Raw genomic sequence first — 72,089 nt, 5'->3', positions numbered from 1 at the left:
CTGAAGTGTTTAAACATAATGGGTTTAGACTTTATCCAAACCTTGCAATATCTACTGTCTCAGAAAAAGTCCTGAAAATGCCACAGCCAAAGCTGTCTTGAGTTTGGCTTTGTAGTCAATAGAACTGAATTCTAGTCCCAACTTTGCTACATTCTACATTTAGCTACATGATATGGCTCTTATTTTCCTTTCATTTTCTCCAGATGTAAAAGAGGAGGGTTAGGGTTAGATGATCTCCAAGATGCCTTATAGCTCTAAAGTTCTATAAATGTTAACTAATAGAAATGTAATAACAAATCATTATTCAAATATGCTCAGATTGAATTTTATTCAAATGTATTTAACTGGTTTCCCTATGGACTAAGGAAAGGGATTTGAAAACTAGCTGGCAGTCCAAAAATTTATAGATGTGAGTGATAGATTTTCCTTGCCAGCTCAACAAGGCTGAAACTATCATGAATTCTGAACTGGAAGATCTAGATTGTCTGCAGGAGAAAGAATGCATCAGAGAAAAGTTCATGTCTTGCAGTAAGAGGAGCAATGAGACTACTATAGCAATCAGGTTCCTGCCAACATCTTGCTATGTATACTCCAAGATTAGGAACTAAGTATAACAGTCTAGCTTCAGGGCACTTTCTCTGATGAATGAAACAAAGAAGTTTCTGGTTCCAAGATCCTTTGAAAAAACTAAAGGTGGAAAAAACAATTTTGAAAGGTTTTACTTTTCTTAATTCCCCTTCCCTATGCTTGTTTGCTAAAAGCTTCTTCTATGTACTTCCCATACACACATTTTCTTTAAACTGTTGCTATTTCCTAATTTTCTTTTATACAAAAATCCACAATTGATCATGAATGTTTTGTATTGCAAGTCTACATTTTATTCCATGTCAGCAAAGTACAAAGTGAGGATGCAATTGGCTACTTGGAAATAAAAATAATTTAACTAGTTTGGTAAAAGAACATTCCCAAAAATTTTAGGAATTTTTTTTCTCCTAAATGAGAACTCCAGAACTGTTTGTGTGAGAAAAGCTAATAATAGTGATCTTTTAAATTTACCTTTATTTCAAAGTTTCTAACTTAGCAAAGTCAGATACAATCACAAAAAAAGTGGAATAAGTTACCTTTTGCTAAAATCCAGCAAGCCACTGTCTTAGTCTAATTCATCAGAATTTGGGAGCCTCAGACAAATCATGGACTGTGGGGAAAGAAAAGAATAGTCCAGAAAGAATCATCAGCTCCTTCCTCTCCTTCTTTTCTATGGGAAGTAGGAGGGAGGAAAAAAGTGAGTACCCTGTCAGACAGATATGGCTCCATAAAAATACCTGTTGATTACTTGGTGATAACCAAAAATCTAGATTACCATTTGTTTAGCTCTAGCTAAGTTAGAAACCAAGAAACAATAAAGCCTCCCAGGGAGTTAATTCCCTTAGCAATTCCTTAATGATCTAATAGGAAAAAAATCTTAGCTAATGCTATTTCTACCAACCTACTTGTTTCACTGGAGATACTTCCCTGCCTCTCACCATTTCCTTTTTTTCTGAAGGATGTTTCTGATTAGTTGTATACTCTAAGCAAACCCAAAAAGCTTTTGAAAAAAAAAAAAAAATCCTGTACCCTAAGAAATTAGAATTGCTGCCACCATAAGCTATCTTTTAAAACATGCTAATAAATCTTTTTTTTATTGTTAGTTTGGCTACTAAAATTATTTGACCACTAATCAGGAGATCCAGGAGATCTCTCCAGGGTGAGATTCTCTTTACATTCTCCACTGACTCAAGCTGAGAAAGATTTCACAATGAAGCATCAGGTCCTTAAAGCCCAATATCTGGGAAAAAAACAAATAATACATAAGACAATAGTGTCTGGTCAGTTTCAGTCCTTTTTTCTTGAGGGTCTGTCTTAAAATCAGGGTTAAATTGTAGACAAAGAAATTATAAAGATGATGAAGGCAAGTCTTCAGAATCCTAATTCCCTGAGCTTTGTCTTCCATCCCTTCTCCAACAACCAAAGTATCCAGTATTATCTTTTTTTCTTTCCACTATAAAAACCTGCTATCATGAAAGGTGTGAAATCAGCTAAGTAGCATGTCAGAGTTCTCAGGGATCTTAGAGAAGATCTGATCCAACCTCCTCCTATCCTTGTGAAAACTAAGGCCCAAGGCCATATAGCAACATACCAGCAAAGGTGAAATGGAACTCTGGTTCCTTATTACCAAGGCAGTGTTCTTCCCATGTAACTTTCATGTGAATTTAAGCCAATGGATTCTATTACCCAAGGGCTTGCCTTCTAAGCTCCATCCCTCATTGTGGATGCAAAGGTGGGTTGCCTTTTTTTTTTTCTCTGTTGGAAAAAAAAAGTCCCAGGTAACAGCAAATAGCTGGGTATTTAGAAAGACATAGATTCTGAGAAGGGATATATATAGAGTGAAAAAGATACTCTCTAAAAGCAAGACCTGCTAAAAATTTAATTATCTTAATTTAATAATTTAATTTAAATAATTTAAATAAAAGTTTAATAATCCTTAAATACTGAATCTATGCCATATTTTAAGTGATAGAAAAATAAATTAACCTCTGACTCATTTTCCTTATCTGTAAGATAAGAAAATAATAACATCTATTTATAATTATTTTAAAACAGTGTTCTCAATTTTTTATAGCAGAAACCCTTTATACTCTTAAAAATTATTGAGAACCACTCAAATAACTTTTGTATGTGAGTCATATCTACTAGTATTTATAGTTTTAGAAATTAAAACATCTTAGTATCATTATGAAAACAATTTTTACCTCATTAGACCTCCTAGATGGCAACATTTAGGTGGTATAATAGAAAGAGCACTAGAACTAAAGTTAGGAAGACCTGAATTCAAATGTGATCTCAAATACTTTATTAGCTCTGTAACTTGAACAAGTCATTTAATCTCTGCCTGCCTCACTTTCTTCAACTGTAAAATGGGAATAAATTAATAGTATCTACCTCCCAGACTTGTTGGGGTGATCAAATAAAATAATATTTTAAAGCAGAGTTCCTGGCACATAATAGGAATTTAATAAATGATCATTCTCTTCTATCCCCTCCTTAAAATATTTCTTGGCATTCCCAGAGGTCCTCAGACCACACTTTGAGAAATACTTTTGTAAAGTATAAGATGAAAATAAATAAGTAAAGTGCATTGCAAACCTTAAAATGCTATATCAATGTTAGCTTTGATTATTATTTCTCTCTTGAATTATTGAAAGAGTCTTCTAATTGGTTACCTAGGCCTCAAGGCTCTCCCCTCTTCAATTTATTCTCCACAGAGATATAAAATCCCTAAACCACAAGTCTGGCCATATCTGCATTTATGGTAACATATCAATTCCTCTTTGGCTTATAAAGACCCTAACAATATGGTTCTATCCTACTTTCTCAAGCTTTTTTCTCTCCACATTACTCACCTTGACATAGACCACCTTTCAGCCAAACTGATTCAATTGCTATATTTGATGTCGACAATATTCTATTCCAAGCACCCCTCCCTTTGCAATCTTTTACTCCAGCTTGGAATATACTCACTCCTTCCTTGTCTCAGCCTCAAAGAATTCCTACATGTCTTTATAGCTCATCTTACAGTCAACCTCCTAAAGGAAGCCTTTTGTCATTGTCCCTCTCTGTCTTCCCCTGTCCTACTACTGCTGGAGTCTTTCCCCCACCTCTGCCCCCCAAGATTATCTTGTGACTACTTGGTATATATTTTCTGTATACATGCTTCACCAGAAGGATGAAAATGGAAGGTATAATTCTGGTTTTGCCTTTGTATCAATGAGCACTTAGCATGATGTTTGTTCATATGAGGTATTTAACACAAATTTGTTCAATAAATTAAAGACAGAGATTTAATCTGGGGAGGTTAAATTTCAGAGGATATGAGAAGCTTAAGGAGAAGGATAGAATTGAAGTTGTGAAAGACCACAATTGAAAGAAAAAGTTTAAGGACAAAGAAAAGACTTAATAATAATTAACTTTACAATTATTATCTTCTTTGATCCTCCCAACAACCTGGAAGGTAGATGGTATTATTATTTCCATTTTACAGAAGAGAAAATTGAAACAAACAGAGATAAAGTGACTTGTCGGGATCACACAGCTAGTAAGTGTCTGAGGCTCAGTTGGAACTCTGGTCTTCCTGATTCAGGGCCCATCATGCTCTCCACTGTGCCAATGTAAGCAGCAGGATCTGAGGAGATGAAGAAGGAAAAAGAGAGGAAAATGAGGGAAGGAAGGAGAAGAAGAGGAAGGGAGACAGGAGAAAGGAAAGGAGGAAGATGAGTTAATAGCAAAAAAGTGAAGAAGGGCTGAGACTCACTGGAAGTGAGTAAGAATAGAGAAAAATTCATAGTAACCTGCATGACATTTGTATTTCTGCCATAAGTAAAAAGCTGTTGTCTATGCTCAGAGTCCAGGCTGGTCTCCCTCTGAGAGGAGAAGGTAAAGGAACTAAAGAATGTCTCTGCACTCTAAAGGTTATCATAGAAAATGAAACTTTTGTGCAAATATTTTATGCAAATATGAAAAAAGAACTATGCAAAAACAAAAAAAAATTAAAAATTATCTGAAGATTACAAGGGATTTGACATTTCAGGAGGGTGGAGGATGAAAGAATGGGAACCGGACGGAGGGGAAGAAGAGCCACTGAATCTTGAGAGCTAATAAAAATATATGAGGCTTTTTTAGGAAGCATGGAGCAATACTTTCCAGAAAAAAAAAAAGCAGTTGCTTTTCCTCAATGAAAAACTGTCTACAGATGCTATCCAATGAGAGACCACCTAGAGTGGGTTAGGAAAAAGAAAAAGCAATAGTGGTTGTTGAGTCCTTGCTGAGGAGTTCTAAGGCAATTATTTATGCCCCTGATAATAACAGAGAGGTCCAGAACACATATCCTGGCTGTGGCAGAGGACTTTCCAAACTTATCAAACTAAATAATAATTGCCTACATTCATTGACTCATGTAGGCATAAAAGCTACTGCCAAACAGAAGCTAGAATACATTGCTAAAGATAACAAAAATTAAGACCTAGGGACCCATGAGTTGTTTTCACTACTGCTTGCCAAAATCTTCAAGGATTTCAGAAAAGAAAGGCAGTTTTGGAAAGTGAATAGTTGGGTTAAGAAGATGGTTTCTGCAGATTGTATTTCTGGATCACAACTTAAAATAAAGAAATAATGGGCTTTTGGCTAGGGATGGAGTGTTACTAACAAGGGCTGGAAAAAATATAGTTGCCTAATCAAAAAGATTTTCAATTTTAAAAAGAATGAAATGAAGAAATGCTTAGGTAAAGTCATCAAACTATATGGTAACATCATAGCTTCAACACTGAAAAAATAGCAGTAGAGATTCCTAGAAAAACATAGGAGGAAAAATCAAAGTCTATGTGGAAAGATGAATAACAAAATGAATTAAATATTATAATATGAGATAAGTTTCACCTCACATTTGTCTTTGAAACTTAATGAAATAAGGCCCATGACTAGAAAAGATCCTGGAATAGCTAAGCTTATTCAAAATTAAGGGTAGGGTATAAGTCAATGAACAAGTGGAGTTGGAAGAAATAGGTAGAACCATGCTATAATAATCCTGAAGTTATACTTATGTGAGGTAATCTAGAAACCTGAAGAAGGAAGCATGATAGAGACCATTTGAGTGAGGATCCAAAGAGACAGAAACAAAAGCAGTATTGCCAAAAGAAAATAGAAAAGTAATTTTGGAAACATATCATGAGCTTGTTGCTATAGCATGTTATGGTAATGATGAGGATTGTCAATTTTTCTAACATCTTATTAGAACTTACTCTTGCTACCAAAAGCAAAACAGCTTATGGCTTCTTGGCTTTTATTATATCATTTTTATCCTTCAAAAAATGGGAGAATCAATAACAGGAAATTTAATTTTTTTATCTGATTTTTAACCATGAAGGTGCAATTGGTTGCTGGACTGGAAACTGAAATAACTTTGGGGGAAAGTGAACATTCCACCTTCAAATTTGTCATAGAGAAGAATAGAATGTGGATTTCTCTTTGTAAGGGAAAAGACACTTCATATTTTGGGATATAGTAAAGATTCAGGGAAAGAAGAGACGATTCCATGGACTAGACAAAGAAATATAAAAGGGACACTATATTCTCAAGTGAAATTCTGAAAATAAATAGTTCTGTTGAAGAGTCCAATATAGATGCAAGAGAACCCATCAAGCAATTTAGATTTTATATATGCAAATATGTATGTGTCCAATATATGTACATACATATTATGTATTTATACACACATATGCATTTAACATATTTATAATATGTAACTATTATGTATTTGTTATATATTATAATAACAATTAATAGTGACAGAATACAAAAGTGTCAGGAGCGTTAATGTTCATAATGAGATTATATTGGTAAGAAAAATTAAAATAAAAAAGGCATTTTGTTTTTATTTTTATTAAATGGGGAAAGAATGGGAGAATCAGACAAGAAATAGAATCATTGCTCAAGGTAAATTGAATGATGTTAAGAATTCCTGTTTTTTTGGCTAAGAGGAATGGTCTCTGGACTAGAAAGGACAGAATGAAAGTAGCTAATAAGAAGCCAATCCCCAATATTAAAAAAATATATAGTCAGAACACCTAGATGTTCCCAATAAGTTTCATTTACCAATCCTACATGAATGACATCCTAAAGAACTGAAAGAATTTAAATATATGATGGCTGAGATGTTACCTATGACCTTCAAATAATAATAATAATAATAGAAAATGAGAGAGATAATATAGAATTGGAGAAGGGCAAATGTCCTTATTTTCAAAATCAGGAAAGAATAGAATCAGGAAATTACGGGCTAGGTGAGGTTGATTTCAATTCCTGCTAAAAACTAAAACATATTATTAAAAGGATAGTGAATAAACATCTAGGGGAAAAAATCTAGAAACATCAATCATAAAGACCCCATAAATCTTCAGCAAGAATGGACTGTGCCAAACTAGTCCTATGTCCTTTTTTTAACAAGGTATCTAGAATGCTAGGTAGATTGAGGATGCTGTAAGCATAATTTATCTAAATTTTAGCAAAACATTTATTGAGGGAGGGGGAAATAGAGGAATGTGGACTAGATGTTAGCATATTTAGGTGTTTATGGGACTGGTTGAATAACTGACTTCCAAAAGTCACCTATATTACCTCATTAGGATGAGGCATCATGGAATGGAGGAAGTGGTTAAGTTAGAGCCAAGAAAATCTGATTTCAAAACCCCCCTCTGATATTTATTTACTTAGCTATGTGACCGTACACAAGCTTTTTCATCTGGTCAAGTTTCAGTTTCTTCTTCTGTAAAACTGGAGCAAGATAATATGTATGATGCCTACCTCCTAAGGGAATTGTAAGATTCTAATGAAAGGATGACTATAAAGTACCAGAAAAATATCAGCTATTATTATTAGTATCCTTGGATCTGTGCTTGGCTCTGGGCTGTATCACATTCTTATGTTAATGACTTGGATTAAGGCATAGATGTAATAGTTATCAAATTTGAAGATGACATGAAGTTATCACTAACATGTCAGGTTAACAGTCAAGATACAAAACGATGTGACCACCTACAACACTGGGTTGATCCAAATGGGGTTACAAAGAGTCAGATATGACTAAAAATGAATTGACAACTTCTGACTTCAGGTCTAACACTATATCTACTACACCACCTAATTACCCCTGCTCTACTCTGTTTTTAATTGTTTCTTTAAAAGATTCTTTATTCATCTCCTCCAATGGCTCCCTCTGACTAGGAGGGATACTTTGGTAAGTCATAGGGAATTATATAAATCATATAGAGTTTGACATAGATAATTTGCCTGGGAGCCACATAACCAGAATTATTAATAGCAGGATTTGAACATAGGGCTTCCTGACTCTAAGCCCAGAATTCTTTCCACTGTGTTATGTTGCCTCTAATTACCATTACAATTCTATAAAAAGTATATAATGAAATAGATGGTTTCAGAGGAAACTAGGAAAAATTATATGAACCAAAGCAAATTTGAGCAGAACTAGAACAATTTATATACTGATAACAATATTATAGAGAAAAAACAACTTTGAAAGACTTTAGAAGTCTGATTAATGCAATGATAAACAAGTCTAGGGAACTGAAGATGAATCATGACACCCACCTCCTGCCAGAGAAGTGATGGACTCAAAATGCAGAATGAGACATACATTTTTGGATATAGCCAATGTGGGGATTTGTTTTGCTGGACTAGACATATTTGTTATGAGGATTTTGTTTTTCAGGGCTTCTTTTTTATTGTTTAGTCAGAGGGAGGTCAGTGAGTAGGAGTGCTGGTAAATGCTTGTAAAAATAAGTGAATTTTTAAATATTTTTTAAATAAAGAAAAACATGATAAACCAAAAAAAGGAGAAATGTGATATGTAGCACCTAGGGAAACTTCTCTCATATGTGGGCTCCACAAAATGCTATCCCAGGTTCAAGGGGCTCTCTTCAAAACCAGAGTTCAAAATTTCCCACCAAGTTTTTATTTCTACAAGTTCTCCAGAGAACCCATGAACTAAAGATATTCAATCAAGCCCCACAGCAAATAGAATGACAAGAAATGATGCTCCTATACACCATGAAGTTTTCCAGCAGGTTACAGTACCACCTATAGGAGTAGCTGTAAAAACATATGACCAGAAAAGAGGCATGGAAATCATGTGTATAGGTGAATATATATATATGTATGTATATATATATGTATATATATGTATGTATATATATATATGTATGTATATATATATGTATATATATATGTGAATATATATAGCCAAGGGATATGCATGAAGGGGTACATACTACTCATCTAGAAATATAGGAAGGGTACATACAAAAGAGACACTGGTGGTTATATCAGGTAGCCAGGCTCCATGGAAAGAGAGCTGGGCCTGAAGTAAGAACCTGAGTTCAAATCAAACCTCAAATGCTCACTAGCTATGTGAGTCTGCCTTAATCCACTGAAGAAGGAAATAGCAAATCATTCTAGTATCTTTATCAAGAAAACTCCATAGCCAGTATTGGCATGCTATGGTCCATAGGGTCACAAAGAGTCAGACATTACTGAATAGCAACAACAACAAAGTGGAACGTCTGGGCATAGCTTTGCTGTCTCCCTATAAGTAGAAAACAGTGCATTATTTCATAGTTTCGGAGCTACAAAAAGTTCAATCATATCATCTGAATCACAACTTCATGTAAAAAAAGGCTGATAGAAAATCATTACTATTCATACTCCATAGAAAACACATTATGAAGGCATTGCTGACGTATTAAACTATAAGAACCTTGAGAGTTTGGTTCCTTTCCTCTGCACTCCTGGAACATAACTGGGCTCTCTGTGGGGGATCAGTCCAGAGTTGCTGGCTGACTGATGAGCCTGAGACAAGAGGTGTGGATAGAGAGGAAGAATGACATTTCATGTTCCACAAAGGAATACAGTGCATGAAATATGAGGCACCGGAGGCTTAATGTGCTAGGTTGACTCACCAGCTCTAGCAATAAATAAATTTCATCCTTTACTAGGGTGCTGCTAATTGGCTCTTGGACAAATCAGTGATCAAACTCCAAAAAGATGGTTCATGAACTGCTAATCTCACAGAACAATTGAACAGAAGTTTACTGTAGCAGTATGCAGGGCATTTTATGGACCTTTTAAATCTGCTGATATACTTGGGGAGTGAATGCATCAGTGGTGCATTTAAAAGTCTATACTGAAGTAAACAGTTTACTGCATGTTTGGGAAGAAGGGAAAAGTTAGCTGAGATTCATATTTTTCAAGGGCAAATGAGGTCATATACTAGTTTGTGGCTGGTTTTCCTTCCCCTGGGATCTTGTAAAGATCTTTGACTGCTCCAAAGGCCTCTGATTTGTTACTTCTTGAGATTTATAAGATTCTTTTTCTAAACTTACTACTAAGTATTCACTCCAGGAAAGAACAGGAGTCCAACAGCTCGTATAGGGTGGTAATTTTGTGAGCTCCAAATAAGTATCATTAATGATTATGCATAATGACATTAATCCTGGCATGTAGCTCCCATGAGCACCAAGAGTCCACCCACTGGCACAAATATGCTATCTATGCTCAGACAGATCCTTCCTCATCCCTAACCTGTATATAGTCCTAGTGGGGAAAGAAAGCAGTGAAAATAATTTTTCTTGTTTTTTTTTTTTTTTTTTTTTTCTGGCCTGGCTGGGTCCAATAGGGAGGAGGAGCCACTATGGGCCTCTGGGTAGGGAAGAAGCTTCTGACTCTTACTCAGAGCTGGCGTGAAGATGAGAACACATCACATGTGATTGCTTTTGCCTATGTTATTGCTAGTCTTTCCTGCTTTTAGGTAAAGGATTTTATAGAAGGCTACAAATTGGTGAATTTTAAAGGTCAGGAGTGTAAGCTACAAGAAGAGCAGTAGCTGGGGTCAATGCCAGGATTTGCTGGAAATCAGACTGTGAGGAACAAAGCTCAGCCTAGCAATAGCAGACATACTAACTCATTCACTCATCAGCTGTGCCACATTTGGAAGTGAACTTAATGGATATATACATGCTATCAACAAACTGCTTTGAGTTTAAGCCCATTCTCCCCAAAGACATAAGTGGGATAGGGGAGAAGGTGCCCTCAGGTGGAAGAGCCGGAAGGAGGAAGGGATAAATTGCATGCCTTTATAAAAGCTTTTTTTTTTCCCCTTTTGATTCATCTTGAATATTCTGAGGCTAACTACAGGCTGATGGATTCTGAATCATGGGATTTCATAGAAAAGTAACGCTTTCATGGAAAAGGTAAAATATTCATTGGACTTTGTAAAAAGGATAGAACTTGGTTAATAATAGCCAACATTTCTGAGAGCATTTCATCAGTACCTTATCTGACTTGATGTAATAACACCATAAGGTAAATAACAGTATCATTATCTCCATTTTACAGATGAGAAAACAGATACTTAGCCACTTGCTTCTCAACTATATCAAAGTAAGGAAGAAAATAGGTTCATCTAATAGGACCATATTTGTGGAAGAATGTGCTTTATGTTGAGCTCCTGTGGTCATAAGACTTAGAACTAGAAAAAACCTTAGAAAGCAACTAGTCTTTCTTGTTTCCCCATTTTGTAATTGAGGAAATTGAGGCCCAGAGAGAAGAAACAACTTATCCAATTAAATACAGATATTAAGAAATTCAAAATTTGAACCAGGTTCCCTGACTTCAAGTCTATCTGTATTTCTTTACATTACAATTCTTCAGTTATAAACTCCACCGGGTGGATTCCAAGGTATACATACTTTACACTGAATTCTACTCTATACTGTATTGTGAATAAAAGTCCTTCTTGGAAGTTATAAAGCATGACCCAAGACTTGGAGCCCTACTTTGAGCAAATTGTCTCAGAAACCTTGCTGTACCTGGTCTTGCATTCATTAAATACTTAGGGCTGCAATCACATCTTAAATTTGAGAAAATCCAGCTGGGTCAAGGAAGCAACACGTAAGTTGAATAGTACCAAATTTCCTCAAGTGCTTTTATCCCTTTTTTGTGAATCTCATTTCCAATGCTATTGTGCATTTCTCAGCTGGCCTGATGGATATGGTTGGCATTTAGGAAAGGCAAAAATAAAAAATTGTCATAAAGAGATGGAGGTGTGGTGAAATGGAAATGACATTAGATTTGTTTCTAAAAAGACCTTATCATATCTTGGTTTTGTATCTTTACAACCTTATTGATCACTTAATCTCTCTGATCTCAATTTCTTCATCTGTAAAACAAGGTACAAGCATGCCTCAAAGATATTGCAGGTTCAATTCCAAACTACTGCAATTAAGTGACTATCATGATAAAATAAGTCACATTAATTTTCTGATTTCCCAGTGAATATAAAAGTTACATTTATACTATGCTGTAGTGTTTTAAGTATGCAATAATATGTCTAAAAGTCTGTGTGCATATCCTACTTTTAAAATATTTATTGTTTAAAAATGCTAAGCATTATTTGAGCCTTTAGCCAGTTGTAATATTTTTGTTGGTGAAAATCTTACCTCTATGTAGATGGCTGATCTGACTGATCAGGGGAGTAGTTACTGAAGGTCAGGGTAACTATAGCAGTTTCTTAGAATAAGAGGAACAAGTTTGCTATGTAGATTGATACATACTTTCACTTGAACACTTAAGAGGCCATTGTAGGGTTATTAATTGACCTAATTTCAATTGTGTTAAAGGGGATAGAGAGACCTGAGGACAGAGGAAAAGACAAGAATTACCTGTAGAGCAGTCAGAACACATACAATATTTATCAATTAAGTTTGCCATCTCATATGGGTGTGGTTCATGGCATCCCAAAACATAGTAACATCAAAGATCATTTATTGATCATAAATAACCATGACAGATATAATAATAACGAAAAAGTTTGAAATATTGAGATTACCAAAATGTGAGAGAGACACAATGTGAGCACATGCTTTTGGAAGAATAAGCTGATAGACTTGCTCCAAGTTGCCACAAACCTCCAATTTGGAAAAAAAAAAAAAAATATCTGGGAAGTGCAATAAAGGAAAGAGCAATAAAGTGAGGTATTCCTATAGTAAGTTAAATTATTTCAAAGTTCCCTTCCAGTTCTGAATCCTATAATCCTAAAGTCTAGGAAGAAGGATACAATTAAGAGAGCACTAGATACCAAATAAGAGAATGAGGATGGATATTCCTTTGTTTCATGAGAGAGGTGGAGGGGAGGAATAAAAGAGATTAATGTTAAGGTGCAAAAGTAATTCTTATATCATTCGTTCAACATTTATTAAGGAGGAGAATTTAAGAATATCTCAAAAGATCAAACTGTGTTAATTGACAGTACATTTTTTTTAGCCTTATGAAAATAGAGAGTGAAAATTCTTATTTCAAAGTAAAATTACAAGAAAATTTTGTGTCAATTGACAGCTGGTCTTTCTAGTATTAAGTACCAACTAAATTTGGAGTATGATGCCAAGGACTGGAAGACTATGCTAGATGAGAGTATTCTTGTTGTATAAATTATAGAATAGAGACTTCAGTCATTTGTATTATCTTTTTGTTTGTTTGATTGATTATTGGAAGGCAAATCTGACCACAGGCAGAAGAATGGACTAAAAAACCTCTAAAGATTCTATCTAGTCTTATGTTTTCTATGTAGTCTATGTTTTCTCTTTTAATTGCTTCCTGATTCACACTGGGAATCCAAAGGGCTATGCAAACCTCTTCCATGAATCACTGATTCCACAGGTCAGGTCTTGGAGCCAATTCATTACTGTTTATGGCACAAACATGACAATTTTGAAGGACGGCAAGTCCCTGGGATGAAATACATTAAATTGAAACAAACCGTTCCTTTGCAGCTCAGTAACCTTTACATAGCTCTCTGCATCTCCTTCCGTTGTTCAGGAGAAGCATGGGGTAAAGGAATTGCACCACCCACTGAGTTCACTTAAATTGAGACATTCATATTCCTGCTTGGAGAGAGAAATGTATACGTCTGAAACCCTTAAACAACCCCTCGCCATATGTGCCGACTTAAATGGAAACCAAACGGGAAAGAATTCTGACGACGGTCTGTCACTGTAAGTGCTACTTCCTTTAGTTAATTTATGTCTTCCTTAATCAAGTTGATGCTTTTTAAAAGGCTCCACCTGTGATGGCACTATTTGCGAGACATTCACATTCGAAGGTCCCCAGCCTTGGTACTAATAGTCATCTTAAGATACAGCACTCTTGTAGCACTTAATCTTCCCATCCAGGCTCTTTACCTGCATTTAGTCATCAGTGCTGTAAATACAAATAGTACATGACTATTCTATAACTAATCAGCTACTTACTCAACTCAGGGACCTAAGGGGAATTAAGAAAACTGAATCTTTCAAAATGGGAGGATAAACATGATAACTTAGCCCAAACAACTCTCCTCCCCTTTGGCTTATGAGTTTACTTTAAATATGAAAGCATTCACCTCAGATCTTCTCCTGCCAACCCCCAAATTCCCCAGGGAGTCCATGACAGCCAGACCCTGCTAAAAAAGAGATGGAGCAGCTGAGGCTTTTGTGTATGTTCCCTTTGATTTCCAGACAGGGGCTCTGCTCTGTTCACTATTGCTAACCTGATATAAGGAGGTTGAATTAGGGGATAATGTAGGGTAAAGAACCACATATTGTGTTTAGCAAAGAGAACAATGAGAATTTGGGAGGCTGGAGATGAGGTTAGAACGTGAAGAAAGATGGAGATCAGGAGAGGGAGTCACACTAGAAGAGAACTGGGAAGGAAAGAAGAATTGAGGAAAGATGAAGATTCAAGGACCGATGACTAGAATGGGGTTAGGACAGAGGTGTAGATACTAGCCCAGAAGAGGGTATCACAGGCCCTATTTGAGAGTGAGGAAAGCAAACATCTTTGCAACTTCTGCTAGTGCTGAGTACATACTGAATAAATACTTATTATGAACAAATGAATGAATGAATGAATGACTGTGGGCCTTAATTCAATTCAATAAAATTCATTAAATGCCAAATATCTGTGGAATTAAAATTTGTTGATTCCAAGAGGAAAGTTTAGGAGTTTTGATTTTTTAAAAATATTTTTTGTTGTTTAGTCATGTTCATGATAGTTTTGGGATTTTCTTGGCAAAGATACTAGAGTAGCTTGCATTTCCAGCTCATTTTATAAATGAGGAAATTGAGGCAAATAATGTTAAGTGATTTGCCTAAGGTCACACAACTATTAAGTGTCTGTAGCCAGATTTGAACTCAGAAAATTGAGTCCACTGTACCATCTAGTTGCCCTTCAAAACATAAATAAACTATTCTTATATTTTATGAGAAAATATAGGTGACTAATTGCTGATATTTTCTTGGTAACCTTTTTTTTTTTTCAAAATTATAAAATATTATAAGACCTGGAAAACCCCTCGTGTTCTGAAGGAATGTGCAATGAAAGATTTAGGAAAAGGCATGGATAAGAATCTCACAGGATGAATGGAAAGAGAAGATTTGTGGTCTATGTTTGTGAAGTAATATCCACCCCAAAAAGATCATGAATCCATTAAACAATTTAAATGTAAAAATCATTTCCAAATCAAGATGAAATTAAATGAGCCTATCAGTACCAATGTCTTCTGTATTCCAAAGCCTTCCCTGTGATCTCCCCATTATTATTCAAAGACAAGGTATGACTCCATTAGAGAAAAGTTTTTTTTGTTTGTTTGTTTTGTTTTTTCTTTTTGTATCTTTTAACAGGAGGACTAATCATCTCCTGCTGGAACTCTGTCTTCCCAGAAATCAGCTGGAGTCAGGATCACTAAATGTCTTTATTCTTGATCTTTTACAGTCAAGGTCAGGGGGTTAAGCCTAGCTACCTCACACACACCTTCCTCCCTCAAACGCCAGGAGAGACTGAGTCAGCTTCTGTGTCTCACTTCCTCTTCCTCCTCCTACTCCTCCCACACATGTCACTCCCCGCTCTTTGTCCCACCAATCAAGTCAGCACAGAACAACTGGGGAGGGTCAACCTTCAAACAAGTTAATAGGGAACTGTCCAATTGGCAATTAGTCTCACGTGCTTCATTATCCAAGTGCATCTGCTCAGTTCTAGCCCTTTACATCTCCCACTTTCTTTTGTTTTAGACCACAGGTGGTTACACCATCCCTGACTTTTCAGGGAGGTGAGAACCCCAAAAAGGAGATAATCACACCCTCTGACATCTCAGGAAGGGAGATGAAAAGCACCAAAGAGAAGTGGGGATTTGCTAGTGGGTTTATTGGTTGAAGAGCCTTATTAGAGACATGTATGCACAAACCCATCAGCATGTGAGTTATTACACAAGCACATAGCAATAACACAGAGGCTATTAGTGATGACTCTCCCCACAGTCAGTGCAGACTCGATGTGGTGTAACAAACAGGAATTGTACATGCAAGTAGTGATATAACAAACAATATAAATCAACACAGTTTGTAAAAGATTTCCAGAAGTCCTAAAAGGAGGGTATGTAAACATCAGTCACACGTACGCCTTCTTTAGCAACCAATCTATTGTCCATTGCTTCACATGTTAGGGAATCCAATGATCCCCACAAGTTTTTGAAGTCCTGCAACAGTCTTTTTATATGTTAGGGAATCCAATGATCCCTACAGGTTTTGAAGTTCCGCAACAGTCTTATGATGCCTCAGAGAATCCAATGATTCCTGAGGACTTTCAGTCCTACAATAGTCTTATGATGCCTCAGAGAATCCAATGATTCCTGAGGATTTTCAAGTCCAACAGTTTTTGATGTCCATGAGTCAAACGCCATAACTTCCAGGTTCTTTCAGTGGTGGGTATAGTCAGCAATGGAACCACCAAATGTTTCTTGGGTCTTCTCCTTCGATTCAAGGGTCTGCTCCATCTCTCTTCGATGGACAAGGCGAATAAGGCTCATTGGCACCCATCTGAGTCCTTCTCCATCTGTGGAGATACAAGCAAACCCTCTCCCCAAGCAGTTAACCTATCTGGTCCCTTCCATTCACCACTTTCTGGGTCTCTCCACATCACCTGGCGATTATCTAAAGACAGTGGAACTGTTTGCACTGGACACTGCCCTTCCAGTGGGTTATAAAATCTGTCTGCCGGGAGCCAGTGCATCTTTATCAAAAATTTAAAAATTAATGGTATAGAGAACTAAATTTAGAAGTTCTCTAGGGTTACCCGTGGCTCCCTCTTTGTTTTGTTTTTGGAGGAGTGTCTTAATATCTCTGTTTCTTCTCTCTACTATTGCCTGCCCTTGAGGATTAAAGGGTATGCCCGTGGTATGTAAAATCTTATACTGTGCACAAAAGTGTGTAAAATGTTGAGACGTATATGCAGGTCCATTGTCTGTTTTTATTGCTTGTGGCACACCCATAATTGCAAATGCTTGTATAAGGAATTCAGTGACCACTTGGGCTGTCTCTTTTGCTGCTGGCATTGCAAATGTGAATCCTGAAAAAGTGTCTACCACAACATGGATAAAAGATAGACGACCAAAAGATTTATAATTGGTTACATCCCTTTGCCAAATTTCATTAGGTCTCAAACTACGAGGGTTCTCCCCTGGAGGGAGTGTAGGAGCATGGAAAGGAAGGCTGTACAGGCTTTTACTATGCTCCTAGCTTCTTCTCTTGTTATTCCAAACTGCAAACGTAAAGCTCAAGCAGCCTGATGATATTTAGAATGAGATTCTTGTGCTTCTTGAAATAAAGGAGTACTGGCCAACATGATTAGAAGGCTATCTGCCTTTGAATTACCATCAAAAGTAGGACCTGGAAGTCCACTATGGGAGTAGACATGCAAAATATAAATCTTACCTGGATGCTTTCTCACTCGCTCTTGAAGTTCCTTAAAGAACTGATATATATTGGAGGCTACAAATTTTATTTGGGGTGTGGCAATTCTTTGTACCACACCTACTGAATAGGCTAATCAGATATTATATTTATGTCTCCCGGATAATAAGCAAGAGCTAGAATGATTGCATACAATTCATTCTGCTGAGTGGACTGAAAAGGAGTTCTGATTACTCTCTTTATAGTTAAGTCACGAGAATATACAGTGCAAATATTATGTTTGCATGCATGTGTAAAGATAATTGGTCCTTTAAGAGGAACTTTAGAAATGTTTTCTTCAAGAATCCATCACCAATTATGTAACAGTCTCATTATCTTTAATGGACACCGGTGTGTAAAATTTGGGGCCATGGCTAATAAAATTTGCCACTCTGGGATGGTTTCACAGCACACATTAACTTGTGCATTAGTATAAAAGGTGGATATCTTGTCAGGTCTTATCACAGATAATTGTACTGCTCGTTTAATGGCTTTTTATAAAATTCTAGCCACAAGCACTGGGTAAGGAATAAGGCTTTGTCTGGTTGTGCTGGGAGGTTCACCCACTCTATCACACTGTCTCCTTGATGAAGGACTGCTGTGGGTGCCTCTTGTGTAGCGAAAATTTATATTTCCAAGAGTTTTTGAGTGACTCTTTCAACCACATTGGATAAAGCCAATTCAACTTCTCTCAAAGCCTCTTGAGCTTCTTTTGTAAGCTGGCGTGGTGAATTTAAAGCACTGTCTCCTCTTAAAATGTCATATAATGGTTGCAATTGACAGGTAGTCAAGCCTAGCACGGGACGCATCCATTGGATATCTCCTATCAATTTCTGGAAGTCATTTAAGATGTTTAGCTTCTCTGTTCTTAAGGAGAGTTTTTGTACTGTAAGCACCTTAGGATATACTTCATATCCTAAATATTGAAAAGGAGCATGTCTTTGAATTTTTTCTGGAGCTATGTGCAATTTATAATTCCTTAGTGTTTCTATGGTTTTTTGTAGACATGCTTCTAACATTTGTTCCTCAGGTGTACATCCCAATATATCATCCATGTAATGTAATAACATTACTTTTGGAAGTGTTTTTCTTACTGGAGTAAGAGCAACTTACATTTGACACATAGCAGGGCTGTTTTTCATTCCCTGTGGCAAAACTGTCCATTCATATCTTTTATAAGGCTCAGCTAAGTTAACACTGGGCACTGAAAAGGCAAATCTTTTCATATTCTCCTTATCTACAGGGATAGAATAGAAACAACCCTTAACCCACAGAGGCCATTCTCTAGGGAACTGAGTAGGAGATGGAAGTCCAGATTGAAGAGTTCCCATAGTTTCCATCTGTTCATTTATCTTTCTTAAATCAGTCAACATCCTCCATTTTCCAGATTTCTTTTTTACAACAAACACTGGGGAATTCCAAGGACTTAGAGAAGGTTGTAAGTGTCCTTGGTCAAGTTGTTCCTGTATTATATCTAGTAAGGCCTGAATTTTATCGCTACATAAGGGCCACTGTTCTATCCACACTGGTGTATCAGTTTTCCATTGGATAGGAACAGGTGAAAGTGATGGCAGGCCTTCAACAGCAGCTCTGCCTAAAAAAACTGAAGTATTCCTTTTAAACCCTAATTGTTGTAAAATGTCTCTTCTCCATAGATTGATGGGGATTTTTTCAACTATAAAAGGAGTAAAAACTCCTATTTCACCTTCAAATATCCATCTTAAAGGGGTAGCACTAACTTCAACTGCTATTGATCCTCCTATCCCAGACATGTAGGTGTCTGCCTTAGTCTTTGGCCAGTGACTGGGCCAGTTGGCACCTCTAATGACTGTTCGATCTGCACCTGTGTCCACCAGTCCTTCTAATGCTATGCCATTTATATAGATGGTGAGCATAGGTCAGTCAGCTGTCACAGCTGCTGTCTAGTATATTCCTGGGTTTTTCTGCTTGGAGTCAGAACATGGGTGACTGTCACCAGGTTGCTTATTAGGGGTCTGTATCAATAAACCCGATGCTACTACTTCCCCTGGTTGATAAGTCACACATTGTCTACCTGTGACTGGGATATTATCTACACATTCCCCAGTTTCCCACATCAGTGTATGAATGAACACTGTCTTGTAAGTACTCTCAGGAGGTGAAATGGTCAAGCCTACTGTCCCTGGAGGCAAGGGATCCATAGGCTGGAGAGGAACAGATTTCACCTCTCCAGGGGATATCTCAGTTGTCCCAGCTACATACAACTCTATCCTCCCTAATTGTAGTCCCTTTCTCCCATCATGTTGCTTCCTGGCTGACTGATTGTGTAATCCCTTTCTCCCATCAGATGGCTTCCTGGCTGATTGGTCATGTCTGGGTATTGGACTTGGAGGCACTCTCTGGGTGTGGCATCGGCTGCCATCATGCCCCAAGTGTTTTTTGCCTGGGGCCCTGGAGCTGGGCCCCTCATCCCATTTCCCTGAATCAGTCTACACTCTGATGTCCAATGGAGTCCTCTGTTGCATTTTGGAGATGGGGTTTTGGGTCTTGTTCTCCCAGCCTGTCTTCTCACTCTGTCTCTATGCCAACATTGAGCTTTCAGATGGCCTACTTTACCGAATTGAAAGCATTGACGAGTCTCTCTGGAAACCCCTTGCCAAAAGGGATCCTGTCTCCCCATGTTGGGATCTTGGGAAGTCTGCACCATAGCCTGGCTATAAAAGGTATTTGTGCCCACTATGGCACAGTGTCTTATGATGTCCTCTAAAGGAGCATCCCTATTTAGTCCTAGTATAATCCTTCTACAAACCTCATTGGCATTGTCTCTAGCAAGTTGCCTTACCAAAGTGTCTGCTACTTCATTTTTACCATTAGTCCGTGTGACAGCTGTCTGCAAAGGTGCCACAAAATCAGAAAAGGGTTCATTTGGTCCTTGTACAATTTTTGTGTAGGTCTCACCCTTGTAGGTAGAGAAGCCCATGCTTTGATAGCAACAGCAGCAATTTGCTCAAATGCTGTTGTGGAGTAATTAATCTGTATTGAAGAATCTGCATAAGAACCTACACCTGTTAGTAGGTCACAGGTGATTGAAGTATTAATGCCACTTTGATTATTTTGTTGGGCTTGAATCCTACAGAGCTCACTATATTCAGAAAGCCACAACAATTTTTGTCCAGGTTCTAAGCACAACTTTGTGATGATTTTCCAGTCACTAGGGGTTAAAGTTTCATAAGCCAAATTGCGTATTAATATCTTAACATAATTTGAAGTAGCCCCAAAGAGAGTGCAAGCTTTTTTCAGGTCTTTAAGGACATCCATATTAAAAGGAGCATATTTTCTACTTTCTTGACCTGCAGAATTATGCTGTTGAATCACGGGAAAAATTTGAAGTTTGAAATCATTATCTATTTCTTTTCCATTTTGGATAGCTTCAATAAGCCTTTTCTGTAATCTAATTATGGGGGTTGGTGATTTCTGGGGGGGGGATGCTGATGATATTACCGCTCCTCCCACTACTCCTCCTCCCTCCATCCCTGAAGGTGGAGTTGATGTGGGCTGATCAATAATCTGCTCTGTAGGAGGGGTTGAAATTTCTTCAGGATAATCAGAGTCAACACACCCTAATTCCTCATTCAAATCCCCTTGCCCTCTGGCAAGGCCTTGAGTTTGTTTATTTTCTATCTTTTGTTCCTCAAGCTTTCTCCTCGGTTCACTTTTCCTTCTCCTATAACTTGCTTGACAGCTTAAGTCTAATTGAATCACATTGTATAGATAAAATACCTCTGCAGTAATTGAATAAGGCCCATTTTTTGTGTAAAATTCTTTCATTTCAAGTCCCACTAGCTTCCAGTTATGTATGCTTAGTTTTTCTTCCTTTAAGAACCAAGGGGACTTGAGATTCAATGAGTCTAATAGACTATCCATTTGTGGGCTGGTTACAAGTAAACTTTTCTCGTCAATTATCTTAATTATATCCTCTATAGGATTACTACTAGGGGAGGCTGGAGCTGGAGCTGTATCTGGGTCAGCTGAGGCCGAGAGAATGTTTTTAGCTAACACCTGCCCCATCTCAGCTACTAGAGATTGCTGGTTTAGTCCTTAACGAGGTAAGTTCCTTGTTTCTATTAGAATACTCACCTAATTTCCTGGTCACCTGAGGATTTCAGTGGAAGTAGGGTGCCAGCCCCGTGCTTGGACGCCAAAATGCTGGAACTCTGTCTTCCCAGGAGTCAGGATCACTAAAAGTCTTTATTCTTGGTCTTTTACGGTCAAGGTCAGGGGTTTGGATCTAACAATCTCACACACACCTTCATTCCTGACTCAGTAGTCTCAATTCCTCTTCCTCCTCCTACTCCTTCCACACACGTCACTTCCCCCTCTTTGTCCCACCAATAACAAAACACTTTTTACACAAAATCAGAGCTAAACAATTGGGGAGTATTAAGTACTCATAATTAGGCTGAATTAATATAATAAAAATGACAGCTCTATTAAAATTAATTTACTTATTTTGTGCCATACCAATCAAACTATCAAAAGCTTATTTTATAAGAGATGGAGCCAAGATGAAGAAGTAAAGACAGGTACTTGTCCCAACTCTCCCCCAAACTGCTCCAAATTCCTTTAAATAATGACCCTAAACAAATATTAGAGCATCAGCAACACCCCCCAAAAATGAAGTAAAACATTTTCCAGACAAACGTAACTTAGAAGTTCAGCAGTAAAGGTCTGTGACATCAGGGTGGGAATCTAACATGCAGGTGGGGACCCAGCCCCAGTCTGGCCTTCACCAGACTTCTGAAACAGCAGCAGTCCTAGTGGCTTCCAGACTTCTCAGCCCAGAGATACCAAAAAGGACTTGGGATATCAGCAGAACCAGAGTGGGACCCCAGTGCACAATCTCAGCCTGGCCTGACTCCAGCTCCCACCTAGACCCCAGTGTCAGCAAGGCAAGACCTCAGCAGCAGTGCTGGAGGCTTCTGAACCTCTCAGCCCAGGAACACCAGGGAGGACTTGGAAGGTCAGTGAAGAGACTCTATGGCAACAGGGTGGGAGTCTGGTGTGCAATCCCAGCAGAGCCAAGGTCAACTGAACCCAGCCATTCCACTAAATCTTATAAAGCTACAATCTGGCAGGGACACATCTAACAGCTCCAGGGCAGAAAAGAATGGAATTAGGAAAGTGATATCATAAGGGACTTAGTAAGGTTTATCTGTTTACATTTATGAAAGGATGATACTTGTAACTTATTAGAACTTTCTCTTTATTGTGGCAATTAGGAATATATATAGACAAAGGATGTGAGTTAAATATGAAGAAATATCTTTTTTTAATGATGAAATTAAGTGGTGAGAGAGAAATGTACTGGGAGAAAGAGAAAGGGAGAAGGGCAAATTATCTGCCATAAAAAAAGAGGCCTGAAAAAGCTTTTACAATGGAGGGGAAGAGGAGGAAGAGAGCGTGAATGAGGGATCTTACTTTCACCACAATTGACTCAAATAGGAAATAACATACATTAACAGGGGTATAAAAATCTATCTTACTCTGAAAGAAAATAGAAGAGAAATGAGATATGGGAAGGGTGAGAGGGTAATAAAAGAGAGGGCATATTGGGAGAGGTAGTGGTCAGTAGCAAAACATTTTTGAGGAGGTACAGAGTGAAAGGAGAGAGAAAGAATAAATGGAGGGAAGTACAATAGTAATAATAAAAAATTTTTGAAGCAAATTTCTCTGATGAATTTTTTTTCTGGGAAATGATGAGTAAGATGCTCTCAGGAAAAAAAAAAAAAAAAGAAAAGAAAGAAACTAAAACAAAAACCTGGAAAGTCTCCCATGAAACTGTATATAATATAAGAGCAATGTGCTGGGATGACCAGCTATAAATGACTTTGTTATTCTCAGTAGTATACTCATCCACACCTATTTTTATGATGAAAAATCCTATCCATATTCAGAGAAGAAATTGATCAAGTCTGAATCCAGATCAAAGCATTCTCTCTCTCTCTCTCTCTCTCTCTCTCTCTCTCTCTCTCTCTCTCTCTCTCTCTCTCTCTCTCTCTCTCTCTCTAACTTAATTTTTCTTGAGGATTTTTATTTTCATTAAGACAGGAGATCCATGACTTTTCACAACTTGACTTTTATGGAAATGTGGTTCCTTAATTGTGGATAGGGATAAGGGAGAGAAACTAGAACTCAAAAATCTTTTTTAAAAATATAAAAAAATTGTTTTAAATGTAAGTGGGGGAAATATTAACTAAATTTTTAAATAAAAATATTTTATAGAACTAGAAAAAATTAACAAAATTCATCTGGAAGAACAAGGTCAAGAATATCGAAGGAATCTATGGAGGGAAAAGAGAAGGAAAATGGTCTAACAGTACTAAATCTCAAATTGTATCACAAAGTGGTAATCATAAAAACCATCTAGTCCTGGCTAAAAAATAGAATGATAAATCAATGGAATAAATTAGGCATAAAATACACAGTAAAAATGGCCATAGTAAACTAGTATTTAATAAGTACAACATTCAAAAATTCTATGACAAGAAATCCTTATTTAACAAAAATTTCTTGGAAAACAGAAAAGCAGTTTGGCAGAAACTAGACATAGACCAATGCCTCACATCATATACCAAGATAAAATCAAAATGGTCATATGATTTAGAAATGAAAGGTGATATCATAAACAAAATAAGGAAGTATGTAATATCTTATCTTTGAGATCTATGAATAAGGGAAGAATTTCTGATTAAACAAAAGGTAGAGAGCATTATGAAATATAAAATGGATAATTTTGAATACATTAAATTTAAAAGTTTGTTCACCAAAAAAAACAAATGTAGCTAAAATTAAAAGGAAAGCAGAAATCTGGGTGTTGGAGGAAATTTTGTAATAAGTTTCTTTCATAAAGGTCTCATTTATCAAATACATAAAGAGCTGAGTCAAATTTATAAGAATCTTATTCATTCCCTATTTGATAAATGGTCAAAGGATATGGATAGTTTTCAGAAGAAGAAATCAAAGCTATCTATAGTCATATTTTTAAAAACCACTCTAAATCACTATTGACTAAACAAATACAAATTAAACAACTTTGAGGTATCACCTTATAGCTAGCTATCAGATTGGCTAGCATAACAGAAAAGGAAAATGACAAATGTTAGAGAGGATATGGAAAAACTGGGACATTAATGCATTGTTGGTAGAATTGTGGACTATTCATTCTGAATAGTCATTTTGAAGAGCAATTTTGGAACTATACCCTAAGGTATTCATATCCTTTGACCCAGCAATACCATTACCAGGTCTGGAAGATCAAAGAAAAAGGTAAAAAGGTAAAGAACTGGTATAGACAAAAATATTTATAGAAATATTTATAGCAGCTCTTTAGTTGTGGAAAAAACTTGGAAACTGAGGGGATCGCCCATTAATTGGGCAATGGCTGACCAAGTGGCATATGATTGTGACAGAATACTATTGGGCTATATATTATGACAAGCAAGATGGTTTCAGAAAAACCTGGGGAGATTTATACAAATTGATGCAAAGTGAAGTGAGCAAAACCAGGAGGACTTTGTACACAGTAAAAGCAATATTGTATAATGACCAACTTAGTTATTCTCAGCAATACAATGATCCAAGAGAATTTAAAAGAACTTTTCCAAAGAAAGAACTGATAGAATCTGAATCCAAATTGAAGTATACATAGTTTTTATTTCCTTTATTTTTCTTGGGGGTTTTTGTCTGTTTTCTTTTAATATGACTAAAAAGAAAATGTGTTTTGCATGACTGCATATATATAACCTATATTAAATTGCTTGCTTTTTCAAGGAGGAGAGGAGGGAGGGAGCTCAAAACTTTTAAAAACATTTTAAAATAGTTTCAACATGTTATTAAGAGAGAATTTTTTAAAAAATAAATAAAAGATAATGGGAGTTTCTCCTAATTATCCAAGCACAGGCTGTGGTCAGAGAACCTGATTTCAGGTCCTTGCTCTGTTACTGCCTGGATGACCTTACACAAACACTTTATTTTTATTATATTCAGTTTACTCATTTGCAAAATGAAGGGGTTAAGCCAGACAGTCTTTGCAAACCCTTCCAACTCCTATAGTCTTATTTTTTCCCCTGAGGCAATTGGGGTTTAGTGACTTGCCCAGGGTCACACAGCTAGAAAGTGTTAAGTGTCTGAGGTCAAAATTGAATTCAGGTCCTCCTGTATTCAGGGCTGGTGCTCTATCCACTATACCACCTAGCTGTCCCCTCCTATAGTTTTTTGATCTCTACATTGCCTTCTGACTCTAAAACTTATGATCTTTATTCTATGGAAATTTGATCAGTTTATCCCTCAAAATAAACTTTCATATACCAGAAAAAAGAATCCAAATTATCTCATAAAATGATTCCATTGGTTTTCATCTTTGATAGGGCTTGTCTCTCACACTCTGTATGGTTGGAATTTTTTTCTGAATCCTTAATTCACCTTTCTTGAATCAGGAAACAAGTAAAGATGCCAAGTTGAGTGTTATGAAATTTTCCTGAGTCAGTGCCACACAAGAATTGCTGCATCCTGCCAAGGCCAGTTTTATGACCTTGTTTAAGTTACTTTTTTTCTGTAGGCCAAATATCGTCTGTAAAATGGGAATAAAGTGACTTGTAATCCGTACTTTATGGAGCTTTTATTTGTGTGTGTGTGTGTGTGTGTGTGTGTGTGTGTGTGTTTATATACTCATAAAGTACACAGAAATGTGAATAGTCTTTTTGTATAAAATGAGTTCATTGGACTAGATGATACTTTCTTTCAGTGCTAAAACCTACTTTATGTGTAAGGCAAATATCCTTTTGTTAGTTGAATTAGAATAACAAAGTTGAATTGAATGAATTTAGTTTCATTACATTGAAGTGAGAAACAGTGAAAAAATGATTGTCTTTTAGTCAAAAAATGGATTTGAATCATAGCTTTACCACTTAGCAATTGCATGGCCTTAGTTGTCATTTTTTGCCTCAGTTTCTTTCTCTCTAAAAGTGAGGAGAAGCAATATTAATTATAGTACTTTGTAGGGTTGTGGGGGGAAAAACACAATCATATACACAATGCCTTTCCTTGTATCCAATATTTAATAAATTTAATAAATGCCTGTTAAATATATGTTAATTATTTTCAGATTTTAAAAATTAAACCTCTTTCTCATCAATCTTTTCTAGGGTGTAGAAACCATACACAGATTAGGATTCTATGCCATAAATAGGGGTCTTCTCCTGGTAGTGAATTGCTAGCAAAATGGGATCTTTGGTTGTCTGATTTAAGAATAGTGAAGGAAAACTGCTTTCCAAATTTTATTTGACTATACACTATAAAATAACAATACTAAAAATAGCACTTATAGAGTGCTTACTCTGTATCAGGCACATGAGATTATTATCTCATTTGATCTTCACCACAACCCGGGGAGGTAGATGCTATTATTATCCCCATTTTACAGGTGAGGAAATTGATGGCGAACTTGTCTAGGTTACATAGGCAAAGGCAAGATTGAATACAAGTTTTCCTGCCTTCAAGTCTAATACGCTATCCACTGTGCCACCTACCTGCCTATGACATGTACTATCTCTGTTCTTCAGAAGTTGTATCTACAGGACAGCCATAAACCCAAACTCAAAACGATAACCCTAACCAAGTCCAAAGTAAATAAATAGACTTTTTTTTTTCTGTGATTTCCATCTCTAGCTTATGCTTGACATTATTTGATAAGTACACCAGGGCTGAATTCCAGGGATGTTTCTATTCCATAGTGCCTATTCCACACAGAAGTATGTTTTCTATTCTATTGGCTCTTTAAAAGAGGAATGTGTGGTCAAAATGTATAGTCTTCATTAGGATTTTATTTGTTTGTTATTCATTTGTTTGTTAGATTTATATTATGCCTTTCCTACAAAGAGCTCAAGGCACTCTGTTTATTGTTATTATTCCTTTTGGGCTTTGCAGGGATGGAGTATTACTTTCTAGAACTCTTATGTTCAATCTTTTCTGAAATGTGACCTGAAACCTGATAGGATCTCATAGGTATTTGTTTTTCCTTTAGGATCTCATACTCTTGGAAAAGGGGTGGTAAGGAGAAGAACCAAACTGTTCAATGGCTTCAGAAGAAAGGATTTATCCCCATTTTTCTCTACCATGAGCTTCCAGAACAAAAGGGTGAAATAAATCCAAAGCTGTTAAATTTTAGGAAAGAGCCACATCATTACTGCAATAACTTCTCTCAGACATATACTCAAATCTACCTTACTCTCTTCAGGGATAAATATCACAGTTCCTTGTTCTGAGAAGTCAGCTTAGGAAATCCATAATGATAGGAGATATAGAACATTTAAGCCAGGACCCAAAGCTTCCCATTCATACATCCACAATGATCTAAAGTCTCCCTATAATCAAAAGTTTTGTGAGTACTGTAATGGATGCTGGGGCTAGACAGGAAAAGAGTGGAATTTCCACATGGTCACGGGAATGGGAGGAGGCTGGACTAAATTCCTTCCAGCTCTGAGAGTCTGTCATTATTCATCAGCTTTTGTTAAGAACTTGCTAATGTCAGGCACTGTGCTAGGTGCTAGTGATACAAATACAAAAGTGAAACTATCTCTAACCTTAAGGAGTTTACATTCCATCTAAAAGGTAGCATGTACATTAATAATTATAAATAAATATATGAATATATTTACATGTGTTTATGTGTATAGGATGCACCAAAAGTCTTATTGTCATTTTAAGCTTTAATAGTTTAAGGCTGCACCAAGACTCTTGTAACAACCTGCATATATTTATGTGTATGTATATATATATAGGCATATATATTATATAAACCTATATATATACATATATATGTATAAACACACACATACATATATAGATATATACATATATATATATATATATTGATAGAGATCAATACTTTGCACATGCATAAAGATAGAGTGGATGAGACTTAAAGAAAAGAGAAATTCTGACTCTCTGACCTTCTAACTTTGAAAAAGAAGATGTGTCATTCCAACCTCTCTTTAGGTTACTTAAGGGGAAGACGTAAAAAGAAACTGTAGAGAAGGTAGCAATCTCTATTATGTCCCTATTGATTGCTACACTAGAAACTGTGGAGCATTTGCCTTTGAATGAATTCTTAAACTCTCACTTGGTTGAGTTGAGTTATCTTGCTCCCAAAAAGAGAGTTCATTCATTCTATGTTGTCCAGTATTTATATATATATATATATATATATATATATAGAGAGAGAGAGAGAGAGAGAGAGAGAGAGAGAGAGAGAGAGAGATGTGTGTGTGTGTATATATCTGTATATATATATGTATATTTAATATACATATATATGCTTTCCTTATTTCTATTTGCTATATGAATAAATGGGTTTATTTACTATTTGCTAAATCTCTATATTTTTAAATCTTCAGAGATTTCAGTTCCATGATTCAATATCATACAACACTGCGAAAATGTTGGCATTAAAAGGATATGTTTTTGTTTCTGGAAGAAAATTAAAGTTATTAAAGATGCTTTGAAATCCAGCCCATTTTCTTCCACCTATTTAATGCTGGACCCAAGTCATCTATTTGCACTGTCTGCCCAAGATGGATATACTTATTCATGAACTCTAAAAGTATAAGCACTCTTTATCCACATAGTTTTTCCTGTATCAATGGTTAGACCAAACTCTTCTTGAGTTGTTTATAGATTTCTTCCAGAAGTTTCTAAAATTTTATGCAACCAGTACAATATAATCTACAAATAAGAGCAACTGGAAAACCACATTACTCATAGGAAATTATTCTTTGCTGGATCTCATCCATAAGAGTGGCAAACACCTTTGATGAGCATACATCTTTCTCTTTTATGCCTCACCTGATAACAATGGTCAAAGTGTTATTGAACAAAAATTAATCTTCTAGTTCTGTGTTCTAAGGAATAATTTTGATATATTGATGAGAGAGATATAGTTGAAAGAGAGCATTCAAAAGTGGCATTTTGCTCTAATTGAATCAAATGCTTTTTTTTAAAATCCCATGAATAATAAATGCAGTGTAAATTCATATTATCTATATCTTCCAGCCAATTGTGATGATAATAGTATAATAAATATATGATATATATATGTATATATATATATATAAAATCTACAAATCTACTGTGGAATATTATTTATTAAATCATGCTCAATCCCTCTTAATATCCTTGTCAGATGCCTTCAATATGTGTGTAACATATTTTCATAAAAATTATACATAGATGTCTTCTTGGTATACCGTCTTTTTAAAAATATTATTAAGATCCAAGTTTTTCCCACATCTTTGGTATCTTCTCCTCCCTTCAAACACCCTGTGAATTAATCCCTCAACATTCACAATTGTATTACTTTCTGCACAAATATTATATATGTGTGTACATACATATACACACACACAGTTTAATCCAGATGCTTTTCCCATGTTTGCTTTCTTTAGTGCTATTTTTACTTCCTCTAAATGCTTACCTGAAACTGTGGTATAGATTTCAAGTATCATAGCTTTACTATCCTTGATAATGGAAAAGAGCGTCCTAAAAATCTTTGCAGATCTTTATCACCTTTTATCCATTTGTTGTCCTTGCTTAAAATCTTAAATAGCCTTACAATGAACTTGTTTAGTTAGATATCTACCAAGATTTTAAAAAATTGATTATACTCTCTATTGCTTCTATTTTATGAAGTGATATTGCCCATAATCTTCCTTCATCCTTCTCCATAAAATTTTGCAAGTTAGTTTATATTCTAAACCTTTTCTACATATCCTCTTGCCTGGAATGTTTTCTGCTAATGATTTTTTTTCATGGTTTTTTTTTGCTGTTATGAATATTCCTTATGAATATATAAATTTCTATGTCTATATTAAACTTCTAATAAACTTCCTATGTCTTTCTCCAATACATATTTTTCATTATCAGGAACTTGATTAAATTGGTCAGGATGGAATTGTTTTAATTGTGTGCCAACTATTTTCTTCATTTTGGTTTTTTCTCTTTACTGTGTTGCCAAATTATAATCTTCGCTATAACAAGTCAATATTCTAGCTACCTTACCTGATTCAGAAATGATTTCTATATCAGTAACTAGTTTTATATGATCTGTTAAAATATAATTATTTTCACTTTTTGTAATGTAATTTGGTGATCACCCTGTCCAGCACCTTCAAAATCCCTTTTTTAAAGAATTCATGACAAATAGCTATAAGGCGTCTGTGGAATCTTTGGCTTTTATTATTGATTATTTTCCAACTTATTTTTTTGTCATCCTTCCTTATCCCCACCTTTACATTAGAGACTCCAAACATCAAAACATATGTTAATTTAATTTGGAGGGAGAATACTTATGATTTTTATAGGATTTCTTTCCATCTTCATCCTTTGCAACAGATGTTAGTTTATAAACTGTACTTGTTTTCATAGTGGTCTCTTTTTAAAAACATATAAGCTCTATAGTGGTAGATGAAGTAATTTTTCTTGCCTTTGGGCACATGATAAAAACTAACTCCATCAACTTCCAAATCCATCCTTCTACTCATCTACCACTTGATTTCAACTTTTTTTCTATCTGGTTTAATTTATAGACAATATGTTAAAATTGGCACAGTTCAATTTCTTCAGTAGTATACCCATTCATTGGTCAATACACAAAGATGTCACATTAAAAAGGATCTCACCAAGAGCTAAGAATGTTTATAGTCAATCTTAAAACTTAAAAAATTAACACCCTCTGTCCCTTTTCAGTAACTCTGCTACTCTCCCTGAAGAAGTAAAGGCTGTATAGAACTGATGGCCATTGGGCATTTTTATTTCATGGATTGCCTAGGCCAAATAATTCATCACAAAATGGTCAGCTTACTTGTGATAAGCAGTATCAAATTAGGTTTTCAGAAAGCAGACACAGTCTGTTATTGGAACTCTAATCAAAAGCTTTCCATTCTGATCAAATCTGCCTTATCTTATGCTTCTTTGGCATAGTATTTAAGAACCCAGGATCACCTTCCTATTTTGATGAGTTATGATTGGATTTTTGTATCTACAAAAAAAAAAAAAAAAAAGATCAACCTATGTAAAAAAGGGCAGTGGTTATGCAACCATATCCTCTTACTTTAGAGGAGTCTTTCAAAAAACATAATATTCTAAGTGTTATATAAATCATTGAAATACTATGTAAGTGTTCAAAAAAATTCAACCTAAGGAACTACATGTAAGCAGAAAATGGATGACATCAGCAAAAGTGGAACCTTAAAAATAGGTCCAGACAATTTTGTCCTATACCAACCATTTATCTTTCTTCCCATTCAAGATTCTACTTGAGCCACTGCTATAGCTTTCATTTGCAAGTATTGAACTTGTAGCTTTCAGAAGGGTGCCATGTTTAGCACCCACTTAATGGAAGTTGTCTACACATATGCAAACTCTTCTCTCCATTCTACTGTAACCTTACTCATGTCCCTGGGTAGAATTTATACTTTCAAGGGGCAACAAATTGCTTGATTCAATATAATACATTTCTTTAAGCATGTATTAAAAACCTATTTTGAGCAAGACATTTCACTAACTTTTTTATAAAAATAAAAACTTTCACTTCTAATAGGGGAAAGAGACAATATGCACACATAAAAATAAATGAAAATACATTGTATACAAAGTAGATGGAAAATAATCCCAAGTAGAGAGATCATGAACAAATAGGAAAGTGGGGTGAATCAAGAAAGAGTCTGGTAGATTGTAGCACTTGAGCAGAAGCTTAAAAGGAAGCAGATAATCCAAGGGATGAAAATGAGAAGAGAGCTATTGGTGGTTTGAGGGGCAGCCTATGAAAAGACATAAAGGCAAGAGCTGGGATGTTGTGAATGTCAACAGCAAGTGGACACCTAAATACCCAATCAACATCAACATTAAGTCATCTGGGTATGTCAACTTGGCTAAATGGACTTTCTAACTTGAATTGACTATGTGTTTTGAAGTTGAATAGATATAGCCAAAGAGGTCAGAATTTATACAGATAAGACATTTGCAGAGGAGATTAGTTTTTTTTTTTTTTTTTTTTTTTTTTTAAGTGTCATTATCCTAGGAGTCAGTGCCTGGGTGTTATCATAATGCTGAGGTATATAAGTATAACTCAAATATATCAAATACGGTGCAGCAAAAATAAAAAGTAAACTCAGAGTCCTTGCATCAGCACTTTTTTTTTCCACTGCAGATGCCCATACATATGCTAATTATAAGGACAAAGGAATGTGTTATTGCATAAGATTCTTAATTGTACCTCTCCCTGTGGGATTCCATCTGAATCACGGCATGTTGTAGCTTTATAAGAAATATTATGTTGAGGAGAATTTAGGAAAGTAGAAACCTGGTAATCAAATGGCCACTGTGCAGAGAAATATTATGCAGTTCATATGTTTAATAAACTCCCCACAGATAGTGAAGATTTCTAGGAAGCCCATTCCCAAGACATGACTAATTCCTTGTTGTAAGTGCCATTGCAGATTTGTTTAAGAGACATAAGCTATCAGCTTTCATTTCATTTATAGATTACAAGATGATGAAAGTTTCATGCTACTGTTTTAAGTCACAAATATCAGACAAGGCCTTCTTTGTCCTGGTTATTGCTATTGTCATTATTGTTTTCCTGCTGAATTCAATGACACAATTAAGCATGCTATTCCACCTTTCCTCTCCATTAAAGCCATTTATTTCCCAGCAACTTCTTCTCAAAGGCAACCCCAATAGAGACAGAGGTGTGTGATCTGTCCATTTGTCCCTGCTTATGCCCACACAGATTCATATCACTCTGATCCTATCACCCCAGCCAAGACCAGGAGCTAAAAGCAACTCATTACCCCTGTTGAAGCTATTTGCTGCCTGAGTAACTTTTGGAGACTAAAAGAATATGTACATATATTTGTATATATATGTATAACTGTATGTACATGCACATATATAGATATTTACACATGATATATGTGCATGTGTGTACTGTGTAATATATATGCATACTTATATGTATATATATGTTTAATTGTCTTACTTTTCTACGAGGAAATTTAAAATATTTTTTAAGGAAAAACAGCTTTTTGGGTAAGTTACTACAACCACTTACACATCCGCCTATGTGTCAGGAATTTGGCAGGTCGTCATCTCTCTGAGATTGCCAGCCATACTGCAGTAGTTGATTTGGGCCTCTGCATCCCCTCAATCTGATTCCTAGAAGAGAAATGTGTGATTGGGACCATAAGTATTGCCTTAACAGTCTGTCACAGAGTGTGATGCTGGGAGAGCAGAATGCCTGCCTTTATTCTGGTAGCCATTTCCTCCTCTACATTTCAATGGTACATACGCTCGGAGAGATCAATATCTGTGGCAACAGAATTTCTTTGTTTTCTTTTTATCACTGTCAACATGCTTTATGTTAGTCTACCAGTATATCCATAGGTATATAAGCACACACACAAGGGGGTTGCACACATGCACACATACATACCCCTCAGCAAATGCTCTATACTAATTTTCATAATAAACTCAATTCCTTTTCATTACCATCCCAAAGTTACTGCACACCTCAATGTCTGACTGCTTCACACTCACTGCCTTCCAAGAGTTCCACTGATAGGAATAGCCCACAGGGACAGAATATTATTTCGAGTTGGTAAGGCACCATATATACATTATTTCATTTGAACTTCAGAATGTTCCTGTGAGATAGATATGATTATTTTGGTCAATCATTTATTAGTCATATCTGAATCTTCATGAACCCATTTGGGGTTTTCTTGGCAAAGATACTAGAGGGGTTTGCCATTTCTTTCTCCAGCTCATTTTACAGCTAAGGAAACTGTGGCAAACAGGGTGAAGTGACTTGTCTAGGGTCACCCAGTTAGTGTATAAAGTGTATGAAGCCAAATTTGAACACAAGAGAATGAGTCTTTCTGACTCCAGACTCAGAATTTTCTCCATTGCATCACCTAGCTGCCTCAGATAAAGGTATTATCATGTCTATTTTATACTTGATGAAACTGGACTCCAGAAGATTGTCCATGATCATCCAACTAGTAAGTGTAAGAGGGAGATTTGGAATCCAAATCCATCATACTACATTGCCTCTATGGACATAAGTAAGGCTTCCATCAAGTGTAGGCTTAGGAAATTTTTGAAATTGTGTAATAGAAAGGACATTTCCTTAAATGTTCACTTGCCTGGAAACTATGAAATATACAATTAGGGGGAAATGGTATTTGCAGGACCTTTGAGCCAAATGTATATCCTGACAGAAACGGCATCCTGAATTTTCCACACAAATGATACATCCAAAAAGTCTCTCAGATTAAACTGTCAGATCACTAGAATGGACTCTGTCCCTGTTTTCTCTAACTTAACTCCAACTCAGGGTTAGCTTCTAGAGCAATATCCACCTCTTCTTTAGAAGCAGTTAGTTCTTAAAAACCTTGGGCCTGTCTCTCCAAGGAACTAGATTGGCCTGGATGAAATCTTTATCATGCTAAAGGTCTGATTTCCAGCTCCCTAGAGCTATTAAGAATTTCTCTATGAGCTTAACTGCAGGTGTCCTCTGACAGCAAAGTAAACAACTGTACCCCTGCCTTCTCAAGAAAAAATAAATAAAGGATCCTATATTTAATTAAAAAAAAAGAACCAGCTTCATGCCATACCAAGAGTTTTCCATTGAGGAAAGTGACCCCATCTTTCTTCTGTTGAGCCCTAAAATTACTGCTGTTCATGATAAACTATTAAGAAATGCACACTTTACTTTTCCACAATGTTTTTCTATCTATGACTGTGCTATGAAGCTGGTGGATTGCACATATATGGCTAAGGAAAGATATGGATAATTCAACAAAAGCTGTCTCCTGGAATCATTATTGCTATCTGGAGGAGACAGATTCCCTTTAGATGCCCCTTCTTCAGCATCTCCTTTAATTCATTGTTATCGTAGGACAAATTAACACAGCACACAGTCCAACACTATGACATTAAAATTGGACATAGCTCTGCCTCTGATATTTGGAAACAAAATAGCAGATGGCTTTTCCTAAAATGACTTTTATGGCATACCAACAAGCAATATAATGTAAAACCTATTTTTAAAAATAATAAAACCTGCAAGATATTATTATTGCTTGGTTCAGTCTCTCTCCTAAAATGTTTCAGCAAAAGAAAGCTAACAAATTGAGATGAAGGGTACTGTGAAGATATCTGCTAAGGGAAGCAGCTTTGGCAGATGGATAGGTTTAAGCTTTGGGACTTCAAGAAAGGCTGATCCAAGGAGTTCATATAAAATTACTAGTCATTCATACTCGTCTTTTCAGTAAAAACACTTTCAAATATAGTACAATTTTTAATAAACCCAAGAACACAACTATTGGGGAAATGACTTTTTAATTCAAAAAGGATAGCTAGGAAGACTAGAAAGCAATTTGGCAGAAAATAAGCTTAGACCAGCATCTTGCAGCATTTGCTTTAGATATTTGTGTCATCTAAACAAAAAAGATCACAGAAAAAAATAAAGGAGCATGGAAGAAGATACCTTCTAGATCTCTGATTGAAAATCTGAAATGAGGGACAACTAGGTGGTGCAGTGGCTAGAGCACCAGTCTTGAAGTCTGAGGATCTGAGTTCAAATATGGTCTCAGACACTTAACACTTCCTAGCTGTGTGGCCCTGGACAAGTCACTTAATATGTAACAAAAAAAAAAAAAAAGGAAAGAAAAGACAATCTAAAATGAAATAGGGAATACATAATATCACAAAAGGCAAAAGTGTTATTGTAAAGAATGTATAGATTACTCAATAGAGTCCCAAGTCTGGAGTCAGGAAGACTCATTTTCATGAGTTTAAATCTGACCTCAGACACTTGCTAGAATGAAAAGCAAAACTACAGAATTAAAGGAAATTTTTCTATCAAATATTTCAGGAAGTGGCAGGAGTCTGATATACAAGTTATTCTCCACAAATTCTTCATCAATATTTCATTGTGTTATAGTGTTGAGGCTAGATTCAAGGCACAGAAGTGAAGCACAAACTCTGGCAGGTTATATATCATGATGGAAAAGTTTTGACCATAGTCTTGACAAGAGACTGTATCTGCTTTGTAAGAACCAGCCTAGATTCTTTTGATACAGCCCATCACAATTGAGGTGTAACTATTTGGTGACAATTTCTTTGATCAAGGAACAATACAGGAACAAACAAGGAAAAATACAGTCTTATGCGTTCCTCACCTCTTAATAGTGATGGCATGATGACAGAAAAGAGACAAGGTGCTAACAGTCACACAGATTTAAGATTGTCTATAAACATTAATTTAGCTATTGGTACTCTAAATAGGAGATTCTTGTCCAGTGACTAATGAGTGGTCACCCTGCTGAAGAAAGTTTATTGTTTGAATCTTGACATGATACCTGAAGAAAGAGGGTATAATTAAAGGGAAATATGACATATCTTTTCTCCTTGCAAAGTCAAATAAAGGAGTTAATGAAGTTAATTTTATAATGTGCCTAAAGGAAATATCATCTCATGAGACATTTGGTTATCTGTTAATTCCTTTGGAGCATATCCATATATATTCCAACCAAAAGTGCAATCTTAAGGTTGAGAAGAGACTACGTTCAGCCTTGTGTGACTTAAGGTATTGTAGTGGAAGGTATCAATAAGTTCCCAAACTAGCTAGTGAGGCAGAAAAACTGATTAGTCAAGGGACCTTTTAAAAGGACAAACAGCTTGTAGTTGGACTCTCTCCTTGCTGTAGTTCTCAAAGTGGCAATACTACGACTACAGAAAGGCATAAGGAGGAATGATGCACCTGTCTACCCAGTGAAATGGTGATCTCACTCCAAATGGTAGCTAGTGCTAGAGAACATAAATAATTAAGATTGTACACAAAGTACATGGAAACCTTTTACTTTTTTGTGGGTTTTTTTTTCTTTCCTTGGGCAGGTGACTTTGTTGGCTTGGAAGGTCCATTAACTACCATCATGGCAGGGCAACAGCAACATTCACTAGAGCAGTTGGAGGAGGAAATTATATATACACCATCAGCAGGACCATACTGGAAGGAAAGAGGGATACTTAGCAACTGCTCCAGTGGTTTTGGAAAAAAAAACAAAAAACCAAAAAAAACAAAAAAAAAAAAACAAAAACAGTCACTTCTAGGAGAGAAGCTAAGCCTGATCTGATTTACCAGTAGAGTAATGAATAAATGAGCTAGAATCATTCTTCAATAGAAAAAGCTGTCAAAGGACATGAATAATTTTTTAAACTAAAAACTATCAACAACCACATGAAAATGTTTCAAATTAGTAATAAAAAGAGAATTTCAAATTAAATCTCTGAGATTTTATCTCCAGATCAAAGGAACATAGATTAAGGGCTAATGCAAAATTCTAATTTTGTAAATGAGAAAACTGAGAACTTAAGTAACTTGCTCAAAGTCAAATAATTTGTAAGTGGCAGAAGTAGGCTCTTGCCAATATTTTAGTCTAGTAGAAAGAAACTGCTTTTGGGAAAATTCACTACTACCTGTCCTATATATGTATGTATATGTATATATAAAACAACATGATTTTAAGTTTAAGGATGATAAAAGATGAAACTAGTCATTGTGTGGGGCTATGGGAAGATATTCTAATATACTTTCTATTGATGGAACTATGAATTAGTCAAATCAATTTTGAATTACATTAGAAAAGTAACGAGATTGTTCATACCCCTTGACCTAGAAAATCCTACAACTCAGCAGTAAGGTCAGACACAAAAAGAAGGGCTTTACACAATCAGATAATCATAACAGTAGTTTTAGTTTTAGTAGTTGCAAAAAAAAAAAAGTGGAAACAAAGTTGGTGCTTACCAATTGGACTTTGGCTTGGCAAAGTATGGTATATAAATGTACCATAAGAAACAGTACATACGAGGAGTTCAGAGAAACATGGAAAGACTTATATGAATTAATGCAAAACAAGTAGAGCAGAACTAGGAGACCGATATTCACAATGACTACAATAATGTAAATAAAACAATTCTAAAAGGCAGCTGAATTCAGATTAACAGCAATCAATCTTGAGCTGAAAGGACAAATGATGAAACAGCTTTTTCAGTAAAGAGGTGATTGATTCTGGATATAGAATGCTGTACACATGACATCAGTCAGTTTTGCTTAACTATTGTCTTACAAGGGAAGGTTCTATGGGGCTAGTTGCATATTGGGAAATTACTGAATGGTATAAAACAAAAGTTTCAATAAAGCTTCAAAAGATAATAGACAATTTCATGCTGCTAAGATTGCATCATAATAAGATATCACATTTACATAGTGTTTTAGAATTATAAAACATTTTCTTCACAACATTCCTATGAGTCAGGCAGAGCAAACATTGTTCTACCCATTTTAGCAATGATGAAAGTGGAGCAAAATATTTTTCCTAAGATCATACAATTGGTAAATAACAGAGCAGAAGCTAGTACTTCTCCAAGTCTAGAATGTTTTACCATACTAAAGTGCTAGATATAGTTGCAGACCATGGTAGAGATTATGTCTACTATCTTTCCTTGCTTCCTTTAAGTCCCATCTAGAATATTATCCTCTACAGGAAGCCTTTTCCAACCACTTTGCATTGTAGAACCTTCCTTCTTTTAATTATTTCCTAATTATCCTATATACAGCTTGTTTGTATGTACTCCACATTACACTGTGGGCTCTTTGAGAAAAGAGATACTTTTTTGCCTTTTTTTTGTATCCCCAGCATTTAGCACAATGACTGGCACATTTAAATGCTTAATAAATATTGACTGATTGATTGCTGCTAATTGAATTTCAGGAACCCCATTAGTCTAGAAATCATCTCCTCATTAACTTAGTTCCAGAATTAATGTAACCTGCATTTCCAGAGTAAACCCTTTTCATTTCCATGCCTAAGAAGCTTTCCCCAGAATTGAGCTTAACTCCAACTCCTTCATTAATCCATATTTTATGGTTTCAATCAACCTTATAAATAATACTTTTAGAACAACAATTCACACCCCTAGTTTGTGACCATTATAACTACTGTCCCTCAAACCAAGACTTTTCTCATCATTTTTTTTAAATTAAGTTAAAGTTAATTTAACTTAAAATTAACTTTAAAATATTATATATATATATATGTATAATATGTATGTATACATATATGTATATATAGGTGTGTATATATATATATATGTGTGTGTGTATGTGTATATATATATATATATATACTGAATAGAACATTTGAATGGGAGGAGAAGTAGGTCATAAAATCTAATAGGGGATTAGGACATTTAGAGCACTTCAACAAAGTTAAAAGATGTGGCTACATGATGTTGAGCAATAAAAGTAAAAATATGGCTTAGCATAGTGTTCATACATGGCATGTACTTAATGTTTGTGGCGTGAGTTGGGATAGAAGGAGGTGGAATTACAATATTTTTCATATCCAAGGAAACCTAGATTTCTCCAAAGCATTTTAAGTCATTCATTGGAAAAATGGGTGGAGCAGGATGGGAGAGGAGGATTATAGAGCACAAGTTTAACATGTGTCTGCTCCCTTGTAATTAACATCCTAATAATATCCCAGAATTTGGGTTTGGGAAATCAATGACATACATGATCAACACAATACTAGATCAAGAAATACAATTTTTGTTTGCCAATGACATTAAATATCACCTTAGAAAGTCATTTCACTTTACTGTGTCTCATCTTTCCAATTCAAAAATTGGGGGAACACTATGATATTTGCTTCCTGACAGTCTTCCTTGGGAATATATACAAAATGATAAGATTGTATGTAAAGTTTTTAAAGGCAACTAGATGGCACAGTGGATAGAACACCAGCATGAAGTCAGGAGGACATGAGTTCAAATCAGGCTTCATGCACTTAACACTATCTGTGTGATCCTAGGCAAGTTACTTAATCCCAGTTGTCTTGCCCTCCCCCAAAATAACTTATAGTTTTTTTTATAACTTTAAGTAAAATCATTTTATAGGATTTCAAATAAATAAACTTATTAGAACAAAATATTCCTCATATTATTGTAACTACAAACTCAAATTTAATCAACTCTAAAGGCAGAAATATGTTAACTAATAGCAATAGTTTATTGGTTGGGCTCCTAGCTCTCCCCATTCCAGTCCATCCTCCAATTAGCTGTTAAATTAATTTTCCTAAGGCACATCTGACCTTGCTACATTCCAACACCTGTCAATAAAATACTCTGGCTCCCTATCACCTATAGTATCAAATATTAAATCCTCCTAACTTTCTAACCTTCTTATACTTTACTCATACTACCACCAACTGCTCTGAAATTTAGTGACAATAATCTCTTGCTGTTTCTTCCATGACACTATATCTTTGGAAATTTTTATTGGCTGAGAATTCTCTCCCTATTCATCTCTAGCTTCCTTCACTTCCCAGCTAAAATCCCACCTTCTATAAGAAACCTTTCTCGATTTTCCCTTAATGCTAGTTTCTCCTCTCTGTTGATTATCTCTAATTTGTCCTGTATATATTTTGTTCATACATAGTTGTTTGCATGTTGTCTCTCACATTGGACTGTGAGCTCCTTGAGAGCAGGAGCTGTCTTTTTCCTTTCATTGTGTCTCTTGCTTGACATATATATGCTAAATACATTTTCATTGGCTATTTGGCAAGTCTGTAATATTTAGTTGCAGATACCATGGTAAAAGGAGTTTTCTCACCCACTAACTCCCTATACCATGTAAATGAGCAATCTAATACCTATCCCTGTACCTATTTCTATCCTTTTATTAAACTGTATTTTTTATTATTTATTTTTTTTAAAATAATAATAGTTTTTATTTACCAGATATTTGCATGGGTAATTTTACAACATTGACAATTGCCAAAAGTTCTATTTTTTAAACATAGATTGTTTTATCTAAATTTTGTGGTATCCCTCATTTAATACTTAGCATAGTACCTACACAATTAGGTACTTAGTTACTATTTACAGTAAAATGTTAAAAAAAAATTGTAGTGTGACAAAAACATTCCCAGGACTACAACACTTAGAATGCCACGAATCAAATCACCATCATGACCCACTTTTCACCACAAGTTTTCAATTCAATCTATTGTAGGGTAATGTGACTATATCTTTGGGTTTTACTGAAAGTCAATGAAAAAGTAGAATCTGCTTTTTAGAAATACTAAAACACCAGTGAATGTGAGAAAGAAGTCCATTCTAAATACCAAGATAAGGAATAGAAAGTCAAGTTCATACACACCTGTCAGATTGACTCGAATGACAGGGAAAAATAATGTGGAATGTTGGAGGGGATGTGGGAAAACTGGGACACTGATACATTATTGATGAAATTGTGAATACATCCAGCCATTCTGGAGAGCAATTTGGAAATATGCTCAAAAAGTTATCAAACTGTGCATACCCTTTGATCCAGCAGCATTTCTACTGGGCTTATATCCCAAAGAAATAAAGAAGGGAAAGGGACCTGTATGTGCAAGAATGTTTGTGGCAGCCCTCTTTGTGGTGGCCAGAAACTGGAAACTACGTGGATGCCCATCAATTGAAGAATGGCTGAATAAATTGTGGTATATGAATATTATGGAATATTGTTATTCTCTAAGAAATGACCAGCAGAATGATTTCAGAAAGGCCTGGAGAGACTTGCATGAACTGATGCTGAGTGAAATGAGCAGAACCAGGAGATCATTATATACTTCAACAACAATACTATATGATGATCTATTCTGATAGACATGGCTCTCTTCAACAATGAGATGAACCAAATCAGTTCCATTTATTCAATAATGAAGAGAATCAGCTACACCCAGAGAAAGTACTCTGGGAAATGAGTATGAACCACTACATAGAATTCCTAATCCCTCTATTTTTGTCCGCCTACATTTTTTATTTCCTTCACAAGCTAATTATGCACTATTTCAAAGTGCGATTCTTTTTGTACAGCAAAATAACTGTTTGGACATGTATACATATATTGTATTTAATTTATACTTTACCATATTTAACATGTATTGGTCAACCTGCCATCTTGGGGAGGGGATGGGAGGAAGGAGGGGAAAAAATGGAACAAAAGGTTTGATAGTTGTCAATGTTGTAAAATTACCCATGCATATATCTGGTAAATAAAAAGCTATAATAAAAAAGTGCAAAAAAAAAAAAAAAAAAGAAAGTCAAGTTCAGACAACAAATAATAGATCAGTTTGGCTAAAACAGAGAACATATAAAAGGGAGTAATAAGAAATAAACCTGGAAAAGTGAACTGAAGTCAGATGGTATAATGTATTTGATTTCTAAGCCAAAGATATGTATTTTGTCTTAAAGGCCACAGGGGAAGTATTAATGAATTTTAGCAGGTCGCTGTAATATGGGTATATCTGTGTACCTATTCCTAAAAGCAAGATATACCTGTTACTCATTCTAGTTATTGAGCAGACAATAGCAGAGGTAGGATATGGCTGATATCACAATCACAGCTTTGGATACAGTGGGCTCTCATGATATTCATGTGCCTTTTGCAAAAAGTCCATTTGTTTGTTTTTGAAATGCTTGTTGAGTTTAGTTGTTTGTATGTTTACACACAAGGTTTCTTGCCCTTTTCTTATAATAGAACAGATAGATGAAAGATAGACAGACAGACATAATTTGTTCTGTTTCGCTTTTTTGGAATGTCAGTTCTTAAAGTCCAAGGATTGTCTTCCCTTCCATACCATTACACCTAGTGGAATGCTCATAGTGAGTGCTCCCAGTGTGATTTTAAGTGATTTATTAGTTGGTATCTATTTGAGGTAGTCTTTAATTGCAATTCAATTGCCCAATTAGTTACTCAAGTAGTATACACAAATGCAAGCTCTATATACCAAGACACATGCACACACAAATCTACCATTATACTACTTAAGGACTTCTATGTCTTTTGCCAAGGTCCTAATGGAAGGTAAAATGTGGAATGACTCTACATTAGTGCTCACGACAAAAATTCAATAAAAGCAGATTGGGAGAAGAAAAGGTCTTGATGCAATTTAATATTCTAATGATTATACCACTTTCTTTATTAAGGCAGTCCTCTGACTCTAATAGACCATTCAGTTCCTGCTTCCAGAATCTCTTTAATAAACCATGATATCAGAATGTGTTAAAAAATAAAAAAATGAAAATTAAATCTTCTTCAAAGGATATCAACAAAGAGCACTATTCTTGGAAGAGATTATAAAGGAGGCTAAGAGCTGACCTAGAAATGAAATGGCTACTTACATCCAAAATTGAAATTTTTAATTTTTGTTTAGGTAGAAAGATTTTCTCACCAATTTAGAAAACTAATTTAAAATACATGTGAGAAAGATAAGTCAAATTGAGACATAAATATTTTTTAGGCATGTTTAATGAGGTAATTTGTTTTGTTTGACTATAAATATCTATTACAAATATTTTACAGAGAAAGTAGATTTTGGTTAATTTTTTAAATAATTAAAAATTAAAGTAGACATTAGATCAGGGGATTGAGCCTAGGTTACAAGGGGTCCGTGTATGCATAGATTTCCAGGGTCTGTGAATATGAACGAGAAAAAAATTACATCATTATTTCAATATAATTTGTTTCCTTTGTAATTCTGTGTATTTTACTTTTTAAATTTAAAAACATTATTTTGAGAAGTCTGTAGACTTCACTGAGTGCCAATGGAGTCCATGACATATACACAAAAAAGGTTAAGAACCTTTGCATAGAGTAATGAATGGGAGCCCTATAAAAGGAAGGGATTTCTATCCTTCATATTCATTTATTTTCTAATCACAAGGAGTAAGAAAACCCTCTCTGAAAAGATCACAGGATCATATATATAGAGCTGAAAGAGACCTTAGAAACCATTCAGTCCAACTCCTTCATTTCCCTCAGATGGAGGGATCCAGAGAAAGAAAATGATTTGCCCAGTGTCATACAGGTGACACAAGTGATCCTGGAAGCAGAGCTAGAATTTGAAACCAGTACTCTTCCCACTGTACCATACAGCAAATCCTATATTTTTTTTGAGGGAGGGGGGAAGGGAAAGGAGAGCCAGAATTTAAAACAATACCACTGGACCTTACAACTCTACTAAGTAGTAGAATGACCCAGTGTTTGTTAAGACTGATAGTAAAGATTCCCTGAAGAAATGGTCATCAGAGTATGGGCTGATGACTGAGAAGAAACAAGCTGTCTGGACAGGGTATGGCAGAGGAAATTGTTACTCAAGAAAGGCAAGATCTTGGAGGTGTGAAACTCCACACAGATCCCTAGAAATTGATTGGCTGCCTGGAAATGAATAACACCTCTGTGAAGAAAGTAGATGATTATTGCTGAGCATTAGTTTGCTGCAATAAAAGACCCTCTGAATAAGACACACTTTCCAACAAGTTAGGTTTTGCATTGCTCCTTGGTGTCAGCTTAGTGATTGGTTTTACAGTAAACACTGCAGCCTATTAATCCTATGAATTAATATTCAGCATAGACAACTTAACTCCTGAACTTCGAATATTTTTCCTCAAAAAAGGAAAAGAAAAAGGAAAATTAGTTCGATCAGGTTGCCATCTTGTACTCATTGAGCTAAAATGATTTTGATAATAGGCTTTTTAAAAAATTTTGGTACCATTCCTTATAAGAAAGATCTTTGTTCATTTTTTTATCCTTTCTTTTCTCACTACTTTCAGCTGGAAGTAATACTAGCTATTTCTATACTTCTGAGCTTGATATTATATGGTGAATTTCAATTTCAATTTACAAAATCCTAGTAGTTTAAGCATGGGATGGGAGTTTTTATCGAGTTTGGTGACTCACAGGATGAGAAAGCAAATAAAATAAAAAGAATCTAGGAATATTCCCCCAAACTAGAAACACTGAGACTTGACTCAGGTTGAAATAGCTAAGGCAAAAGTTGTACCATATCTGACAACACCATGAAATCAGGATGTACCGTTCAATCCAAACACAATTTTTCTTCCTTAGAAGCAGAAAAAAAGGAGCTTTATTCCCCACAGAGCCTATCTGTTGGTGGCCTTCTCTTTTTTGGCCATAATGAGCTTTAAAATTTCAGGCCGAGAGGTAAAGCCAAGATGATAGAGTATAGGCAGCAAGTCAGCTGAACTCTTCCAACATTCCCTTCTAAACAACTTTAAAATAATGCTTCAAATCAGATTCTGGAATGGCAGAGCCAACAGAAAGTCAGAGTAAGATGTTTTTCCAGCACAAGACAACTTAGAGGGTTGGCAGGAGAGGTCTATGACATGAGATGGGTTTTGGCCAGGAATACAGTGTACAGCATGGCAATACAAGCAGAAGGTTTTGGTTGTTGAATTATTTTTCAGACATGACTCTTTGAAACCCCATTTGGAGTTTTCTTTCACAAAGATGCTGGGGTGGTTTGCCATTTCCTTTTACAACTCATCTTATAGATTAAAAAAAAACTGAGGCAAACAGGGTTAAGTGACTTTTCCAGGGTCACACAGGTAGTAAGTGTCTAAAGCTGGATTTGAACTCAGGAAGGAGCATTTAGTACTCCAGGCTCTGCACTTTATTCACTGTACTATGTAGCTAATACAGTACGTAGCCCAGAGTAGGCTTTGGAGGCAGCTACAAAGCAACAACAACAGGGTTAGGAGTACTCAGCCCAGAAACAGTAAGGGGGTAAGACAACTAGTCAGAAAGAAAGTACAAGAGACTGCCAGCACTGGGTTCAGGGCACTGCTGCATTTGCCTACCTGCAGTTCTAGGTCACAGTTCCAAAGGAGCACTAACACTTGCAGCCACAGGAGATCAGGAGTCCTGGTCATAGTGTCAGCCCCAAGAGAAGAACTTCTGATTTCTCATAAAGGAGAGAGAACTTAGTCTCAGTTTCAAGGCAGAAGGGGGCACTAGCACTTGTGACTATAAGACAACGGGGACCTAGTTACAATTCCAGGGCCACATGGAATACTAGTACTTCTGGTTGAAGGATAGATAGTTCCCTTCCTGGATAAAGACCAGGATACAAACCAGAAGAACAATGACCTCACCTCTCCTTGAATCATATCATTTTTTTGTCTTGAACTAGCTCAGAAAACAGCAGCAAATAAAACCTGAAACTTGAGACAATGCCCCCTTCACCCCTGACACAGAGCCCAAGTTTTATGTAAAGTTAAAAGACAAGGGATAAGTTGAAAAAATAAGCAAAAACAAAACAAAACAAAACAAAACAAAAAAAAGAAAAAGAAAATGACCATCAACACCATCATGGTGACAGAAAAGATCAGGAACAAACTCAAAAGAAGATACCAAAGTCAGAAAAGGACATGGTAAAAAGAGAAAAAAATAAACAGAAAAAAGCAGAATGAAGGGAAATATACAGTCATCATAACTGTGGATATGAATGGAACAAACTATACTCATAAAATGGAAGTAGATAGCTAAATAAGAGATTGGTAACTAGAATCCAACAATACAAGAAACACACTTGAAAAAGAGATATACACAGAGTAAAAATAAGGGACTGGAGCAAAATCTATTGTGCTTCAATTAAATTTAAAAAAAAAGAAAAAACAAGCAGTAATCGTAATCTCAGATGAAGCAAAAAGCAAAAATAGACCAAATTTCAAAAGACACTTAGAGAAACTATATTTTGCTAAAACTTATCATAGGCAATGAAGTAATATCAATACTAAAATATATGCACCAAATGGTATAGCATCCTGATTCTAAAAGGAAAAGTTAAATGAGTTACAGGAGCAAGGAGACAATAAAACTTCCCTCTCAGACCTAGACAAATCTAACCACAAAATAAATAAGAAAGAGATTAAAGAAATGAATACAATTTGAGAAGAAATTAGATTTAACAGATCTCTGAATACAACTGAACAGGAATAAAACCAGCTGTACAAGATACCTTCACAAAAACTGACCATGTATTAGGGCATTAAAAACTTTACAAACAAATGCAGAAAAGCAGTAATATTAAATGTATCTCTTTCAAACCATAATGCAATTAAAATACATTCAATAAAGGGTCTAAGAAGTATAAGCTAAAAATTAATTGGAAACTAAATCATCTGATCCTAAAAAATGAGTAGGTCAAAGAACAAATTATAAAAACAATTAATAATTTATTTTAAGAGAATGACCACAATGAGACGACATATCAAAATGTGTGGGATTTAGCCAAAGAAGGACTTAGGGGAATTTTTTTAAATCTCTAAATGCTTATGTTAATAAAAGAGAGAAAGAATAAATCAGTGAATTAAGCATGAAATCTCAAATCTCAAAGTGTTTTACAAAGTAGTAATCATCAGCAATATGGTATTGTCTAAAAAATAGAGTTGTGGATCAGTAGAATAGTTTAGGTATACAATACACAGTCATAAATGATCATCATTATCTACTGTTTGAAAAACACAAAGATTCAAGCTTTTGAGACAAGAACTTACTATTTGACAAAGTACTGGGAAAAGTGGAAAGCAATTTGACAGAAACTAAGTACAGACCAACACTTCCCACATAATTCCCACATAAATAAGGTCAAAATGGGTACATGATTTAGACATAAAAGATGATAGCATAAGCAAACTAGGGGAGCATGGATTTATGAATAAGGAAATAATTTATGACTAACCAAGAGATAGAGAAGATCATGATAAGTAATGTGGACTTTTATTACATTAAATTTAAAAAGTTTTCCACAATTAAAACCAAAGTAGCCAAGATTAGAAAAAGGCTTTATTTCTTAAATACATGGAGAACTGAGTCAAATTTAGAAAAAATATAAATCATTCCTCATATGATATGAACAACAGTTTTCAAGAGGAATTAAAGTTATTTGTAGTAATAAAAAAGATGCTCTAAAACACAAATGACTAGACAAAGGCAAATTAAAACAACTCTGATGTACCGCCTCATAGCTATCAGATTAGCTAATATGACAGAAAAAGAAAATGACAAATGTTGGAGAGAATACAGAAAAATTGAGACACTAATGCATCATTGGTGGAGTTATAAATTGATTCAAATCATTCTGAAGAACAATTTTGGAATAATAGTCAAAGGGTTATACAAGTGTACATAACCTTTGATCTAGCGATATCATTGCTAGGTCTATATCCCAAAGTAATCAAAGGAAAAGAAAAAGAACATATTAAGCACAAAAATATTTAGAGTAGCTCTTTTTTATGGTGAGAATGAATTGATAATTGAAAGAATACCCATCAAAGTGGGGAATGGCTGAACAAGTTGTGGCATGATTGTGATAGCATACTATTGTGCTATAAGCAATGATGAGAAAACAAAGAGGAAATAACATACACACTCAATATAGGTATAGAAATTTATCTTACCCTGAAGGAAAGTAGAAGGGGAAGAGAATATGGGAAGAGAGGAAACTGATAGAAGAGAGGGCATATTGGGTGAGGGAGTGGTCAGTAGCAAAACACTTTTGAGGAGAATCAGGTAAAAGGAGAGAGAAAATACAAATGGGGGGGATACAATTAGCAGTAGTAATTGGGAAAAGGATTTTGAATCAAGTTAATCTGATGAAGGCCTTATTTCTCAAAGATGTAGAGAACTGAGTCAAATTTATTTTTTTTAAAGTTATTACCCAATTGATAAATGATCAGAAGATATAAACCATGCCCAAAGGGCTATAAAATCATATATGTCCTTTCACCTAACAATACCACTACTAGGCATGAATCCTAAAAAAGATTTAAAAAATAAAAAGGAAAAGAACTTCAAGCAGAAAATTTCTATAGCATCTCTCTTATCAGGACAAAAAATTGGAAGTTGAGGGGATGCCTATAAATTGTGGAATAGCTGAATAAGTTGTGGTTTATGATTGTGATGGAATATTATTGTTCAATGAGAAATAATGAGCAGGAGTTCTCAGAAAAACCTGGGATCAAGCAAAGTGAAATATACAAAATAACAGCAATGTGGTAAAATGATCAACTGTGAATAACTTTTATATTTTCAGCAATACAATGATCGATCACTATTCTGAAGGATTTAAGATGAAAGATGTTATCCATACCCAAAGAACTGATTGTATCTGAATACAGATTGAAGCATACTCTTTTTTAACTTTATTTTTTCTTGAAGATTTTTTGAGGGGGGAAAGATCTATGTTTTCTTTCAAAACATGATTTTTATGTAAAAGTTTTGCAAAATAAAAATAAATGTACAAACAATTTAAAGTTCATCAAAACTTCCAAACTTAAAAAAAAAGAAGAAGAAGAAAGGATGAGCAGGATACTCTCAGAAAAACCTAAGAAAACATATATGAATTGATGCAAAGTAAAGTGAGCAGGACCAAGTGAACTATGTACATGATGACTGCAATATTGTATAATAATCAGTTGTGGACAATTTAGCAATTCTCAGCAATACAATATTCCAAGATATTTGTAAAGGACTTACAATGAAAAATGTTATAAATCTCCAGAGAAAGAACTGATAGAGTCTGAGTGCAGATTGAAGCATAATTTTCTCTTCTCTTCTCTTCTCTTCTCTTCTCTTCTCTTCTCTTCTCTTCTCTTCTCTTCTCTTCTCTCTCTCTCTTTCTCTTTCTCTGTCTCTGTCTCTTTCTTCTCTCTCTCTCTCTTTCTCTTTCTCTGTCTCTCTCTTTCTCTGTCTCTCTCTGTCTCTCTGTCTCTCTCTCTCTCTCTCTCTCTCTCTCTCTCTCTCTCTCTCTCTCTCTGTCTCTCTCTCTCTCTCGCTTTTTCTCTCTCCCTCTCTCTCTCTCTCGCTTTTTCTCTCTCCCCTCTCTCTCTCTCTCTCTCGCTTTCTCAATGGGTGGGAGAATAGTGGGAGTGAGGGAAAAATTTGGAATTCAAAATTTTGTAAAAATAAATGCTAAAAATAAGTAATAATTTTTTTAAAAACTTCAAGCAGAAAGAGAAGGGGGGTAGTATTACTGGAAACACCAAGAATACTCACTAAACTTATGTTAGTTTCATTACTGTCTTTTAAAATATTTACTTTCAAAGTCTGTTGTCAACTTAACCACATTTATTTCATCTTTTTGCAAACTGGAAGTGGAGCAGAAGTGGGGGTTGGGAAGTGTTGGGAGAAAGGAGTAGGGCAGAATAGTAGAATGTGTTTACATTCATCCTAGGAAATGCTTAGCCCCTTGTCCCAATGTGACTTCTCATAGGTAAAATGGCTAAATTTCAGCCACGAAAGCTTCCCACAAGGTCAAAGCAAAACAAACGTAGTGATCATAAGCTCTCTGAAAGTTGAAGCCTGATTTTCTGAGTTCCAGCTACAACTTCTACTTTAATGAGAACTCCACTGAGCTAATCAGAACTATTGGGCTGTTGAAGTGGGACAATAAAAGCCATGCTCCATCAATGTATGAAACTTTAATGACAATAATAAAAGGTTTGGGTTGCAATAATAACGTACCAAATGTTTTTGATTTGTAATGAAAAAAAAGAACAACGCTTAGCTGAGAGATGGAGTCAAGAAGGAATGTGTGTGTGTGGAGAATGTTTTCAAAGTACACAGAAGCCAAATTCTCAGTTGATTTTCTGAAAAGCTGCAGGGTACAGGTCCCTTTCAACTACTAAAGAACTGAAAGATGACTATGAGCTGCACAGCACTGTCAGAAAGCCTGGGAAGTGCACACTAGGTAGTCATAAGAACTTCATTCAACTTGTATTGGCAATTGATTTCAATGGAATTGCAACTCCCCATCAAGGTCAAGACGACTCTCCAGGCAATATGGACCCTTATGCCAAACCTCAATGTGCAGAACTCATTTATTTTACACTCATATGCACAGATAAACGAGAAAATCTAACCCTGGAGAGCCCTAAATTTTTCTCCATATTTTGTAACTGTTGTATTAATGTTTCAGGTAACACAATCAGTGTAAAGGATACAAGATTTCCCTTATTCCTCTCTCCCAAAGAATCCAATACTAACAAGCCCATTTGGGAATTATTCTTTGTTTGGTGATATGTTTCCTGAGATGGTTCCTTGAGCATATAAAATAAACTTTATCAGGCAGTACATTGCTTTATTAAAATTGACAAACAAATAAGAGATATCCTTGCTGTTCAATACAGCCATAGCATTACAAGTTACTGCAAGATTTGCAGAGTTATGAGATCCATACTTATCATCACATAGCACAGGGCCACAAAAAAGCAACCAAAAGTCAAATAGCTTCTAGAAAACACAAATAAATGATATTATAATCAGTGATTATAAACACTATACTTGTTAGAATGTGTTAATTGAGTCTTCTGTAGTGAAACCAATCAGGATTTGCAACCATAAGTTGAAATCAAAATTAAATAGATGTCTTTTTTCAAATGAGGAAAATATGTTAAGAGAAGCAGCATATTATACTTGATAATTCTAGAGTTGGAATGAAGAAGTTGTTATTCAGTAATTTTTCAGTTGTATTCAAATCTTTGTAACCCTATTTAGAGTTTTCTTGGCAAAGTCATTGGAATAGTTTGCCATTCCCTTCTTCAGCGCATTTTATAGATGAGAAACTGAGGCAAACAGAAAAAAGTGACTTACCAAAGGCTCCCACAGCTAGTAACTATCTGAAGCCAGATTTGATTTCAGAAAGGTTAATTTTCCTATCTCCAAGCCCAGCAGTCCATCCATTGTACCTGTTTCTGGATTCAAATCCTGTCTCAGATATTTAAACATCTGTGTGACCCTGAGTCACATTGAGTAAGAGGACCTTATCCTCTTACTTGTACTCTCTGAGTTTCAGTTTTCCCATTAATAAAATTGCATCATACATCTAGAAGGGACTTAGTCTAGATAGAGTTACCTGCCAAATGATAGATTTGGGAACCGAGGCTCAAAGGGGTGAAATCATATAGGTAAAGAGCTTAAGAGGTAGGATTTAAATATAGGTCTTCCTCACTTCACAGCCGGTATACTTTCCACTGAATAATGATAATAACAATAAACCTACTTCACCAAGTGATTGTGAGAAACAACTGATATAATTAATATGAAATATATTTTGTAAAATTTAAGTTTCTCCAGTCAGGAAATTGTAGGATCATAGAAATTTTAAAACTAAAAGGGACTTTAGAGATCATCTATCACAACATTAAATAAATTTAAAATGTGACACTTGATGGAAAATAAAAATTCAGGTTCACCATTTATCACTGGGCTCTGGTTGAAATGAGAACAAAAGTGTTCACTATTTATAAAGGAAACAGCAAGGAAAATAAATGAGTTAATGCTTATTATAGATGTTTGGACAAGTTATTGCATGAAAGAATAGGAAAATTGGCACAGGCAGAAAAATAATAACATAATAACATAAGTGTGGAATATAAAATATACAGAATATAAATGTAGAAATATATAATCTAATTCAATTTTTATAAAAGAGGACTGAGGTCGAGAAAGATGAAATGATTCTCCAACCAAGAACATATCATTAGACTAGATCAGATTCCAGGTCTAAGACCTGAGATTAAAAAAGAAATCTCTTTACTCCCAGTCCAACAGTATTCTTACATTACTTTGCTTTATGAGTTGCTTTATATTTTACATATAGGTTTTTAAAAATTATTTAACATTTTCTACAAATGGATTTATCAAAAACAAACCCTTTGCCTTCCACTATGTTGATGGATCTGGGAATTGGTCCAACATTTCTGAAAAACAATTTGGAATTATATAAGAAAAGTTATTTAACTCTTCATAGCTCTTGACCCAAACATCCTTTTATATAACCCAAGGAAGTCGATAACTGAAACATCGTATCTGAAAATAAATATGTGTATGTGTGTATATTTATAGTATATATATGTACCTACACATATAATCATGTACATGCATATGTGTATGTTTCCATATGAACTCATGCACATAAATATTCAAGTAGCATTTTGGTAGTAGCAAAAAAAAATGGAAATAAAGTGAATGTCCATTGTTTGGAGAAAGACTGAACAAATTATGATATATGATTATAATGGAATATATTGTATTTTTATTATGCTATGCTATACTTCATGAATTTGAAGAATTTTTTTTAAAATAGGAGATCTGTATGAAATGATAAAGTGAAGAAAGAAATCATGAGAATAATAATAAATACTATTAAATAAATAACTAACATTTCTATATGACTGTAAAATTTACATAGATCTTTAAAAATGTGATTTCATTTTATACTCACAAGAACCCTTCAAGGAAGGAAATATCATTAACCCCATTTTACAAAGATTAAGTGACATGCCCAGGGTCATACAACTAGAAAGTATCCAAGGTCAAATTTGAATTGAGGTCTTCCTAACTCCAGATACTCTATCCACTCTATCAACTAGCTGCCCCTTTCATTATATAAATGAAAACAATCCTATAAGGCACCAGATAAAATGCAGTGACAATCTTGATTCTAAAAGGTCAGTGATGAAACACTATTCCTTCCTCTTGGCTTAAAGACAGGGTATAATAGATGTAGATTGGCACATGTACTTCAAACCCAGTGACTATTAGTTTTGCTTAACTACTTTTTTTTTTAATTACATGAGAGAGTTCCAGTTAAGGACAGTATGTTTTTCATAGTGTAAAAAACAAACAAAAAAAAAACTCTAAATAAAATAAAACACATTTAACTTTTTATGAAATGGCTTAAAGAAAATTGGTTTTCTTTGGTTTGAAGTCCAAAGATGGCATTCAGTTATTCAGCCATTTCAGTCGTGTCTAACTTTTCATGACCCCATTTGGAGTTTTCTTAGCAAAGATACTAGAGTGGTTTGCCTTTTCTTTTTCCAGTTTATTTTACAGATGAGGAAATTAAGGCAAACAGCGTTAAGTGACTTTCACAGGATCACACAGCCCTTCACTCTATTCACTGCACACCTTCACTGCACCCAAAAGTGGCAACCACACCAAATAATGCTATATGCAGTTAACATAATAAAAAGGGAAAAAATCTGCAATAGATTTCTAAAGTGCCTAAAATATGTTACTAAGTAACCTCATAAAAATACAATGAAAAAAGTTATCAAAACAATTTATTACATCTTAATTATTATACAATAATAATATGTTAATCCAATAGTAATTGATAAAAAAGAAAATTCATAGTAAACATGTATTATGCCTGACATAAGCAATATTACATCATCCAATATCCGGCTTTTCATACACCTATTTCATTCCTTAGAAGCTTCCTGGTAATAAATGTTATTAGGAGGGGATTTGAGTTTAGTTTTGGGGTGTTATATGTGTGTATTTGTATGTGTGGTTTTTATTTTCATGTTTCTCTTATAGTGATTCTTCAATAAATTTCTCTGACTTCCTTCATAAATAAGTTTCATTATTCCTCATTATTAAAAGAAACAAACACATTCTCCTTCCCTGAAAGGATGTCATATAATTCGATGACCTTCCTATATAAAATCTTGAATGAAAAAGAGCCTGACAAGTTGCAGGAAAATATTTAATCAGACATTAAGGCATTAAATACAGTTAGGAAGACATAAGGCATTATTGTGCAATCAGAAGATTGCAGAAAGGATCCTTTACAATACGAGAGATCAAAATAGAATTTCATTTTACTACAGCAAGAGACAAGTCCCAGCTTTTGAACAATTTATCACTGATTTCTTCATTTGGTTGCTTTAAACATGCTTTTAAAACATACTGGATAACTAGTAAAAATTGTATACAATGCAAATGACATTTCAGATAAGTTTTATTGACTTAATGCTCTGGTAATAAAATTATAACAATCAGTATTATTTTGATTTATTGCAATTTTTACTTTCTCTTTTTAATGGACTTGGTGCATCACAAAATTGAATGTAATGCTGCTGCCACCTCAAGGTCACTTACTGAAAATGAGATGGTTCATTTCAGTGTATCTAATATACCAAAGCAAGTTTAAGTAACTTGGGGCTTTATGGATGAAAATAGCACGTTGTGGTCACATAACAGTAAATCTAAATTTTTATTTGCAGCCAAGGCAATGAATTCTACACGGAATTTCCAAAGAAAATACATTGAAGTTCTGCTGGCATGGCTTTGTATGCACCAGGTTTGAGAGAAAAGGCATCTTTAAATAAGAACTTAAGAATGGAATTTGCAACAAAATGCACCAAAATGCACTGGTAAAAATATACCATAACTGGAAAGCATAATTTTCTATTAGTGATCCTTCCTTCCCTCTTTTCTCTCCTTTTTCTCCAAGAAATGAAGGGGGAAAACTACTTAGTGCTAAGCATCTTAGAACTGATTTGTTTCCCTCCTCTCCTTATTACTTTCTCAGTTGCTTTCCTTTAACTACACAGACTCTACTTAATCCAGCTTTGATGATTTCTTCATCAAAACTTCCTTTTGATTGTTAATTCAAGGAGAAAGACATTGCTTTTCCAATAGCATAAGGGGAAAAAAAGAAAGGGGAAAATGAAAGAGGAAAAGGATAAAGAAGGGGAAGGAGGGAAATGGAGGTAGGGAAGGGGAAAAAGAAAGAGGGAATCAAAGAAGGAGGAATGATCATTCCAGGACACAGCAATGCCACCTGCTGCCTTCAGAATCCATTATTTGATGCAGCAGATACTAGCACAGGACCTCCCAGCATGGCATGCCCTCATCAGAGAAGGTGCTGTGCTCTATGATAAAAGCAGAATTGAATTAGTCCAGAAGAAACACAAGACACACAAAATTAAAGAAGTTACCCCAAAAGCTAATATGGATTATTTGTGTCCAACTTGTGGCAGAGGACCCTGAGCTTGTACTGGTCTGATCAGCCACAGTCAGAAACACTGTAATTCAACTCTAACATAGTGATGCCATCTTGGTTCTCTTCCAGAATGAAGAACAACCACCAACTGAGAACTGCAGCAAGAGTTCCCTGAAAACCTAGAGCCTATTATCACCTATTTTTTCACCTATATTTTCATAGAAGATTTCTTTTTCAGTTACTGATATTATGATTGGACTCATTCCCCATAGGTTAATTTAGTCCTATATCCTTCTATCCCTTCTCCCCAATTCCAGCTATCTGTACACTTTTTCCCATCTATATCAATCCTACTCTCTACTGTCCCCCTCCATATCCAACATCTCCTTCCACTGTACCTGAGTAAGAACTCCTACTTTATAATACACATTTAATTTTAGAGTTCTTCCTTTTTTCTCATTCCGGCTTCTGAAACTCACTGAGACCCAAATCTCAGATGATACTGCCATACCATGCCCATCCATTCCAGTACTAATTGAACTCTGAGTCCTAGTGGCAGAAACAGAGGCTCACTCTATCCAGCATTCTCCTCAAGTTATTATTCTGGAAGTAGAAAAACCAAATTCTCTTAGAATATAAAGAAACTAAGCAATGATCAAAAGATCCAAAGAGAAACTATAGTAATCCCAAATCTGAAAAAGAGACATTCAAAAGCCATTAGTCCCTAGGAAAGATGTCCAACTACTCAATCTCAGTCCAGGAGTATGGCACTTAGAAAATCTTATAGCTCAAGCATCAAGGCAAGTTCAGGGAAACCTGGAGCCAGCCATTGTGTACCCAAGAGCAGGAAGATAGGAGCCTTGTCCCAGGACTAGCCAGGAAAGCCTGCAATTATGATATACTGTGTTAGAACCATGGCTAAGAAGCCCATGGGGCTCATATTTGAAGGACAACAATCTTTATTTATCTTGCATTAGACCACCTCATGTAAACTGCTTTAGAGCTTTGAAGACTATAGTATCCTTTACCCAGATCTCAGATCACATAACACCTCCTCCATTTCTTCTAAAAATGCTCAAAGCACTGATACCAAAGGAAGTAAAACTCAGAAAGAAACAAACAAAAATACTCTAATGATTAAAAAAAACATTATTGAGGTAGGGATGCCCCAAAACACAAATTCAGAAGAGAATAATTCCAAATTATTTGCAGTAAAAGCTTCAAGAAAATCAAAGATTTGTCACAGACTCTTCTGGAATTCCTAGAAGAAATAAATCAATTATTTAAAATTATTATTATAAATTAAATGAGAACTCTGAAGGAAATAATGAAAAAGGAAATCAAATTTTCATAGGAAAAGATTGGAAAGAGAATAGAGCATAGTCTAAAAGGTACAAAAACTCATTTAAGTAACAGACTCTTTGAAAATTAGATTGAGGGGCAGCTAGGTGGCGCAGTGTATAGAGCACCAGCCTTGAATTCAGGAGGACCCGAGTTCAAATGTGATCTCAGACACTTAACACTTCCTAGCTATGTGACCCTGGGCAAGTCACTTAACCCCAGTCTCTGGGGGGAAAAAAAAGAAAGAAAGAAAGTTAGATTGAACTGGCTAAATTTAAATGATTTCATTAGACAACAATAAATACTATAATAAACCAAAAAGAATGAAAAATAGAAGAAAATATAAGATATCTCCTGTCAAAAACAACTGACCTAGAAAACAAGTCATTTTATATATATATATATATATATATATATATATATATATATATATATATATATATCATCTAAGCAGCATAAGACTAGCTGAAATAAACCATACCATAGTATGGGAAATAATGAATGAAAACTGACCAAAACTATTAAAATCAAAGTGCAAAATAAAAATAGAAAGAATCCACCCATCACCTCCTAAAAGAAACTCCAAAATTAAAACTCCCAAGAATATCACAGTCAGAATTCAGTTTCCAGGTTTTTAAAATGCTGCAAATAGCCATAGAGAAACAGTTCAAGTACCAAGAAATCTCAGTCAGAGTCACATAAGACCCTCATCTTCTATTTTAAAGGAGACAAAAGCCTGGAACACATTATTCCAGTTTTATTCCACCCAAATCTATTACCCAATCCAGATCCTGGTGATTATTCTATTAACTTATCACCACCTCTGCCACTCCTAATTATTTCCCCTACTTTTTCAATGAATCCATTACATGAATCACAGTTTCCCTCCCAACCTCAAGTCCTGCCTTCATATTAGGGGACCAATATGAGAGCAAAATACATGTTAATATTCTCACAAATATCCTAAACTTTTTGTTTTTCAATCTACTCAACTCCAATGATCTATTCCTCTATTCCACCTAACTTACACAGGAAGATGATCATATACTCTTGATCTTTCTACCACCCATAAAGAGAACACATGTGGAGTTCAATATCTCAGAAGTTCTTTTATAAGAACATAATATTGTACTATTTTATGTTGTCTTTTATCTCACTATCTCTAAACCTATTCTTTGGATTCAGCATGAATTGGAATCTCTCTACCCCTTAGCAATTTCACAGACCAGCATCCCCTTTTCTAGTTATGATCTCCCCCTCTTCTCAATCTTGACCCCTTTATTCAGCTCTGTACTACCTTATCCTTTCAAATTTCTTGGTTCCTTGTTCTATCATGTCTTGCCAAACACCAGCTATAAATTATTACAAACATCTATCTTCTCATGCCTATTCAATGCTACTGAGAAGAGCTGGTTAAATTCACTACTATTTTATGTTATTTAATTTCAACTGGGACCTGCAGTCCCTTAGTTGCAACAAGGCAATTATTTGGACTCATTCCCCATAGGTTAATGCTCCCTAATTGGTGGTCATCCCATTCACCACAGAAGTTGTCATAAGTTTTCTCTTTTTTCTTCAAGCTTTCCATGGTACCCTCTTCTCTCCCTACCTCAATTGAGCACCTCATCTTTTTCTTCACTAAAAAAAAGCCTTTTTTATTTGATTTTCATCTTGTCCCCTTCTCAGTTTGCATCATCCTGATGTCATTCCCCATTTTGTTCTCCTTTTTGGCACTATATGATAATAAGGTAGGTTTTCTCTCAAAGGCCAATATATGCCTTTTGTTTCCCCTCCCCTCCCATCTTCTCCAGCAGATTGCTTCCACTATCATCCCCTTTCTGGCTCTAACCTTCCATCCCTCCCTATCTTCAGGCCTTTTCTTAGTGCCTACAAACATCTAAATCTCCACATCCTTTAAAAACAAACAACAAAATTCATAAAATCCTATCATCCTCACTATTGCCTGATATATTTCTTTCCTTTTTGGTTAAATTCCTAGAAAAAGCCATCTATTCTTAATGTCTTTAACATTCTATCTTTTAATTCCCTCTCCAACACTGTAAAACAAGGCTCCCCTTTCTATTTACATAATCACAACCCCTATTCAGCCCTTTAACACTTCTCACTGGACTACTGAAATAGCTTCCTAATTGATCTCCCCATTTCAGCCTCTTCCCAATCCAATCTATTCTCCATATATTTGCCAAAGCCATTTTCCTAAAATACAGATTTTACCATGTCATGTAAGATCCAAGGAATCACTATTGCCTCTAACATCAAATATAAACTTCTTTGCCCAGCATTTATACTTCTTCACAACTTTCACAAACCCTTCCTCTTCCCAATCTTCTTATATATTACTTCCTTATACAAACTTTACAATTTATAAATACATCTTTACAATCTATAAATACATACTTGATATTTTTCATAAATAACATATAACCCCTTTCTGCCTATGCACTATCTATTCCCGATTCCAGGAATTTTCTCCTCACCTCCATGTCTCAGAATTCGTTCAAGACTTAGCTGAAATACTATCTTCTACAGGAGGCCTTTCCCACATTCTTCTAGTTTGTAGTGCATTTCTCTCTAGAGTTATTTTCTAACTGCTTTGAATATGTCACATATATTTTATTATTTGTATTTTAACCAGAATAATATATGTGTGTGTTGCTAATCCAAATTGTTGAGAATCAAATGAAATAATATTTGTCAAACACTTAGCATACTTCCTAGAACATTGTAGGTATTATAAAAATACTTATTCCCTCTCTGCCATCAATGTATGTATATATACTCTCCTTCATTAGAATGTAGGGTCCTTGAAGATAGGACTCTTCTGTTTTTCCTTTGTATTCCCAGTGTTTTACACACTTAATAAGCACTTAATAAATGCTTTGCTGATAGAAGGAAAGAAGGAAAAGACCATTGAAGGTATGAGAATGAAGGGAAGAAGGGACAAAGGAAGGAGCAAGATGTTATAAAGACAGTATTTGATCTGATGGTGTTTTAGAACAATTTTATAAAAATTGTTACCATTTCCTTCTTAAACAGCACAATTTTCCTTATTTTTTCTGCTATGTCTAATGCTATCATTCTCTCTTTCTAACATATCCTACTCTCATCTCTGTCCCTCAAAAACAATGAATACTTGTCTAGTGGTTCTCTTAGATATAGCCTAGGCATTCTTCTCAATATTTTTTCTTCTCTTTCTTTTCCTCTACTTCAAAGTCCCCTAAAATACCACCACAAATCTCTTTTTCTCCCTTAGTTATTACCATTTATTTTAATTATCCTCCCCACTACATCTTGTTATTCCTTGACCTAATGGTTCCCTTTCTGAATGTTTTCATTGTTTATCCAACTTGGTGTCCACCTAAAATACTCCCAATTATTCAACTTATGAAAAATTGTTGGTCATATTTTTGACTAAACCCCGATTGCTTCTTTCATGTATTTAATTGTCCTCTCTGGCTTTATTCTTCTAACTTTTGCCTGTAACCAAAATTTCCTCCTCTCTTCTACTCCTGGTTCTCGCTCCATTTTCCTCCATACAATTCTAAATGTATTCTTCTTTCCAACAGTCCACTGGAAGATAGTTATTTTTGTTCAACCTAATTCCTAGTCCAAGTATCATTTTGTTCTACAATTCTCTTAAGTCTAGTTCCATGAAGGTATATACATTCAAATCATGACAGTGATGATTTCTTTGGTGTTGACCCATCTACCTGATTAAGAGTGTAGTCCATCTGTGTCTCAATAAACAGAAAATATGAATTAAGGAGTGGAGAAAATTACTTTCCAATGACCAACCATCTGATGATGAACTTATCTAAACTTATATCAGCTGGTTTTTGTACTGTCGCCATAATCAGACCTTTGCCATCTTGAGAGGACATGCTGGAGCTTTTCCTTATTGTGATAACATTTGAGAACCCCAGGAAACCTCACTGCAGGCATGATGGGTATCACAGTAGAACTTTGAAGTTGTTTCACTGAGTTTTTTCTTGTTTGTTTTATGAACTTCTACTAAAACAAAAATGGCTGACTCTCTATACAAGATCTGTATGTGGAATCCACCACTTGCCCAAGGCTACACTTTCTGACCAGAAATCAAGCCCTGGAGGATTTAATCTCTCAGGATTGGCTGAGGCTCACCATCCCCCACCCCTTCTGATTTGGTGAATATATTTCATAGACCACTTATATCTCACCAGCCTCAGCTATGATCCATAATGCTATGTATCTCAATATACCCTTCTTCTTCTCCTCAATCTACCCTAACTCGGGAATAGTAATTAAATCATTGTTGTCATTGGTATTATAAAGAACAGCACTCAGTTCGCCCATGGCTCCACTCACCATTCTTGTGACTTCTCAACCAAAACAATCTTCTTTGGTTAGTACTCCCCTATATATGTTATTTGCACCTATTGGGATATAAACTCTTTGAGAGCCAAAATTGTTTCACTTATGAAATATTTTAAATAAAAGCTTAATAAGTAGTAATAATAAATGTGTTTTTTTTTCATTTAAGGATTAATTTTAAACATAAATGGAGAGACTTCCTGCTTTAGAAATTACAGAAGAGTTTTAAGATTACAATAACTTGTAATGTATGAGAAGATTAGCATTGCCCACACCATACACATCTGATTGTCTGGGTTATGTACTATCAGATGAAATCAAAGTTCCTTTTTTTTTTTTTTTTTTTTTTTATGAAACAAAAATCCTATCCCATTCCTTATCTATTCCCAATTATCCATAAAGTCATCTATACCTGTAGTGTCAAACACTCATGTGGCTCCAATACTCCCTGGAACAGCTGACCTAGATTTAATTTAAAATTGATTGAGAAATTAATTAAGAAAACAATATAAATAAAAATGTGATAATATATATAATATTACATTTAAAAACTAAGTCAATATGTGACCTACAGGGAACCGTATGAATGTATTAGTGGACCCCATTTACACTTTAGTTGACACTACTGTTCTATATCAAATTATTCTAGGCCCTTAAAAAAAACAAAGTGTCGCTATAGTTTACCATTGTACATAATATGTATATCTTTAAAGAAAAAAAAAAATTAGACCTGTGATTCCATTGATATAGGGAGCTTCCAGTGAGGAAATTTCTTTTAACAATGCATTTATACCTTCCCTTCAATTTACAATCATGTTGTCTGGGGAATTGAGAGTTTATGTGACTTTCATGGGCTTCAAAGAACTCATATTCTTAGAGACAGGAATTGAAACCAGGTCTTTTTGACACCACAGCCAGTTCTAATCAGTTATGCCACATTGTTTTTCCCTATGCACCCCATGGTTACACAAATGATGTAAGAAGGCTACATGATGATTAACAACCACTCCCACCCTTAACTAGGAAATTAGGTTATCTATGTCCTAAACTACCAAAAATAAAACTAGATAAAGTGATCAATAATTCTCAGTTTAATAGCTAAAATGAAAAACTGGTGAGCAATGTTATGGGTTCTTGCTTTAAGGAAGGAAAATCCTCAATCATCTGACAAATACTGTTATTTACTTTAAGCTTTATTTCCCATTAAAACTTCTTAAAGAATATGGTAAGGAAGGATACATTTATGTATCAGAAAGCACTAGACAGGGTACAAAAGTAATATATTTGGGATGAATGAATGGTAAACTGGGAACATTCCCCACATCTGGGAGATATGTGGTAAACCTATATATGGTCTTTGACTTTCTGAAGCAAGAATCAGCTGGGCCTCAATCTTATTTAATAAGGATCATGTGGTGGCACTGTACAAAGAAGAAATGGGAAGAAATGAAAGGCAGATGAATACAAGATATCTCACTTTATATCTTTGATTTAATCTGCTCTTTTACTTCTTGCTCCACCCTTTCTCTAAAGTAAATTTCTTTTCAACTTACATTGACTTCTCCTTTCAATGACAGCACCGTAACACTGCAGTCAAAGCTCTCCTTATTTCATAATTCATGTTCAAAAAACCCAACAAGGTAATTTTTTGTTCTAAAACACCAAATAGCAACATTTTAAAGGCAAATATTATTCTATCTCCAAACTCAAATAGGAACAAGCTTGCCAAACATTCTGTATTAATTCCAAAATAATATGATCCTTGCGGCCAGCAACAGATTTGCAATTTGCAAGTTTCCTTAGAATTCCTTGAGAATTCCATCAATCCTTTTCATTAAAAATAGAAATAATCACTTTGAATTTGAGTTTTGGGAAGTGAAGGAAGAAAGGTAATAGCAGAGAAATAACAAAAAGGCCCATAGTTTCCTGAAGAGATATCCTAACTGGGTTTTTAATACCTGGAAATCTCTTCTGTTTCCCAAAAGAAAGGACCCCACCAAGAACACACATGGAAATGCCAAGTAGTGTCATATTAAAAAATCACTCATGATGATGAAAAATTCCCTCTACTTAGTAGAGATATGGTGAGGAAGAAGGAAAAGAAGGACATTACAGATGTAGAATGTTGTATATGCTGTCAGAAGAGATTTCTGGGCTAATTGGTTCTGCTTAATTGTCTTCATTACAAGGTACTATTTTGGCTCGATGTAAAAAGAAAAAATCAAAAGTCACTGATAAAACTTTAAAACTCTCAGAAAGGAAATGGCTAAGTTAAAGAATGAAGAAAGATAGGAAGCTTGAAAAGAGAGTACAATGAAATTAACAGTTCAAGAAATAGTAGGGTCTAGTTTGTAATTAAAATAAAGAGACATGAAAGCTCTCATATTCCCTTGAAGATTTTATACATGCAGAGTATTAAAGTAATAGAGTATATTTTACCTTCTTTTTCTGCTATTTAATTTCTCTTTCTAGTTTCTGTACAATTATATGCAATAATCTAACATACAGAAAAAGATAAATAAAACAATATCCCCACTTCATCCTAAGTTACAAATATGAACTCTGTCTTGAGATGGCACTCTAAAATTCCAAGGTCTTCTGAAGATAGAAAATCTGGTATGACACAGTAAAACATAAAAGATAGCAGGAGGAAAAGAGCCACTTAGAAATAAATGGTCTTGGAAAAGAAACATTTAGGTATTTACCAAGACAACAGTATGGAGAACATTGTTGAAAGAAAATAGAAATTCAGAAAGGCAAAAGCAAGATCAAGAGATGAGGCATCTGAAGGGAGTCACATGGCAAAGAAGAATTGTTCATGAAAAAAAGCAAATGAAGAGTTAAGTAAGAAGGAATTGACCTTGATACAAAAGGACATGATGTATGTAAGACATGTGTGAAATATTCACCTGAGGATAATAAGAAATAGCCATGGTTCAGAAACATACTGGGTCACAGTATGGTTTTGATTCTTATAGTAACCCTTCTGGTTATTGATAAGAAAACTTGCCGACTAAATTGCAGCTCTCCACAAATAGGGGCTGGACAGGTTGAATTGTTGCAATTGTCAATAGAAGGGAGATATTATTTCTTATTCTTATTCAACATCTAAAAGATTTACAGGAAATATCCTAGTAGTTAAGCTGAGAGGCTAAGCTTGTCCTTAAATTGGCCCAAGGCCAATATTACAGAGAGTAACTTTAATTCTTGGGATATAGAGTCATACAATCAGGAAGCAATTCTGACCCCAATAAGGTCAGTGTCATAGTCAACTACCTAGTGCTCAATTTAAAGACATAACTATGGCAACTACTGTGCCCAATAAGTTATTAGAGGAGATTTATTGACGGATATGCTTGAATAGCAGAGCCATTAATTGCAATTACCAGACAAGACACTTTGTTCATCTCGGGGAACTGAATGCCAAAATGCCCTAACAACTTTAAAATTCCATTTGCTCTTAGGCTCTCTGATGGCATTACAGTACCTGACTTCAGCTTGAAAACTCTCTGAATAGAAGAATAAAGTGAACTCCATGTTAATACAGTTCTGGTGACATGAAAAGAATGAGAAAAATACTTCCTTATTTGACTGGGTATACTAGACAAAGCCTGACACAATGGTAAGTAGTACATATTTGGCCCCTCAGTAAATATATCTATCTGAACTTCCCCCCCAAAAAAAAATCATATTATAATCTCAAAAATTGCACACAATATAAAACTGAGTATGTTAAAGGAGATTTAATGCTCGCTATACCCAACATATTATTTTATCATTTCATCTCTGTGGTCTTTGCTAAGGGTTTCATTCCCCCTTGAAATTTCTTCCTACCCCATCTCTAACAATATATGTCAATCACTTTCTTCAAAACCCAATACAATACTCAATTCCTCTCAGGCTTTCTTGACAATTCTTGGCCTATTCTGATGAGTCATGCTTTGTGTTTCTCAGTACTTATATAAAAGACTTTCTTATTATTTCTACCTATATATTTTATACTATATGATCCCTAATTGCAATTTGTTTTCTATCCCTCCCACTCTATTAAAATCACTCTCTCTCAAGATCACCAACAAGCTTAATTGTCAAAGCCCATCCCTCCTGCAGTATTTGAAACTATTAATCACCCCTTCCTTCTTGATAGTTTCTTCCCTTGTATTCCCAGATCTTATTATCTCTTCAATTTTCTCCTAAATGTCTAATCATTCCTTCTTAATCTAGTTTATCCATTTTCCTTCACCTTCGCCCTAAACTCATATGTCTCTTAAGGCTCTAAAATGGCCTTTTCTCTATCTAGTCATTCCCTGTGCAAATGCATCCATCCCTCTGGCCTCCATCATCTCTATACAGACAACTCTAACATCTATCTATAAATCTAGCCTTGAAATTTCCCTCTTAATTTTACAATTTGATTTCTAATTGCCCACTTAAGGTCTTTGTCTAGATGTCTCTCTAGTACCTTGAACTTTGCAAATCAAAGGCTGAACTGACCCCCCCCCCCAAAATTTGCTCTTCCTCTGAAGTATTATACTTCTACTAAATGCAGTACTTTGTAAACCTTAAATATAAATGTATGTTATTATCTTATCTTACCATTCATTCAGACTCAAATATTCATGTCATCTTTGATTCTCTCTCACCTCAAAGACCCAAACAGTTGTCAAGCCTTAATACTCATTCTCCACAGAATCTTTAATGTTCACTTTTTCTCTGTTCACTCTACCATGATCCTCATCCAGTACTTCATTACCTCTTGCCTTAACTATTGGAATAACCTGTCAGCTGTTTTCCCTACTTCATATCTCTATTCTTTCCAATCTATCTGTCAAAATAATTTTCCTAGTAGGTATAAACATGTGACTTCTTTTATAATAATAATAAACTTCAAAAGTACCTTCAACTGCCTCCTATTAATTATAGAATAAATTAGAAAATCCTTAGATGGGAATGAAATGTTTGGAGTTTAATTCCAACCTACTTTGTTGGAATTTAACTCCAACCTACTTTTCTAAGTCTTACTGAACGCTATTTTTAGCAATCTGTATTACAACTAAACTGGCACAGTGCTATTCTCTGATCTCATCTTCAACCTACATTCTCATAATGTTACATTCATGAAGAATGTCCTCCATGCCTAGAAGATATTCCCTTCTCATCTTTACCTGTTAAAATTTGTTTCATGCTTCAAGATTTTGCTCTAGGAGCAAATCCTCCATGATGCCTTCACTCCTCAATTATTTTTTGTCTCTCTCTCCTTTACTCTTATCACATTTTACCTTCCTCGTATATAAGTTGCATATTAAATTATAAATTCGTGATGGGCAAGAACTGTGCCCTTTTTAATATTTTAACTACCCCAGTGCTTTGCCCATAATGGGTATTTGATAAATGTGAATTGAGTTGAATTGAATCATCTATTCTTACCAGATTGGAAAATCCCTGAAAGCAAGTACTATGGGTTTTTAAAATGTGTCATGTAACAGGTCCTTGTAAAGATATATTGACTTGAATTGAAATTGCCTATATTTTTCAGTTATTTCTTCTGTGTATAACATGCATCTCTCCAAATAGACCATAACCTCACTGAAGGCAAGAAATGTGGTCTACATTTTTATTACCATTCTCTCTCTCTACCCCCAGAACTAAGATCAGTTATGCCCTACTTTAGGTCTTCTTAAGTGCTTATAAATAAATGGTTGTCGCATGATTTATCTGAATCCATTAATCATAGAGTCTCACAGATAAAAGCATTTATACATTTCTATCTCTAACAGAGGATATAACCACAAACTATTCAGTTTAACTTCTTCCTGTAGGCTTCCTGAGTATGCAAATTAAAACAGAAATAAAGGGGATAAAAAAATCTCTTAAAGGAGGGAGACATTTAGGCAATGACCCTTCATTCCACTGGTTTTACACGTTGATTTTCTTTTATCTGCCCAGCTGGAAGTCTCATTTAACAGACTTGAGGCAGATTACAAATTACAAATATCCCCCTCCAAATTCCAAACCCATTTGATAATCTCTCAGTTCATAAAGTTAGCATTGAAGAAATGCAACATCTTAAATTTGAGATCAGTGAAGCAAATCTCTTAAGATTTTTAAGAAAAGAATGGTTCGCTATCTTTCTGGAGTGATTTAGGTGGGATTCTTCCCAGAGGCATGAATATAGAATAAATGATACTGTGCAGTCTCTTCCAACTATGGGTTTCTAGGGTTTTTTTCCAATTAACTCAATGAATTTTGCCTCCAGGTACCAGAACAAAATTGGAATTACCAAAGTGCTCCTTTCATCCAAATTCTCTCAGCATTCATATGTGGAACAACCTTGACTAACTGGTACATTCAATTAGTTAAAAGAGTTTTTCTCCACTTAACTTTTAAGAGAAAGAAGCAAATAACAGACAACAAGCTAAGTTAATAAGGGATTTATGGGAAAGACAAACTTCTTGGGTAGTTTCTGAATTTGTTACAGATTCCACCTACTCTCCCACTTATTTTATAATTATCAATAATAATAATTGACATTTATGTAGTGTCTTGCATACATTATCCCATTTGATCTTTCTATCAATCTTAGGTTGATACACACACACACACACATACACATATATGTGTGTCTATGTGTATGTGTGTACCATATTCCCATTTTTGAAGATGAGAAAACTGAGACCCAGTGAGGTTAAATGATTTGCACATGATCACAATAGCTAGAAAGTAATGGAGGCAGGATCTAAATCCAGACTTTGTCTGACACTAAATCCAGTATTCTTTCTCCTATTCCACATGGTCTTTCTGTAAGAGTGGATGATAAAAATGATTACATTAACATCTTAGAAAGTCTTCAAAAAGCAAAGAAAAAAATCTGTAATGTTCAGTATGCTTCACTTATTAAGCCAGACACATGAGCTAATATATTTTAGAAAAATCTTTAACAGCAAAAACTAAAATAAAAGTTTAAGGTTAATCAGAAGATCCAGTTATCCAAGCACTTTGTAGCTTATCAGGGTTTTATTATATGCAGCTCACACTATATAGGAATGCAAAACTAAAGTACATAAGTACCTTCAAAGTTTAGATAATATTATAACAGCCTATATTTAACATTGAAGAGTATCTCTCTTTTATTATAAGAAATCCATAGTATGTATATTATTTTTGTTCTCCAACACCAGTAATATAATTTGTTCCCAGGGCACTACCAACACAAAAGAATAAAGGCAGGAATATGTCTAGCCAACCATCATCACATAAAAATGTTACTTAGGGCAGAAAAGTCATATGAAATAAACTATCATGGTTTCCCACTCTTCATTGTAATACATTCACCCTGACAGGTATTATGCTAGCTTCCCAATTCTGAAATCATTGCTATGAATGAACTCCTCTCCTGAGTCCCACCTTATGCCTTGGATTTCATATTCTGATGAATGGTGATATAATACGATGGAAAAACACCAGAATGGAGTCAAAAGAGCTTGGATTCAAATTGTAGTCCTACTACCTATAACCTATAACTTTCCTTCAGAAAGTCATTTGAGCTCTTTGGACATTGGTTTCCTCATCTGTAAAACAGAGAGACCAGAATGACTACATGATCTTTTCAACTTCTGAATCATATGATGTTATGATTCTGATCTAACCTAAAACAACCTAGCATTTATTTTGGTTTATTCTCTTTGATTGCAACCTGAACTGTATTTTCCCCAAAATTAAGCTTCTTTCTGTCCCAGATAAAATTTCGTTTTGTTAACAGTCATTAATCATTTATTTCATATCTATAGAAGCCAAGCAATCACAATTCCAGAATAACAGCATCCTATGGGTTCTTTTAAATTTTAAACAAATACTCTCTTGCAAATGCAATAAGATAATCATTTTAAAAGAACCTTAGGGCAGCTAGGTAGCACAGTGGATAGAGCACCAGCTCTGAAGTCAAGAGGACCTGAGTTCAAATCTGATTTCAGACACTTAACACTTTCTAGCTGTGGGATCCTGGGCAAGTCACTTAACCCCAATTGCCTCAGGAAAAAAAAAGACCTTAGACATCACCAAAGTGGATGGGAGCATGTTTTTGCCATTGTAGAAGGTTTTCCCTAGAAACTTCCACCTTTGCTTTCTTTTTCTTCTCCCCATCTTCTCTGAGTCCATGGGTAAATAGCCCTATCTTACTTCAGGCAGTTGGATAGGATGGAAGATGGAAAATAAAATGTAAAGAATTACCAAAAGGTACTTTCCCCAGCCCCCAAAAAATCAGTAGGAGATGTTGGCAGTACACATCCCCTGAATTTTGTAACAAGAAAAAGCAAAAGAAAAAATTGCCACCCTAACTCATCTAGGAGTAATAAAAATTAAAGAGCTTTTATTGAAAACATTTAGTCAAAAGTTTTGATAGTCACTTCATGAGGACAAATTATCAAAGAAGTTAGGGAGCCAAGGGATTTATAGCATTTAAATTCAACTGCAGAGAGCTCACCCCATTGGGCTGGCCACATTGTTGAAATGCCAGATGTACCCTTACCAAAAAGACTATTTTTTGGAGTACTTATAGAGGACAAGTGCTCACAAAGTGGTCAGAAAAAGTTATACAAGGACACTGTCAAGGTCTCTCTAAAAAACTTTAAAATTTATTATATGCCATAAGAGACACTGGCACAGGACCTCCCAGCATGGTGTGCCCTCATCAGAGAAGGTACTGTGCTCTATGAGCAAAGCAGAATTGAATTAGTTCAGAAGAAACAGATACACAAAATTAGAAAAGCCATCCCAATTGTTCCTAGAACTATTTGTGTCCAACCTGAGGCAGAGCATTCCAAGCTTGTGATGGTCTAAACAGCCATAGTTTGACACACTGTAACTCAGCTCTGACAGGGAAGTCATTTTGGTCCTCTTCGAGAATGCTCAACAACCAACCAACAGGTAGTGTTTCAATGTAATCACTGAGGAGAGAGTAAAATTAGCTTGCCAGAAATCTACATAAGGAACTATAAAAGACCAAAGGAGAGTGACCAGAGAAGCCACAAGGCACAGAATTTCGACCTGGAAAAGTAAATCCAACTACTGCCCCATGCTGTTACTGTAAGACATGAAAACTGTAAGGATTGAGGAGTTGAGCAAACCCAAGTTCTTTTCCAAATTAGAATAGCCTTGATTGAGTATAAAACTATAAATCAGTAATGAATAGGGATCCTGAGGAATCCCAGGAGAAATAAGCCCATCAAAAAGGGTAGTAATAAACCATTTCTGGGGTGTGGAGGGGTTTTGGTAGTTATATTAAATAAACCCTTTATTTTACATGTCTTGTTAGCCTGAGTACTGGCATGAATCTCCCTTTTGAAAAAGTGCCATGCATTGCTATACGTATATTGTCATACATGTGACATTTGAGAATAAAATGAAAAAGATATTGAAGCTTCCAGAGTTACCCTTGGCAGAAAAAAAGAAGCAATTTATAAGAGGTCTTGTCAAGTTGTACCTGGGCTTGTTATATCAAATGACAAGGTCAAAATGATACAAGGATTATAGTACTTTTATTTTTATACATGTTTTAATGTATATTTCACTACATATTTTGACACATTAGTCTCCCTAAATAGATCCCATGCTCCACAAAGCCAGAATTCGTGTCTTTTATTTCCTTTGTATACCCTGCCCTTTCCTCATCATTTTTAATCCTACTCCTACCTCCAAAGACTAATATAAGGCTCTGAAGAGAAGATATTTACTCAGGGCTGCTGCTATCTGATTGACTAATCAGAGGCTGTCTAGAAGTCTGACAGTAAAAACAATGAAGTCAAGTGACCAGCACAGCTGGACAAAGCCCAGTTTTAAAATAATCAAATAAAGACAGGAGATAGAGGTAAGACTGATTGTCAAATAACAGAATCACTTGATGGGCAAAAAAGTAAAAAGTCTGAAGGAGCAAGAGTCTAAACTCATAGACCCTTTCAATTCATGGCACTTGTCCCTGAAGTCAACAGGAAGGAAGGACTACAAAATAAAGCCTGTTTTTAGAACAGATCAAATATAATGGTTGAAGGAATGACTGAGACGAACAATTCACAAAGAAGAATGCCTAATCATTTGTTAGAGTGTCAAGGAAAAAATGAGTGTATTAAGCAAACAGAAAGATTCATTGTTTTTCAATTTTAAAAAGAAAATAGAATCACTAAATGACAGAAGCAGCTCTATTGTAGGCAAGGCCTAAAAA

This window comes from Sminthopsis crassicaudata, chromosome 2, assembly GCF_048593235.1.
Source record: "Sminthopsis crassicaudata isolate SCR6 chromosome 2, ASM4859323v1, whole genome shotgun sequence".
Taxonomy (NCBI): domain Eukaryota; kingdom Metazoa; phylum Chordata; class Mammalia; order Dasyuromorphia; family Dasyuridae; genus Sminthopsis; species Sminthopsis crassicaudata.
Note: the sequence above shows the minus strand (reverse complement) of the source record.